A 72089-nucleotide genomic window follows, 5' to 3' on the forward strand; every position below is an offset into this window, starting at 1 on the left:
TACTGAAGACTTCAGCATCCACAGTCCAGGGTACAGATCACAGGGCAGGCAGAGTCCGGCCAGTCCGAAGGCAAATCCAGAGTTCTCTTATCCAGGTGGAAATCAGTAGCCTTCCTACTAGCACCCGTGTGTTGTAGTACTTCCCTGCTGAGCACCACGGGATAGTCCTCACAACCTTTGTAGATTTTCTAGATGTTACTTCTTCCTCTCTGTCCCCCAGATGGTATGGATAGGACAAACCCGGTTGACTGATGGCCTGAGGCTTGTTTATAGGGACCCTAGAGACGCCCCGACTCCCACAATTTGCCACTGTATCTTCATAGGTATTAAGGTCGGGCAGCCAACTTGGAATTGACTGTCCTGCCGGTCTCTGAAGTAAAGCGTAGAGTCAATTACTCCCTCGGTGTTCCGGCCACCGGCTACGCGCCTCGGAAGGAGGCAGCCTTTACAGGGCAGAACTCTTCCTGGTGTTTTCTCCTTGTGCTGTGACTTCGTTTCTCACTCTCCACAATACAATTCCTTTCTTGTCCTTTCTTAGGATGCTGCCGCACGTGGGGCAGGCGCAGCTCCGTATCTTTCTGTCTCGTGCTAGGCCTCTGTCAGGATCCAACCCGTGACAAGGGCCCTCTGTCTGCAGCTCATATGTACCTCCTTTCCCCCTGTCTGCCTGACAGGTGTTGCCTGGGCAGAGCCCAGCCAGCTTCTCCCTAACTTCCTATCCAACCCACCAGTTTTACCCTACTGTGAGGAGTGCCCTAATAGATAAGAGCAAGGCTCCCCTGGTGGACTGGAGTGTGAAGTGTAGTGTGTGTTTTGTGTTACCTGGAAAGATGGACTCCTTTAGTGCCATCAGACGTAATATCACTCCCCCTGGTGGAAGAATAATATTACTGCAGCAACCAGGACTCTGGGGCGCTGCACATGTAGATTATTCTTTGAGCAGTTCATTCATTAAAGCTGAGAGTCTGACTTCCATTTTTCCTCTTATGGTGATATACACTGTTTTTTTTATTACTGTGTGTTTTTTCAGTGTATATCCTTTTAAAGAAGTATAGGGGTCGATCTGGGCTATTGATATGGAGCAGGTGCGCCATTTTGCTAACATTTCGGTGTCAACCTCCGCTGTCAGGTAGGGTGATTACTAGAACTTCCTAGCCCCTGTAACTAATGATAATTTTCTACATGGACCTTGGTTTAATTGTGACCATATACTGATTTGCCCTGATTGGTTACACCCTCTGGAATACTATTTTTAAAAGATTACTTTGAGAAGTATACCTTTAATTGTACAGGGTGGAGCACGGTAATTTGCTGATTTGGGAATGAAATAAAAAAATTATGATCATTAGAAAAATTTATTTTATATTTTAATTATACTGAACAGTAATGGAATTTTTAAATTACATGGTTTTAAATAGTGTATCTGGCAAATGTCGACCTTCGCTATCCACACACTGCTGCATACGTTTTCTGAAGTTTTCATGAGCTCTAACAAGCATGTCCACTGGTATTCTGCCAATTTCAGCTTCAATATTGTTCCTTAGGTCTTCCAAGGTGTTGGGACGGTTGATATACACCTTAGACTTCAGGTAACCCCAAAGGAAAAAATCGCATGGGGCTAAATCTGGTGAGCGTGCTGGCCAGTTCACATCTCCCCTCAAAGAGATAAGCCGTCCAGGAAACATTTGCCTCAAACAATTCATGGTAACCCTCGCTGTGTGTGCAGTGGCACCATCCTGTTGGAACCATGTATCCTCTAGTTCCATTGCCTCAAGAGCCGGCTGAAAATAATCCTGTATCACAGACAAGTACCGTTCGGAGTTCACAGTTATGGCACGACCGTTATCCTGAAAAAAGTAAAGACCAATGATGCCTACTCGTGATATGGCGCACCACACAGTGACGCGGTCCGAATGCAGAGGTCTCTCGTGAACTTCTCTGGGGTTTGTTTCACTCCAGTAACGCATATTTTGTTTGTTTACACACCCACTGAGGTGAAAATGTGCCTCATCAGAAAAAAACACAATTGCGTCACGGGGTATCGTTGCTAACATGTCTTCACAAGAGGTCCGCCGTGTCAAATAGTCCCGTGCTGACAATTGTTGGACCACGCACATTTTATACGGGTGAAAATTCAGTTCATCATGAAGAATCCGGTGGAGAGAACGTCTTGAAATGCCAAGAGCAAATGATTGCTTCCGAGCAGAGTGTTTCGGAGATTGCAGTACTGCTGCTCTAACTCTCTCGATGTTTTGTGGTGTTGTAATCCTTCTCTCAGGTCCCCTTCGTACACATGACACATTCCCTGCTGTTCTGAATGCATTCACCCAATTTACAATTGATTGCCGTCCAGGAACACGTCCGCGTGGAGGAACAGCGAATTGTAAACGAAAAGCACGCTGCACTGCAATGATCGAGTGGGCATTTGAAAAATACGCTTCAACACAAAATGACCTCTCCTCACGTGTCCACTGCATGATGGCAACTGAAAGGCGGAGGAATACAAATCTCCCATCAGCCACTGTAAGCCACACCCACTCTCCCCTCTCTTCGACCGACAGTGCCGCCACAGCATGCAGTGCAAAAAAGCAAATTACCGCGCTCCACCCTGTAGAATAAAAGTTAATTTTTAGGGGTCTAATATTTATTGTGGTTCTAAATCTATTGAGCCCCTATGGGTCTATCTGTTCTTGGGTTTTCTACATTATGTCTTATATAACGCCTGCTCTAAGCTATAGTGGGGGCATGTTATTTTTCCCCTTATATGCAGATGACTGCTTATGATTGGCAGCACTATGAGAGGAGAGCTACTAGAAGTGTTTGTCACAGATGAGAGCGGAGAGCTATCAGATAACCACACTCGGGTCTGCTGTACTCCAGCACCTCTTCACACTGCAGTGTGGAGAGCAGACGGTTTGTCAATGCTAATGTATGGGCCCAGTGTGCTGCTATCTGCATATGATTGGTCAGCATCAGAAACAGGAAAAAGTACACGCCCCAAGTGAAATCTCTCTAGTAATGCCTACTTGGCCTTAAAATAAATTAACTGTTCAGGTGCCAAATAATTTGATAGCTAATATCTCTGCAACTAAGGCAAAACTAGAAGAAAAAAGTTTTATTCTGCTCTGCAGCACCGACTACATCATGTATCCATTTCAACATTAAAAATTTGACAAATTAGCAAAAAAAAAAAAAGGGGAAGAAATCTGTGAAATGCAAAGACTATTTCAGAGCACAATACATTTTTACATTCTTAACCAACATTTATTGTTCTAGATTGCTTTTCTTTCAATTATGGGTGACTTTTATATTTGTTTTTGTTTAAATAAGATCTTTTTTATTAACCATTTGCAACATTTTCCAAATTTTCATACACATACAGAAAGAAAAACTCTCAAAAACAAGAAAAAAAAACACAAGTCCATTAAAACTCCTTGTTTTATATACATATCACAGATTCACCGATTATCATCAATCACAGGTCATATTTTTTACACTTTCAGACCTATCCCTTGATAATATACAGAATAGGAGGAATATAATACAGCAGTCAAATTTTGAAACATTTCTTGACAATTTTTTTTTCTGACTTAGTTACATGTATTTCAGGCTAAAAATAATTTTTGCAATTGAGTTTCATTACAAATGTAGCAAAATTTTGCTTTTACAGACTTTTGCTTCTCTGCACATTTAATTTAAATGTAATCTGTGGCCACAAATCAGCTGATAAAAGCTCAGAAAAAGGCAGATTAAAGTTTACAAACTTTTGTGTTCGATTGTCAGAACGATCTCCCGACAGATTCTCAGTTAGTGGTTGGCCACTTTCTCTTGTTAATGCAGCTTTCCCACACATTGTAAAGGTATCCAGTCCATACAATGGCTGCTGGTGGTAGGTCATGTGACCAGATCAGTCAATCAAATTCCTCCAATTGTAAATAACTTCACATATGAAAGCTGTTTCTCCATTGGAAGAGACTGATGGGCTGATCTGGTACACACGACCCTCCATCAGTGGCCATTGTATGGACAGACGTGCTAGTCAGGTCAATGGATGAGGAAAGCTGCATTATAAAAAAAAAAGTGACCAAACTTTAACTGAGAACCCTTCAGTGAACTTGTTCTTAAGGTTTAACAGGAAAGTCAGTAACTCTTTTAAACTGTCTTTTTCTAAGCTTTTCAGTCATTAATTCTGAGCTTGGACTCCATCGTTCATCTGTAATACGGCCTACAATGTCCTCCAATTTGTAGATTTTATTGGAAATTGAATTAGATATGGGTGAAAGAGCTTTATATGGAGGTATGATGTATAAAATGATACGATTTGTGCATAAAACATTATGAACATGAAAAGGTTTTTCCTTTGTGACATTTTTGATGGCCATTTAGAGCTGCCCTTTGGGAAAACCATTTTCCACATATATTACATGACAGTGGCTTCTGTTCTGTGTGAGTTTTTAGATGGTTCTTAAGGTTTGATTTCCTGGTAAAATATTTTTTACATTCTGGGCATGAGAATGGCTTCTCCCCTGTGTGAGTCCTTTGATGTCTAAAAAGAGCTGAATTTTGGCTAAAACATTTCCCACATTCTGAACATGAAAATGGCTTTGCTCCTATGTGAATTCTCTGATGTCTAAAAAGAACCGATTTCTGGTTAAAACATTTTCCACAATCAGAACATGAAAATGGCTTCTGCCCGGTGTGAATATTTTGATGTGTAGCAAGAGATGTTTTATCTGTAAAAAGTTTTCCACATTCTAAACATGAAAATGGCTTCACGCCTGTATGAACCCACTGATGTTTAACCAGATTTGACTTAGAAGTATAACATTTCCCACATTCTGAACATGAGTATGGCTTTTCTCCTGTGTGAATTCCCTGATGTGAAACAAGACAAGATTTCTGGGTAAAACTTTTTCCACATTCGGAACATGAAAACGGCTTTGCACCTGTGTGAATTCTCTGATGTCTAAAAAGATCTGATTTCTCTCTAAAACATTTCCCACATTCTTCACAAGAAAATGGCTTTGCCTCTGTGTGATTTTTCTTATGTTTCATAAGGTATGATTTCCAGGTAAAACACTTTCCACATTCTGAACATGAAAATGGTTTTGCTCCGGTGTGAGTATTTTGATGTTTAGCAAGAGATGACTTATCGGTGAAAAGTGCACCACATTCTGAACATGAAAATGGTTTCACCCCTGTGTGAACCCACTGATGTCTAGCAAGACTTGCTTTATTATTATAATGTTTTCCACATTCTGAACATGAATATGGCTTTGTACCTGTGTGAATTCTTTGATGTAGAACAAGACCCCATTTCTGCTTAAAACATTTTCCACAGTCTGAACATGAATATGGCCTTTCCCCTGTGTGAATTCTCTGATGTCTAAAAAGATCCGATTTATCTCTAAAACATTTCTCGCATTCTTCACAAGAATATGGCTTCTCCCCTGTGTGACTTTTCTTATGTTTAAGAAGTTTTGATTTCCAGTCAAAACATTTTCCACATTCTGAACATGAAAATGGCTTCTTCATTGTGTGACGTCTTTGATTTATGACTCTTCTGCTACATTTTTTCTGCGGTGAATCAAATGATAGGACCCATTTAAAAGGATCATATGATAGATCTTTGCTGTGAACGGCTATATTTGGAATTAGGACATGCTCTTCATATGCAACTGGTGTGATACCACGATCATCTGCTTTACGATCTAAAGATATCCAATATCCCTCTGAGCTCCTGGGACAGTTATCTGCCAAGAATAAAAAGAAATATTATTCCCTAAAATTGATACTGATGTTTATGACATTTAGATCTTAAAATGTCTGTATAAATTACAAAAATATTTACAATTGAGAGTCCTCAGTGGTTGATACCTTTTAATGGCTAACTGAAAAGATGGTAACAAATTGCAAGCTTTCAAGACTACTCCGGTCCCTTCATCAGGCATAGTAGTCTCGAAAGCTTACAATTTGTTACCATCTTTTCAGTTAGCTATTAAAAGGTATCAACTGCAAGACAGCTCTTTCCTATACTACAAAGAAACATGTAATGTGCGGTATGTATTTTTCTTAACAGTGACTCCCGATCATGCACTAATGCCTCGGCATCCATCATGACTGTGCACACTGTCAGACAAATTCATAGTGAGTAATACGAAGTGTAAATTGAACCCATGTGTATCATGTGACAGAAATCTAGTGGGAAGATTTGGATGGGCCTGCGTATAGCTTCCAACACAAAAGAAGACTGATCCTGATTGGTGTTCGATGTCGTTCTTAGTTATTGTACTCTTCAAATAAAAAAGCTAAAAAGCCATCACGCCTAAGTAGAAGCAAAGAGTTTTGGAAATATGGGCAAGAATTATAGATTGAATGGTTCTCTTTTTTTCTCTCTACACAGAATGGGGGGGGTGATGAGGATGTGTTTAAATAGAAAAAGAATAGAGGAAAAAAAATACGTAACTAAATGATAACTGTATTTCTTGTATTCATGTGCCCTCTGTTTATATTTGAACATATAAAAAAAGGACATGGACTAGTGTCTTGTCATAAAAAAAAAAGCCCACCATACTGATTACTGTATATCTTTCCTCACATGATTTTCTAAGTTGTCAGCACATTCTATATACATTGTCATTTGGTTTTGCAGTTTAGAGATCTGGGCAGGTAAAGGTCAACATCTTCTAATTCCAGGTAATAGGGTGCATTCTCCAGGATGTAAGCTCTGGCCAGAACAGGTCTCACTCCAACAGAAGGAATTCCAATGTCCAAAGTAATTGGGACAGTTTTGGTTTAGCAGGAGAATGGTGACCACTTGTTTGTGATATAGCCAGACTACACCCCTGGTAAAGCAGCCACAGTCGTTTATTGAGAAGAATCCGTGACTTCTCAACATTTAGTGGTTTCTACTCACCTGGGTAGTCATATGTAGTTATCTCCTCTCTACACTGCTCATCTCCTCTCACATATGTCCCTGTAGAACTAATATGGGTCAGATCTTCATCCTGAAACAAATTTTGTAAAAGTCACAGTCTACACATCGTAGAGGAAATCTCATGACACCTTCTCTGCATCTACCTCATGAATGTGAAGAACATTGGGATTTTCTTGTTTACAGTCCTGTGAAATTAAAGGACTGTGACATCTCGCCGGTGTTGTCCTCTTCCTGGATAAAACTGGAGGAAACACATACAGGGACTGAATTAATTCTTTACATACAAATTGTAGGCTGTGTGTATTTAGTCCTGTATATTACCTGATTTGAGGGGCTGGGGAACCTCCATCGTCACATCCTTGTACAGATATTTGTGTCCTTCTAAATACTCCCACTCCTCCATGGAGAAATAGATGGAGACATCCTGACACCTTATAGGAACCTGACACATACAATGATACCGTCATCCCCATCCCTTCATAGCATTACTGTACAATGTCCCAGCATTCCCAGCAGTGTCACCTCTCCAGTCAGCAGCTCAATCATCTTGTAGGTTATTTCTAGGATCTTCTGGTCATTCATGCCCTCATGTATCAGGCGGTGAGGTGGAGGCCACGTGATTGGGCTTAGGGGTCTTCTCCATCCCTCAGACACAGGATCCTCAGAGTTCTCACTAGAGGTCTTCTTCACTACTGTGTAATCCTGGTTATGGAGAGACACATTAATAAACCTCACTAAAGACATTTACAGAGTACTCAGTCTCTCCAGTTTTGTCCATCTGTTATTCCCATAGATAAGAATGATGTAATGTGACGTCATCAGAATCTCTCACCTCTCCAGTAAGCCGGAAGAGGATTTCTAGGGTGAGGTGTAATATCCTCTCCATGATCTTGTCCCTGTCCCTATCCATCTTCGATGAGTCAGTAAGGTTATATAAATGAATTATTAGTATTCTTTATAGTAAGAACCTAAATGGAAAAAACATGAACCAATGTTAAAAAAAATACTTATGTGTGATCAGTTGAGGTCAATGTTTTTAAAAATAATGCTTTTCATCTCGGTTTCTTTAAGCTTTAGCTGAACTGAGCTGAACAAACAAAGCCAGAGAGTAAAACCAATTGGCCATTAACCAGATGATTTTCTCTTAGGTGATTCTGATATTCTATAAAGTAAGTTATAACTGTCACGCTCACGCCCTGACTGGTGGGCATGAGCTCGCGGGGGTATGTGGCCCCACTGTGCCACAAACCAGACTACCCTGGAAGGGGCGTGACTATGACAGCTGCCTGGGTTTTCACTGGAGCCTCTGATGGTGAGGTCAGGCTTGTGCAGCAGGCAGCTGCCAGGTGCTACTCCAGGGTGGTGTCTGGCTGTGGCTGCTGATCCCACTTGGGAGACAGGAATACCAGGATTGGTGCGGGCATCAGGCAGGACTGGCAGAAGAGCACGGCTGAAACTCAGACGAGTAGGCTGGCACGGCTGAGACAGGGCTGGCAGAGACACAGCAGAGATCACAGGGCTGGCAGAGACACGGCAGAGAACACAGGGCTGGCAGAGACACGGCAGAGAACACAGGGCTGGCAGAGACACGGCAGAGAACATAGGGCTGGCAGGAACACAGGACTGGCAGGGACGGCAGGAAACACAGGACTGGCTAGGACGGCAGGAAACACAGGACTGGAAGGCATGGCAGGAATGGTAGGACTGACAGGAACACGGGATTGGCAGGAACACTGGATTGGCAGGCACGGCAGAGAACACAGGACTGGTTGATGTGGTGTAAGAAGGAACAGGTAGGGACCTGTTCACACAGGTGCTGGTATGGATATGTAGTATGGAGGAACAGGTTGGGACCTGTTCACATAGGAGGTGTAGGTACATAAACAAGCCAGAAGGAAAGGAGAAAGAAGAAACAGGTTGGGACCTGTTCACACTGGAAGAGAACCGCAAGGCTGCGGATAGGAGCGGTAGAGCAGCAAGAGATAGCGCATCAGTAAAAGCAAAGCAGAGCAGAACCATAAGGAATGCGGAGAGGAGCTGCAGAAAGAGTTTCTTACAGCAACGGGAGCGGAGCAGAGAAGAACGGAGCAGAACCGCAGGAGTGCGGATCAGAGGTAAAAGCCACAAAGGTACAGAGCAGGCAGAGCTGCAAGAGTGCAGAGTGTAAGCAGACTGAGAACACAAGGAAAGACACAGCAGGGAAGGAAGCCACAGACAAGGAGACAGAGATAAGACTAAGTACAGACAAGGCAATGGAACAAGACACAAAGACAGACACAGGGACCAGGATATTCTGCCTCCTGGAGGGCGAACAACAAGACCAAGGCAAAAATACAGAGAAAAGCCTCCAGAGAGGGAGTAACATAGAGCAAGGCCTGGCAAACTCAGCAGCTAGACACTAACTGAGCAAACACATTGCACAGGCCCAGAACACTGGGTGGAGCTGCACTATACACTGGAGGCCTCTTGGTAATTGGTCAGGAACAGATTAGACAGATGCACCTGATTGCTATAAGAACCAGAGAGTTCAGGCGCCGCCCCCCTATACACAAAGCCATGAAGTATGCAGAGAGCAGAGACACAGAACATGGAGCTGGCATAAAACAGAAACCACATCATGGCCTGGAGCAGTGGGTAAGATAGTGAGAGATGTGAGGCCATGCCGTGATGCCAGCAGAGTTGTTACAATAACCCTTGAATTATGTCAATACATGTGTTTCGAGGGCTACTAATGAGGTTTGTTCTGCAGTCTACTTTCTTATGGTTCTGCAGAAAAACTTTGACAAGTTTGTATCATGTAGGGTGAAGTGCATGGTCAAGTGTCTAGTGAAACAAATATAATATATGGTGTATTTCTCCAGCACTGTGAAGACTATTGGAATAAAATGCTCAACAAATCTTCATTTTTTTCAAAAAACAATCTTTATTGAACATGCCGACACGTGGAGCAGCAGCTGAAGTTACAAGAACTTGGTCTTTCTCAGAACTATTGTGCAGTGGTGAGATGAATGCAGATTGATCCCTTTTGATGACTAAATACTTCATGCTTGCACTTTCGGTTCTCTATATTTTCTATAGCTTAAATCAATTTATAACTGGAACAATATGGCTCTAGTTTTTTTTTAGGGGGTTTAGCAGTTAATAAAAACTCAAATCTTTTGTAAAAAAACAAAAACAAAAAAAAACTTATGAGTCGCAATATTCTGAGACCAATATCTTTTCTATTTTATCATTGATGGACCTGTGTTAGAGCTTGATTTTAAAAATGTTGAGCTGTCATTTTTAGTGATATTTTATTGGAGTGTAAATATTGTTTTCATCAAGTTTTATTGCATTTTATTGACTAAAAGATGCCAATTTTGGAATTTTGTTTATTTTTTCGTTACGTCATTTAGGGAATAAGTTAATTAATTTTTATAAATCTGAAATTTGCAAACTTAGCTAATAGCAAATAAGTTTTTTCTTTTATTTTGTACAATCCTATTTTTAACTTTATGTGGCTGGGCTTTATGGCATTATAAGCATGATTGCAAAAAGGATTTTTAATTTACCTTTGTCCCTATGTCAACCAATGGGAGCAGGCAATCACATCATAGGGGGGTGATGGACAGTGGGATGTTCAGGCCCATTTTCTGTTCCGATTGCGGATCTTAGAGACTAGTGCTGGCTGTATCATACCACCAGCACCTGCCCTTTATGGAGCAGGCTCGGCTTTTGTGCTTACGTCAAACACATGCACACGATGTGTGAGGTTTATGTATGTCACTCTAAGAAGGGGTTAATTCATATTTCATTTTCTAGTGATACATTCCCATTACTGATAAATCTGCCTCAGTAAGGCCGCGTATACATGGCAGTGTTTTACAACTATGTGATGTCTGTGCTTCCCAAGTGTTTATTAGGCAACTGTATGACTTATTTTAACATGTGTTATCATAAATTGAAATCATATACAGTACGTTTGGGTCATGATTTTTTTTTCAAGGGGGACATACACTCACCGGCCACTTTATTAGGTACACCTGTCCAACTTCTTGTTAACACTTAATTTCTAATCAGCCAATCACATGGCGGCAACTCAGTGCATTTAGGCATGTAGACATGGTCAAGACAATCTCCTGCAGTTCAAACCGAGCATCAGTATGGGGAAGAAAGGTGATTTGAGTGCCTTTGAACGTGGCATGGTTGTTGGTGCCAGAAGGGCTGGTCTGAGTATTTCAGAAACTGCTGATCTACTGGGATTTTCACGCACAACCATCTCTAGGGTTTACAGAGAATGGTCCGAAAAAGAAAAAAAATCCAGTGAGCGGCAGTTCTGTGGGCGGAAATGCCTTGTTGATGCCAGAGGTCAGAGGAGAATGGGCAGACTGGTTCGAGCTGATAGAAAGGCAACAGTGACTCAAATCGCCACCCGTTACAACCAAGGTAGGCCTAAGAGCATCTCTGAATGCACAGTGCGTCGAACTTTGAGGCAGATGGGCTACAGCAGCAGAAGACCACACCGGGTACCACTCCTTTCAGCTAAGAACAGGAAACTGAGGCTACAATTTGTACAAGCTCATCGAAATTGGACAGTAGAAGATTGGAAAAACGTTGCTTGGTCTGATGAGTCTCGATTTCTGCTGCGACATTCGGATGGTAGGGTCAGAATTTGGCGTAAACAACATGAAAGCATGGATCCATCCTGCCTTGTATGGAGCATCTTTGGGATGTGCAGCCGACAAATCTGCGGCAACTGTGTGATGCCATCATGTCAATATGGACCAAAATCTCTGAGGAATGCTTCCAGCACCTTGTTGAATCTATGCCACGAAGAATTGAGGCAGTTCTGAAGGCAAAAGGGGGTCCAACCCGTTACTAGCATGGTGTACCTAATAAAGTGGCCGGTGAGTGTATATCTGTATAGACCCTATCAGCTCCTCTTGGATCCATAAATCTAAGCAACAAGCTGATGCAGGGGGGATCCAAGTCAAAAAGTTTCCCTTGTGACACCGAGTCACTACTAATGGAAAAGCCGTGAAATGGGGTAGTCAAGAAGTTCAAGGTCAGATACTAGAAGGGGTCATAGTACAGAGGGGCAAGACAAAGACGACGTCAAGTAACACTGATCAAATGCCAGGAGGGTATGTCAAGATAAGGGGATAAGACAAAGGGATTGTCGGAGGCCAAATCCACACATGAATAGTAACGACAAATCCTATGTTCTGCAACAAGATCAGGGAATCAGACACAGAGCAAAGCGCATATCAAACAAAGCAAAGCTACAGCTGATGATGGTCTGCTCAAAGCTAGCCAGCTAAATAGCTAGCAAATAATTAAAGACAGAAGGCACCTGGAGGAATGCCCCGTAGGCTAGGCCAGATTAGATTAAGCAACAGGGTTGTCAATCAAAATGCTGACAACCCAGCATGCCCCAGAGTCAGAGTGGAAGACTGGGCTGTCACTCATAATACTGACAGTTCAGCACCCTCCAGATTTTATTGGGTGGATGAGTTGGCACTCAGTGTCCCAAGGCCAGAGTAAATGATGAGGCCCATAGCAATTTAGTAAAGCCCCTGTCCATATTAAAAACAAAAGACCAAGAAATGCTCGACTCTGGGCCAAAGTGCGGACCAAACTCACCCATCCACCCTTTCTTGACCGGAGGTATTTTCGTTTTTGCATTTTTTGCTCCCCTTCTTCCTAGAGCCATAACTTTTTTAATTTTTGGTAAATATTGCCATGTAAGGGCTTATTTTTTGCAGGACAAGTTGTACTTTTGATCGACATCATTGGTTTTAGCATGTCATGTACTTCATGTTCACCGGTGCGGTGAAATTGCAAAAATTGCAATTGTTTATTTTGTTTTTTACTATGTTCACTAAATGCCAAAAATGATGATGATTTTCCAGGTCATTATGAGTTCATAGACACCAAACATGTCTAGGTTCTTTTTTATCTAAGCGGTGAAAAGCCGTTTGTTAACCCCTTCATGACCCAGGGCATTTTCGTTTTTCGCTCCCCTCCTTCCCAGAGCCATAACTTTTTTATTTTTCTGTCAATATGGCCATGTGAGGGCTTATTTTTTGAGGGATAAGTTGTACTTTTGAACAACATCATTGGTTTTAGCATTTCATGTACTAGAAAATGGGAAAAAAATTCCAAGTGCGATGAAATTGCAAAAAAAGTGCAATCCCACAATGGTTTTTTGTTTGGCTTTTTTGCTAGGTTCACTAAATGCTAAAATTGACCTGCCATTTTGATTCTACAAGTCATTATGAGTTCATAGATATTAAACATATCAAGGTTCTTTTTTATCTAAGTGGCAAAAAATAATTCAAAAAAAAAATAAATTGGGCAATATTCCAATACCTGTAGTGTCTCCATTTTTCGTGATCTGGGGTTGGGTGAGGGCTTATTTTTTGCATGCTGAGCTGGTGTTTTTAATGATACCATTTTGGTGCAGATACGCTCTTTTGATCACCCATTATTGCATTTTAATGCAATGTTGCAGCGACCAAAAAACGTTAGCAATCAGGTTAATCCCTTTTTTTATTGACAGATCAGGCGATTCTGAATGCGGCGATACCAAATATGTGTATGTTTGATTTTTTTTTATTGTTTTGTTTTGAATGGGATGAAAGGGGGGGTGATTTAAACTTTTATTTTTTTTGTATTTTTTAAAACATTTATTTTACTTTTGACATGCTTCAATAGCCTCCATAGGAGACTAGAAGCTGGCACAACTCGATCGGCTCTGCTACATAGGAGCGAGTCTCAAATCGCTCCTATGTAGTACAATTTCTGCATTGTTATGAGCGCCGACCACAGGGTGGCTCACAGCAATCCAGCATCAACAACCATATAGGTCTTCAATAGACCTTTAGTTGTCATGCCGATGCATCGCTGACCCCCGATCACGTGACGGGGTCAGCGATGCACGCATTTCCAGCCCGATGGCCGGAAGGGCTAGTTAAATGCCGCTGTCAGCGTTTGACAGAGGCTTTTAACTAGCTAATAGCGGCGGGTGAATCAAGATTCCACCCGCCGCTATTGACGGCACATGTCAGCGGTTCAAAACTGCTGACATGTCCCAGCTTTGATGCGGGCTCACAAAAAAACATTTTTTTCTACTTTTGGCATGCTTTAATAGTCTCTATGGGAGACTAGAAGCTGCCATAACCCGATTGGCTCTGCTACATACAGGCAATAATCAGATTGCCTGTGTTAGGGCTGGCTGAACGCACCGAGTAAATATTGAGATAATATCGGTGCGTTCGCAGCCCGTGGTCCACTGTGCAGGAGTGGAACCTGCTACTAGTAAATGGCGGCACTATATGGCGGTACAACGCCTGAATAGACACGGGTTCAGTCACCCGGTCTGTATTGGAGCGAACTCTGTTGCTTCACAGAGTCGCCGGGATTAGGATAAAGCTGTGCCCTGTTAACCTCACAGAGGATCACAGCTAACTAACAGAGCAGGTAGCATACAGTGGTCATGCAGTCAGCATCAGCACACAAACAACTCCTCTCCGTAGGTGCCGGAATGCTAGTGGCTATACGCCAGCCCTAAATTCACACACAAACTCCTCTCCGGAGGTGCCGGAATTCTAGTGGCTATACAGCTGACCCTGAGCACATGCAGACAGACCACAAGGTAGCTAAGCTCATTAACATAAGTTGATACTAGCGCATGGCCGTGCGGCCATGTGAACCTTGTATAGAGAAAGCTCTCCAGGACCTTCCTAGTGGTCCAATAGGAACTGCTTCAGGACCTGAGCATGTGACCCCCGACCTCCAAAGAGAAGTTGTCCCTTGGGCATGCTCAGTAGCAGAAAAGCAGGACTTAGTCCCAGGAACATCTGCTCGCCGCAGAACAGTGCTGGTTACAATGGCTGAGCCTGGAACATAAGCAATAACCAAGGGCACAGTAACTGCCCGAGCCAGACTCCGCTGATCCGGCTCCACTGCGGCTGAAGAAGAATGGGAGACCCCCATTGAGACCCCAGGTGGTTTGAGATTCCCCCTGTGCAGCGGCGGGAACTCGACACCTAACATTACCCCCCTCCTAGGGCCCCCCTCCTTGGGCCTCGCTACGCTCAAAGGCAGCAATGAGTTGAGGAGCCCGAATGTGCTCAGCAGGCTCCCAGGACCTGTCCACTGGGCCATAGTCATTCCAATCCACCAAATAAAATTTTTTGCCACGTACCACCTTACACCCCAAGATAGCGTTCACTTCATAATCATCCGTAGATGAACCCGATGTCCCTGCAGATGACTCAGAAAACCGGGACATGTGAACGGGCTTTAGAAGAGACACATGAAAGGTGTCGGTGATACCTAGGCGTGGAGGAAGGGCCAGACGGTAGACCACAGGGTTAACCTGTTCCAGGACCTTGAAGGGACCCAAGTAGCGAGGTGCAAACTTAGTGGACTCAACTCGCAGCCTGACGTTACGGGAGGAGAGCCACTCTAAGTCACCAGGAGCAAAGGTCAGAGCGGGGCACTGATGTGCATCGGTGGAGGACCTCATTCTCTCTTTCGAAGCCCGGATGGCATCCTGAGTGCGGTCCCAAATGTAACGTGCCTCCACAGCCCAGTCTGCCACCCTGGAATCGGCGGAAGACACAGGCAAAAGCACAGGAACCCGCAGATGCTGGCCGTAATTAAGGAGGAATGGGGTCTGCCCAGTGGAGTTGGCTATGGCGTTGTTTAGCGTGAACTCCGCCCACGGTAGCAAGGATGCCCAGTCATCCTACCTAGCAGAAACAAAATGTTGCAGATACGTGACCAAGGTCTGGTTGGCCCTCTCTACTAACCCATTCGTCTCGGGGTGGTATGCTGAAGAGAGATTCTGCTCGATGCTGAGTAGACCACAAAGCTCTCTCCAGATCCGAGATGCAAACTGGGGACCCCGGTCACTGACAATTTTGTCCGGCATACCGTGTAGGCGGAAAATGTGTTTTATAAACAACGCTGCCAAGGCCCGTGCAGAAGGTAGCCGTGGAAAAGGCATCAAGTGCACCATTTTAGAAAAATGGTCAGCGATTACCCAAATTATGGTGCAGCAATGGGACTTGGGTAAGCCCACCACAAAGTCCATCCCGACCATCTCCCAGGGCCTGTCTGCCACCGGCAGGGGGTAAAGTAACCCAGCTGGCCATTGTCGAGGAGACTTATTCTTGGCGCAGGAGACACATGCCCGAATATAGTTTCCAACATCACGGGATATATGCGGCCACCAGTACGTCCTCGCTAGAAGCTCAGATGTCCTTTAGGTCCCAAAGTATCCACCCACCCTGGTCGAGTGAGCCCAAGAGAGAACCTCTGGTCGCAAATTTGATGGCACAAAAGTCTTGCCTGGGGGAACAGACTCTAGCGAAACCGGAGCCACAGTCCTCAGGCTCTCAGAAGGGACAATAAGCCGAGGTTCTTCCTCCTCTGCTGATGACACTATGGAGTGGGAGAGAGAGTCGGCACAAATGTTCTTCTCCCCAGAGAGAAAATGGAGGGTGAAATGGAACCGGGAGAAGAACAGGGACCATCTGGCCTGGCAAGAATTTAGCCGCTGGGCAGTCTGTATATAGACCAAATTCTTGTGGTTGGTGTAAACGTGGAAGGGAAAGCGAGCCCGCTCCAGGAGGTGTCTCCACTCCGAGAAAGCCAACTTCATGGCTAGCAACTCCCTGTCCCCGATGGAATAATTCCTCTCCGCTGGTGTGAAGGTCTTGGAGAAGAAGAAACAAGGATGCTTCCGACCTTGAGCATCCTTTTGGAAGAAGACTGCTCCAGCAATGACAGAAGAGGCATCCACCTTCATAATAAAAGGTTTATCAACATCGGCGCGATGTAAAATGGGAGCGCTAGCGAAGTGTGAGGGTATGTGTCCACGTTCAGGATTGCATCAGGATTTGGTCAGGATTTTTCATCAGTATTTGTAAGCCAAAACCAGGAGTGGAACAATTAGAGGAAAAGTATAATAGAAACATATGCTCCACTTTTGCATTTATCACCCACTCCTGGTTTTGGCTTACAAATACTGATGAAAAATCCTGAGCAAATCCTGATGCAATCCTGAACGTGGACACATACCCTGACTTAATTGAGAGAAAGGCTCTGGAAACCTCCTCCGACCACAATTTGGGATTTGCTCCCTTTATAGTAATAGTAATTAATGAACCCCATAAAGCGCTGCACCGCTTTGAGAGAATGCGGTTCCTGCCAGTCCATCACAGCCTGTAGCTTGGCAGGATCCATAGCCAATCCCTGGGCGGAGATGATATAGCCAAGGAAAGGCAAGGACTCCTGCTCAAACACACACTTCTCCAACTTGGCGCAGAGGGAGTTTGCCCGCAGGAGGTCGAAGACTTTGCAAACGTCTCTCTGGTGGGAGTCTATATCTGGAGAGTAGATGAGAATATCATCCAGATAGACTACGACCGAGGTGAAGAGCATATCCCAGAAGATATCATTCACAAAGTCTTGGAAAACGGCAGTGGCATTACAGAGCCCGAAGGGCATCACCAGGTATTCATAGTGCCTGTCCCTAGTGTTAAATGCCGTCTTCCATTCGTCCCCCTCACGGATGCGAATCAGGTTGTAAGCACCCCGCAGATCTAGTTTAGTAAATACCCTCGCTCCCCGCAACCTGTCGAATAGCTCTGATATCAGAGGCAGAAGGTATTTATTCCTAACGGTGATTACGTTAAGACCCCTGTAATCAATGAATGGACGTAGTTCTCCGTTTTTCTTCTGCACGAAGAAGAACCCTGCCCATGCAGGTGACACTGACTTCCTAATGAAATCCTCTTGCCAGATTCTCCTGGATGTATTGGGACATCGCCTCCGTCTCTGGGAGAGACAGGGGATAGACTCGACCCTGGGGAGGCTATGCACCAGGCAAGAGGTCAATAGGACAGTCATTGGGGCAGTGGAGCGGAAGGCTCTCAGCCCTCTTGGAGAATACGTCCGCATAAGGCCAGTAGTGCTTGGGGAGAGAGGAAAGATCTGCGGGTACTTCAGTAGTAGCAACCTGAACGCACTCCCTCAGACATCTGCCCTCACAAGATTCACTCCATCCAAAAATTCTCCCTGAGGACCACTCTATATGAGGGGAGTGATAACGTAACCAGAGTATCCCTAGCAGGATCTCGTCTATTCCCTCGGGGATGACAAGGAGGGAAATTATCTCCTGATGAGATTGAGACATAGACAATGTAAATGGGATGGTCTTGTGTGTTATTTGTCAGGGCAGTGTCGACTCATTCACTACTCGTACAGTCACCGGCTTGGCAAGCATCACCAGGGGTATTGCATGGCGTTGGGCGAAGGCTGAGGACATAAAATTCCCCTCCACCCCAGAATCCACACAAAGTTCGACTGTAAGAGTGGTTGGGCCTAAAGTGATTGTCCCTTTGAATGACAGTTTGGAGGAAAACGTCACCGTGTCTAGTGTATCCCCTCTTACATCCACTAGATGCTGACGTTCTCCCAACCGCTGGGAACATCTGGAGGCAAGATGTCCTGACCGCCGGCAAACATGACAGACCTTGAGTGCACAAGCGGTCCGGGACTTAGATCCCGCTCGTAACACCTCCTTGACCTCATGTGGCTCGGACGCCTGAACCACAGATTCCAGTGGTATGGCGAAGGTGGAAGCCAGCTGAAGCCTCTGCCTACACTGGGCTTGCTCCAACCTTCGCTCGATAAAACGAAGGTCGATGCAAGTTGAAACAGCTATTAGCTCCTCCAGTGTGGCGGGAATCTCCCTAGTGGCCAAAGCATCCTTTACATGGTCAGCGGGCCCCCTCCAAAATTCAGGGATGAGGGCTTTATCCGGCCTTTCCAGCTCTGATGCTAAAGTCCGGAAGTGGACGGAGAAATGGCTGGCCAATGATGAGCCCTGTGTCAGTGCCAGCAGTTGGAGCGCTGTATCATGAGTGACTTGAGGTCCCAAAAAGATCTGTTTCAGGGAGCTCAGGAACCAGAGAGCACTCTGCACCACATGATCATCGCGCTCCCACAGCGGCGTAGCCCACTCCAACGCCCTGTCTGACAAGAGGGATATAATGAATCCCACTTTAGCCCGCTTTGAGGGGAAACGTGCAGCCAGGAGCTCAAGGTGTATCGCACACTGGTTCTCGAATCCCCTGCATGACTTGCTATCGCCAGAGTACTTATCTGGCAATGGGAGGTGGGATAAGGTCGGAACAGAGGTGGCAGTGGACAAACTAGCTGCAGCCATGCTAACAGCCTGAACAGCTACTGCGGTAACATCCACAACTGAGGTTGTGTGCTCGAGAGCCGCCAACCTGCCCTCCCGCTGCTGGATGTACTGCTGCAGTCGCTGTTCGTCCACAATTACTAGCCAGACCCAGGCAATAGTATACTGTTAGGGCTGGCGGAATGCACCGAGTAAATATTGAGATAATATAGGTGCGTTCGAAGCCCAGGGTCCACAGTGCAGGAGTGGAACCTGCTGCTAGTAAATGGTAGCACTATATGGCAGTACAACGCCTGAATAGACACGGGTTCCGTCACCCAGTATGTATGGGAGCGAACTCTGTTGCTTCACAGAGTCGTCTGGATTAGGATAACGCTGTGCCCTCTTAACCTCACAGAGGATCACAGCTAACTAACAGAGCAGATAGCATACAGTGGTCATGCAGTCAGCATCAGCACACAAACAACTCTTCTCCAGAGGTGCCGGAATTCTAGTGGCTGTACGCCAGCCCCAAATTCACACACACAAACTCCTCTCCGGAGGTGCCGGAATTCTAGTAGCTATACAGCCGACCCTGAGCACATGCAGACAGACCACAAGGTAGCTAAGCTCATTAACATAAGTTGATACTAGCGCATGGCTGTGCGGCCATGCAAATCTTTTATAGAGAAAGCTCTCTAGGACCTTCCTAGTGGTCCAATAGGAACTGCTTCAGGACCTGAGCATGTGACCCCCGACCTCCAATGAGAGGTTGTCCCTTGGGCATGCCCAGTAGCGGAAAAGCAGGACTTAGTCCCAGGAGCATCTGCTCGCCACAGAACAGTGCTGGTTACAATGGCTGAGCCTGGAAGATCAGCAGTAACCAAGCGCACAGTATCTGCCCGAGCCAGACGCTGGGACCGACGGGGGTGGGACTGACACCTAAAAGCCTGTATGTAGCAGAATTGCTGACTTGCTATTAGGGTTGTGGAGTCCGTTAGCCAAACCTCCGACTCAGACTCCTCAGTTTCCATGACACCAACTCCACGACTCCCTCATAGAGGGCTCATGTTTAAGTTAAAGTGATACATTTACTGTAGTAAAATGGTAACATCAGACTTTTAATCATTATTATGATACAATAATCAAGCCATTTAGATAGAACATAAAATATGTTTATTGGAATACAATTTTAGAACAAAAAAACAATTTTTACAATTTATTATACACTATGCAGTAAGTGGAAAAAAACAGTCTTCAACAAAAACGTAATGAATAACATTTGTGCAGTCTATGAATTTGTTCTGAGAAATAGTATCGCCTCCCTCAGATCCTCCTTCATAGATGACCTAAAATCTGACCTAATTATTTTAAGACTGGAAAACAACTTCTGTACACTAACTTGGGTTGGTGGCAAAGCAGTAACCACATGGGCAACTTCTCTAACAATTTCAGGGTATTAAGGAATTGCCTTGTGCATAGTCAGTTTTGATGAACGATTGAACTCTTCTACTTCTTTCAGAGCAAATGAAAAATTTTGCTGAAATATGGTCAATCTGTTTTCTCTGAGAGTGGAATCTTTTTCCCTGCGGCAACGCTTGGCCTGCTCCATTTTGTCCAAATACTTTTCTAAATCAAACTCCTCATCTGATGAGGATTAATGATGAGCGAGTGTGTTCCTTACTCAAGTTTTCCGAGCATGCTCGGGTGTTCTCCGAGTATTTTGAGAGTGACCATAAATTATGTTTGAGTCCCCACAGCTGCATGATTTGCGGCTGTTAGACAACCTGAACACCTGCAAGGATTGCCTGTTTGTCAAGTATTCAGGCTGTCTAGTAGCCGCAAATCAAGCAGCTGCGGGGACCCAAACATAATATACGAGCACACCCAAAATACTCAGAGAACACCCGAGCATGCTCGGAAAACCCGAGTAACGAGCACACACACTCATCACTAATGAGGATGACGAAACAGCAGCAGCAATGGCAGGCCCTGAGTCCTCTTGCTCTTTGCCATCCTGTAGTCATCCTAACTTCTACCTCAATCAGAGCTTCTTTTCCTTTAGTAGCTGTTGATCACCCAGCAATATACGATGACTCGGGTCCACATAAACAGCTGCCAGAAGAATTTTATTTTCTAATAGCAGTGTCTCCGTTTCATTGAAGCAGCAATGCCATTAAACCTCCTCTTTGGGACAGGCAAAACAACAAGTTCTTCCACTCCTTTATAAAAATGCCAGGAGTTAAATCCTCAGCTTGTATCTTTTTAGTCACTGTAAATGGGTGATGAAGCAATTCCTTCAATTCAGCCACCTGTGTCCATTGACCTTCATGTAGTGTTACCTGAGAGCCTTTATCAGTGGGGGCCTGCTGTATCCCGCTTGTGCATTTGTCATTTGACAAGGTTTTGGTGAGGCTATTTTTATGATGTGTGTTTTTTTAGTTTCTCAATACTTCATTTAATGCATTTATTATATGCATTAATTTTTTCATCTTTTTATTGCACTTTTTTATCATTTGTTGCAGGATGCAGCTAGGCCCCTTTATGTTGGTTCGGTGTTTTTGTGTGGTGCATATATATAGTGCAGGACAGCCCGCCTGCTAATACTAATACTATGGGCATGATCAATAGGCTGTTATTCATACACTTTGCATCATACTTACCTGTGTGAATAGCGTCCTATGCAAGCCCTATCTGTGTGTATTTTTGCTACTAGCAGCCAACTGTTATGATCCCAATGGCAGAGGATCTCAGAGATTACAGCAAAGTCTGCAAACATAAATACCAGCTCATAGGGAAGTGGTAACTAGGCTGACCATATACCTGATCCTAGCACAAACAACTAACAGTAGCCGGGGAACGTGCCTACGTTGATTCTAGACGTCTCGCGCCAGCCGGAGAACTAACTAACCCTGTCAGGGAAAATAAGACCTCTCTTGCCTCCAGAGAAAAGACCCCAAAGTTATAATACAAGCCCCCAACAAATAATAATGGTGAGGTAAGAAGAAAAGACAAACGTAAGAATGAACTAGATTTTAGCAAAGAGAGGCCCACTGACTAATAGCAGAAGATAGTAAGATGACTTATATGGTCAGCAAAAAACCCTGCAAAATATCCACGCTGAATATCCAAGAACCCCTGAACCGACTAACGGTGAGGGGGGAGAATATCAGCCCCCTAGAGCTTCCAGCGATATCAGGAATCACATTTTGTACAAGCTGGACAAAAATATGAACAATGCAAATAAACAAAAATAAGAAAGCAGGACTTAGCTTATCTTGCAAAGAACCAGGACCTGAAGACAGGAGCAAACAGAAATGAACTGATTACAACGATGCCAGGCACTGGACTGAGAATCCAGGAAGTTTAAATAGCAACACCCCAGGCCTAACGAACCAGGTGAGTACCAACCTGGGAAAAGACAATCCAAGTGCCAAACCACTAGTGACCACAAGAGGGAGCCAAGAAGTATAGTTCACAACAGTACCCCCCCTTTAAGGAGGGGTCACCGAACCCTCACCAAGACCACTAGGGCGATCAGGATGAGCAGCGTGGAAGGCACGAACCAAATCGGCCGCATGAACATCAGAGGCGACCACCCAGGAATTATCCTCCTGACCATAGCCCTTCCATTTGACCAAATACTGAAGCCTCCGTCTAGAGAGACGAGAATCCAAGATCTTCTCCACCACGTACTCCAACTCGCCCTCAACCAACACCGGAGCAGGAGGCTCAACAGCAGGAACCACAGGCACAACGTACCGCCGCAACAAAGACCTATGGAACACGTTGTGAATGGCAAACGACACGGGAAGATCCAAACTAAAAGAAACCGGGTTAAGAACTTCCAAAATTTTATAAGGACCAATAAAGCGAGGCTTAAACTTAGGAGAGGAAACCTTCAGAGGGACATACCGAGAAGACAACCAAACCAATTCCCCAACACGAAGTCGGGGACCCACACCGCGGCGGCGGTTGGCAAAACGCTGAGCCTTCTCCTGTGACAACTTCAAGTTGTCCACCACATGATTCCAAATCCGCTGCAACCTATCCACCACGGAATCCACCCCAGGACAGTCAGAAGACTCAACATGACCCGAGGAGAAACGAGGATGAAAACCAGAGTTGCAGAAGAATGGCGAAACCAAAGTAGCGGAACTAGCCCGATTATTAAGGGCAAACTCAGCCAATGGCAAGAAGGTCACCCAATCATCCTGGTCCGCAGAAACAAAACATCTCAAATAAGCCTCCAGTGTCTGATTAGTTCGCTCCGTTTGGCCATTAGTCTGAGGATGAAAGGCAGATGAAAACGACAAATCAATGCCCATTTTAGCACAAAAAGATCGCCAGAATCTGGACACAAACTGGGATCCTCTGTCGGACACGATATTCTCAGGAATGCCATGTAAACGAACCACATTCTGAAAAAACAAAGGAACCAGATCGGAAGAGGAAGGCAACTTAGGCATGGGCACCAAATGGACCATCTTGGAAAAACGATCACACACCACCCAGATGACAGACATTCCTTGAGACACCGGAAGATCAGAAATGAAATCCATGGAAATGTGTGTCCAAGGCCTCTTCGGGACGGGCAAGGGCAAAAGCAACCCGCTAGCACGAGAACAACAAGGCTTAGCCCGAGCACAAGTCCCACAGGACTGCACAAATGACCGCACATCCCGTGACAAGGAAGGCCACCAAAAGGACCTAGCCACCAAATCTCGGGTACCAAAAATTCCCGGATGCCCTGCTAACACCGAGGAATGAACCTCGGAAATAACTCTGCTGGTCCACTTATCAGGAACAAACAGTCTGTCGGGTGGACAAGAGTCAGGTCTACCAGCCTGAAATCTCTGCAACACACGTCGCAAATCAGGAGATATGGCCGACACGATTACTCCCTCTTTAAGAATACCAGCTGGCTCCGAGACTCCAGGAGAGTCAGGCACAAAGCTCCTAGAAAGAGCATCAGCCTTAACATTCTTCGAACCAGGCAGGTACGAGACCACAAAGTCAAAACGAGAGAAAAACAATGACCAACGAGCCTGTCTAGGATTCAGGCGCTTAGCAGACTCAAGATACATCAGATTTTTGTGATCAGTCAAGACCACCACACGATGCTTAGCACCCTCGAGCCAATGACGCCACTCCTCAAATGCCCACTTCATGGCCAACAACTCCCGATTACCAACATCATAGTTCCGCTCTGCAGGCGAAAACTTCCTAGAGAAAAAAGCACATGGTCTCATCACAGAGCAACCAGAGCCTCTCTGCGACAAAACAGCCCCAGCACCGATCTCAGAAGCATCCACTTCAACCTGAAAGGGAAGTGCGACATCAGGCTGGCACAAAACAGGCGCCGAAGTAAACTGGCGCTTCAGCTCCTGGAAGGCCTCCACGGCTGCAGGAGCCCAATTAGCCACATCAGAACCTTTCTTGGTCATATCCGTCAAAGGTTTAACAACGCTAGAAAAGTTAGCGATAAAACGACGGTAGAAATTAGCAAACCCCAAGAACTTCTGAAGACTCTTAACAGACGTGGGTTGAGTCCAATCATGAATAGCTCGGACCTTGACTGGGTCCATCTCCACAGCAGAAGGGGAGAAAATAAAACCCAAAAAGGAAACCTTCTGCACTCCAAAGAGACACTTTGAGCCCTTCACAAACAAAGCATTATCACGCAAAACCGGAAACACCATCCTGACCTGCTTTACATGAGAATCCCAATCATTAGAAAAAACCAGAATATCATCCAGATAAACAATCATAAATTTATCTAGATACTTCCGGAAGATATCATGCATAAAGGACTGAAACACTGAAGGAGCATTAGAGAGCCCAAAGGGCATCACCAAGTACTCAAAATGACCTTCGGGCGTATTAAATGCAGTTTTCCATTCATCTCCCTGCCTAATGCGCACAAGGTTGTACGCACCACGAAGATCTATCTTGGTGAACCACTTGGCACCCTTAATCCGAGCAAACAAGTCTGACAATAGTGGCAAAGGATACTGAAACTTAACAGTCATTTTATTCAGAAGCCGATAGTCTATACAAGGTCTCAAAGACCCGTCTTTCTTGGCCACAAAAAAGAATCCCGCACCAAGAGGGGAAGAGGATGGACGAATATGCCCCTTCTCCAAAGACTCCTTGACATAAGAACGCATCGCGGCATGCTCGGGTACAGACAAATTAAATAATTGTCCCTTACGAAATTTACTGCCAGGAATCAAATCTATAGCGCAGTCACAGTCCCTATGAGGAGGAAGAGCACTGGACCTGGACTCACTGAATACATCCTGATAGTCACACAAATACTCAGGAACTTCTGAAGGAGTAGAAGAAGCAATAGACACCGGCGGAGAATCGCAATGAATTCCCTGACAACCCCAACTCGACACAGACATAGCCTTCCAATCCAAAACTGGATTATGGGTCTGTAACCATGGCAGACCTAAAACGACCAAATCATTCATTTTATGCAGAACAAGAAAACGAATCACCTCCCGATGTTCAGGAGTCATGCACATGGTCACTTGTGTCCAATACTGTGGTTTATTTTCCGCCAGTGGCGTAGCATCAATTCCTCTGAGAGGAATAGGAACTTTTAAAGGCTCCAGGACAAAACCACAGCGCTTGGCAAACGACAAGTCCATAAGACTCAGGGCAGCACCTGAATCCACAAACGCCATAACAGGGTAGGAAGACAATGAGCAAATTAAAGTCACAGACAAAATAAATTTAGGCTGCAAATTACCAATGGTGACAGGACTGACAACCTTGGTTAGGCGTTTAGAGCATGCTGATATAACATGTGTAGAATCACCACAGTAAAAACACAGCCCATTCTGACGTCTATGATTTTGTCGTTCGGTTCTAGTCAGGATTCTATCACATTGCATTGAGACAGGTGTCCGTTCAGACAACACCGCCAGAGGATTAGCGGATTTGCGCTCCCGCAAACGCCGATCAATCTGAATAGCCAGCGCCATAGAATCATTCAGACTTGTAGGAATTGTGAAACCCACCATCACATTCTTAATGGCTTCAGAAAGGCCATTTCTGAAATTTGCGGCCAGAGCACATTCATTCCATTGAGTAAGCACGGACCATTTCCGAAATTTTTGGCAATACACTTCAGCTTCATCCTGGCCCTGAGAGATAGCCAGTAGGGCTTTTTCTGCCTGAATTTCAAGATTAGGCTCCTCATAAAGCAATCCGAGCGCCAGAAAAAACGCATCAACATCCGCCAATGCCGGATCTCCTGGCGCCAACGAGAAAGCCCAATCCTGAGGGTCGCCATGCAAGAAGGAGATAACAATTTTAACTTGCTGAGCTGAATCTCCAGACGAACGAGGTTTCAAAGATAGAAACAATTTACAATTATTCCTAAAATTCCTAAATTTAAATCGATCTCCAGAGAACAGCTCAGGAATAGGTATCTTAGGCTCTGACATAGGACTGCTAACAACAAAATCCTGAATGCCCTGCACCCGTGCAGCAAGCTGATCCACACTAGTAATCAAGGTCTGAACATTCATGTCTGCAGCAAAGCCACTCAGAGAAAAAGGGGAAGGAAGAAAGAGAAGAAAAAAACAAAAAAAAACAAAAACTCAGAACTTCTTTTCTTTTAATCCCGCTTCTGCAATGCATTAACTATTCACTTGGCCTGGCTGGCATACTGTTATGATCCCAATGGCAGAGGATCTCAGAGATTACAGCAAAGTCTGCAAACATAAATACCAGCTCATAGGGAAGTGGTAACTAGGCTGACCATATACCTGATCCTAGCACAAACAACTAACAGTAGCCAATCTTGCCTTGCGCAGACGTGTACTACGGAGGACACAGCATGAACTTCAATCCAATATTGCGGCCAGCATGCAGTCAGCGAGTAAGGAAAGGGTGAATCAGACACCCTAAAACCCCGCCCATATGACCGCAAACCTGTCCCTCCAAATTCAGGTGACAGGTTCCCTTTAAGACACTCTTTCCTAGTCCGTTGCCTGGCGGGAAGTGCTGGTCTCTCTATTCTTGGCACTGCTGTAATCTTTTTTTCAATCACAGCTTTTTAAACTTCTGGGTGGTAGCGTTGTGTAAATATCTTTTTAGATTGGAAGCTCTTGAAGGATAATTTTTATCACTGCCTGAGTATGCATTAATTTTGGCATCACAGGATTGGTTTTCATCTGGGTCACTCACTGTGAAATTCTCAAATACAGCTGACAATAAGATTTTTCGTAGACATTTTTTAATTATGTAAATTAACTCAAAATAATTTTGTCCTGTAAAAAAATAAGGTATATTGTAATTCTTGCAAGAATAGAGAATAATGCACTGTTTAATTTAGGATATAAATAAAGCAATCTTTGCATAAATTAATAGGGCCAATGATAAGTATAAATTTTGTAAAATATGTTAGATAGCTTAGTCTGAACTTTCAATGTCAGGCTTGTCTCAGGGTACAGCTCACTAAATGCTCCACATCACGTTTCTTCACAGTCTATGAAGAGGGGAGGGGAGGAGGGAGGGAGCATGTTTGTGCTGAAACATATTCCAGAACACACACACACAAAAATATATGTCCTCATCGATCCTGTTACTGTATTTCCGAATTCTAGATGTTAGAAAACAGTTTTTCCCCTTATATTCAATGTATATTGTATATAAGTCATCAGAGCAGCTAATTTCTCCAAACATGAGCTAAGAGGAACAACAAACTAAAACATCAAGCATACAGAGACAACATATACTGGACTATTGATTTATGCAGTTTATTGAAAGTTTAGATATGCTTTAAGAAGTACTTACCTTAATCCTGCTTTCCTGTTCACTCCAGAAGTTCTGACATGAATGCAGGCATTCCTTCCCTGTGTGTTATTTTTTCCCCTTATCTGTAGAGGAGGAGCTTCACTACTTATCATGAACATAAACTGCAGCACAGATTCATCTCAGCTAAAAGTCTAGACCTTAGATCAGGAATAGGACAGACATTTATAGGACATTTCATAACTTTCCCAAAACTCTTAAGAAAAAAATATTCCCCACAAACTGCATTGAACTACTGTACCCAATTTATTTTATATTTTAGGATTCAGAGTCGGTCCATTTTATACCGACTCCACCAAAATGGGGTCCGACTCCACAGCCCTGTCTGCAGCTATTTGCTGAGCTTTATAGAGATGGTCAATTTTACTGCAATACCAAATTATCAGAGTGTACCAAACAGGGAATGCAATGATCGCAGTCAAGTGCACTAAACGGCTAATTAAAAATATGAAAAACATTAAAAACAAGTTAAATCACCCCTTTTTTCCCCAAATAAAGATCAAATTGTAATAAATAGAAAAAGTCACATATTTGGTAATTGCAAAAACTAATAAAACATGGTGAATGTCAATATGGGAAAGACAAAAATCAAACCACCAGGGTTAGTGTTTATTGGTCGCTACAGTTATTCCCAAAATTGCAATAATTAAAACATTATACACACCCAAAAATGGGATCAACAATCACTACAGCTCGACGCACAAGAAATGAGCCCTGAGACAGTGCCATCCACAGAGGAAGTTACAGGTCTCAGAAAATGGCGACAAAACAAATTGTTTCACAAAGTTCTACATCTGAATAATCAATAAAATGTAAAAAAAAAGCGTATGAAATTTATCAGAGTAAGGCTGCCGTCACACTAGCAGTATTTGGTCAGTATTTTACATCAGTATTTGTAAGCCAAAACCAGGAGTGGGTGATAAATAGAGAAGTGGTGCTTATGTTTCTATTATACTTTTCCTCTATTTGTTCCACTTCTGGTTTTGGCTTACAGATACTGATGTAAATACTGACCAAATACTGCTAGAGTGACGGCAGCCTGATAGTGCGACCAGGAGGATCCACAGCCTCATAGATAATGAACGGAGCGGAGGCCGAGCACATAACACTATAATGGGGAACACATACAGCTCTGGCAAAAATTAAGAGATCACTGCAAAATTTTCAGTTTGTCTGATTTTTCCCTTTATAGGTATATTTTTTAGAAAATGTAAATTTCTCTTTTATTCTATAAAATACTGACAACATGTCTCTGAATTTCCAAGCCCTAAATTTGGTATTTATTTTCAAATAATGCTAAGAATAATACTAAGAAAACAAGTCCATAATAATTTATAAACAACAAAACTAATGTTTTAACTCAGGTAGAGTTCAGAAATCAATATTTTGTGGAATAACCATTATTTTTAATCACAGCTTTCATGCATCTTGGCATGCTTTCCACCAGTCTTTCACACTGCTTTTGGGTGACCTTATGCCACTCCTGCTACAAAAATGTAAGCAGTTCTTCTTTGTTTGATGACTTGTGACTATACATCTTCCTCTTGATTACATTCCAGAGGTTTTCAATGGGGTTCAGGTTTGGAGATGGAGCTGGCCATGACAGGGATTTGATGTGGTGCTCCTTCATCCACACCTTGATTGACCTAGCTGTGTGGCATGGCGCATTGTCCTGCTGGAAAAACAGTTCTCAGAGTTGGGGAACATTGCCTGAGCAGAAGGAATCAACTGTTTTTCCAGGACAACCTTGTTTGCGGCTTGATTCTTATGTACTTCGCAAAGAACAACCTGCCCAATTCCAGCCTTGCTGAAACATCCCCAGATCATCACTGATCCTCCACCAAATTCCACAGTGGGTTCAAGACACTCCAGGTCTCCGTCTAACCATTAGATGACCAGGTGTTGGGCAAAGCTGAAAATTAGACTCATCAGAGAAGATTACCTTACTCCAGTCCTCTATGGTCCAATCCTTATGGTCTTTGGCAAACTTCAGCCTGGCTCTCCTTTGCTTCTCATTGATGAACGGCTATTTTCTAGCTTTACATTACTTGAGTTCTGCCTTTAGGAGCCTGTTATGAACGGTTCTTGCAGAGCCCTTCACCCCAGCTGCCATTTTCCATTCCTTTTGTAGGTCACTTGATGTCATCCTGCGGTTGCTGAGTGACATGCAAATAAGATGACGGTCATCCCGGTCAGTGGAGAGTCGTTTTAGCCCTCTGCCGGTCTATAGCTTTGTTGTCCCCAATGTCTGCTGTTTGACCTTGTTGTAATGGACTGCCATCTTAGAAATTTTAAGGATGGAGGCAACATGACGCTCACTGTGTCCCTCTGCTAGTAAAGCCAGAATTGAGCCCTTCTTTTTCTCACTCAAGACTTTTCTTTTTAATTCCTTTGGCATGGTTAAAAGTTATATTTTCATTCCTATTACTTTTGGGCTATTCCTAGCACTTGTTTTGCCATCCAGCTTGTGCTATTGCAAGAGGATTGTGAACACCACAGCATTGTTTTTTTATACTTTCCTTCATTAACCCCTTCCCGACATGTGACGGTATAGTACGTCACATGTCGGGACCCCCGCTTTGATGTGCGCTCCGGCGGTGAGCGCACATCAAAGTCGCGACATGTCAGCTGTTTTTTACAGCTGACATGTGCGCGCAATAGCGGCGGGTGAAATCGCGATCACCCGCCGCTATTAACTAGTTAAATGCCGCTGTCAAACTCAGACAGCGGCATTTAACTACCGCATCCGGCCGTGCGGCCGGATATGAGCGCATCGCCGACCCCCGTCACATGATCGGGGGTCGGCGATGTGTCAGGAAGGTAACCATAGAGGTCCTTGAGACCTCTATGGTTACTGATTGCCGGTGGCTGTGAGCGCCCCCCTGTGGTCGGCGCTCACAGCACACCTGCAAATCTGCTGTGTAGCAGCGATCTTATGATCACTGCTGCATAGCAGAGCCGATCGGGTTGTGCCTGCTTCTAGCCTCCCATGGAGGCTATAGAAGCATGGCAAAAGTAAAAAAAAAAAAGTTTTTAAAAATGTGAAAAAAATAAAAAAAATATAAAAGTTTAAATCACCCCCCTTTCGCCCCAATCAAAATAAATCAATAAAAAAAAAAACCCAACCTACACATATTTGGTATCGCCGCGTTCAGAATCGCCCGATCTATCAATAAAAAAAAAGCATTAACCTGATCGCTAAATGGCGTAATGAGAAAAAAATTCGAAACGCCAGATTTACGTTTTTTTGGTCGCCACGACATTGCATTAAAATGCAATAACGGGCGATCAAAAGAACGTATCTACACCAAAATGCTATCATTAAAAACGCCAGCTCGGCACGCAAAAAATAAGCCCTCCCCTGACCCCAGATCACGAAAAATGGAGACGCTACGAGTATCGGAAAATGGCGCAATTTTGTTTTGTTTTGTTTTTTGCAAAGTTTGGAATTTTTTTTCACCACTTAGGTGAAAAATAACCTAGTCATGTTAGGTGTCTATGAACTCGTAGTGACCTGGAGAATCATAATGGCAGGTCAGTTTTAGCATTTAGTGAACCTAGCAAAATAGGCAAGCAAAAAACAAGTGTGGGATTGCACTTTTTTTGCAATTTCACTGCACTTGGAATTTTTTTCCCGTTTTCTAGTACACGACATGCTAAAACCAATGATGTCGTTCAAAAGTACAACTCGTCCCGCAAAAAATAAGCCCTCACATGGCCAAATTGACGGAAAAATAAAAAAGTTATGGCTCTGGGAAGGAGGGTAGCGAAAAACGAAAATGGAAAAACGGAAAAAGCTCCGGGGGTGAAGGGGTTAAATAAGATTTGGTTCAGGTGATCACCTAATCAGAAGCACATTAAGTAGAATGAGGTGTACTCTGGATGGAATTCAACTGACACTGGAATGGACTGGCTGTCAGACATGTAGAGAAGCTGATTTTTCGAAAACTGTGCAGTGGTCTGTTAATTTTTGCCAGAGCTGTATAATCAATGGAGGCAAAAGCAACAGAGAATAAGGGGAATCTCCAGCACCTACCTCCACCTGCAGAGCCGCACACCACACATATATGGCTGCTCTGTGCACACAGGACCTGTGATGAGGTCACAGGAGGGGAGGAGTCAGGGGTCACATGATCAGGGGCCTCAGTGTATGCAGGACTCTGCTGTGCTGGTTGTCATGGTGCTGGATGAGGGGAAGTTTATGTGTGGGGTCAGGAGGGGTTTACAGTGTGGATGTAGCAGAGCCGTGTGTGTACGAGGTGTACGGAGCGGATCAGTGTGTGTACGAGGTGTACGGAGCGGAGCAGAGTGTGTACAAGGTGTACGGTGCGAAACCGCATGTGTATGAGGAGTACGGAGCAGAGCCGCATGTGTACAAGGTGTATGGAGCGGAACCGCGTGTGTATGAGGCGTACGGAGCAGCTGCATGTGTAAGAGGTGTGCACGTGTGTATGAGGAGTACGGAGCAGAGCCGTGTGTAATACATGTATGGAGCGGAGACGTGTGTGTGTGACATGTACGTAGCGGAGCCACGCGTGTATGGAGCAGAACGGTGTGTGTCAGGCTGCCGTCACACTAGCAGTATTTGGTCAGTATTTTACATCAGTATTTGTAAGCCAAAACCAGGAGGGGAACAATCAGAGGAAAAGTATAATAGAAACATATGCACCACTTCTGTATTTATCACCCACTCCTGGCTTTGGCTTACAAATACTGATGTAAAATACTGACCAAATACTGCTAGTGTGATGGCAGCCTAAGACGTGTATGGAGGGAGCTGTGTGTGTACGGAGAGGAGCCGCACGTGTATGAGGTGTATGGAGTGGAGCAGGGCATGTACGAGGTGTATGGAGCGGAGTAGCACGTGTACGGGGTGTATAGAGCCGAGCAGCACGTGTACGGGGTGTACGTAGAGTGGCCATGTGTGTACGGAGCGGAGCCTCTACGTTGCGTATGGAGGAGAGTTGTGTAACATGTACAGTGTTGAGCCATGCGTGTGCGGGGCTTAGTTGTGTGTGTGCGGAGCCGTACATACATGATGTTTACAAAGTAAACCTGTATAAACATTTTAAGTGGTTGGTGATCTCAACTTCCTGTTTGTGTCACATTAGTTTATGGGAGGGGGGAAAGTTTTCTAGATGGGTGGTGACTATCTGAAGTCAGACATTTTGGAGCCAACTTTATTTTTTTCAATGGGAAGAGTGTCATGAGAGGGTTGCATTGACAATCCAACACAATGGGCAGCACTTTGTACACATTTTATAAGTGATCATAAACTTGTAAATAACTCATGAAAGAATAAAGTTACTTAAAACCAAGCACACCATTGTTTGTCTTGTGAAATTCTCAATAAGTTTAATGTGTCCGGGGTGAGTCAGGAAGTGAGAGAACCAGGGAAGTGAGGAAGTGGAGGAAGCAGAATAAATGTCAGGCCTGTCAAGAAGATGATGGGAGAAAAGGAAACATAAAGTATTCACCGTAGTATTTTTACCGATAGTCCTCTTTTTTTTATCCTGTAGACAGAGCACAAACTAAATTTATCGGAGGCAGAGATAGAGTCCTGCACTCATGTGAAGAAGACAGAGATCTTCCTCCATTTACCTGAGGAAAAAATAGAATGCGCAGCCTCCATTTTTGGGAGGAAAACTTTCAATCAAAGCTGTTATTCCATCAGGCAAAAATTTAAGAGTTAACAATTGTTTTAGATGATTGATGACAGATCAAAATTGTTTGAAATCAAGTCATCCATGTTTGAGTTTTTCAGCAGGAAATTGGATAAAATCTCTTTAGTTGAATATGTTGGTTGCTCAGAGTCACGGAAGGATTATGACCAGGCAAAAGACTATATCGGTAATAAAAACTATGACTGTGTCAGCATTATGATTGTTCCTTAACCCCTTAGTGACTGAGCCACTTTTGACCTTAATGACCTGGCCAGTTTTTACAATTCTGACCACTTTATGAGGTTATAGCTCTGAAATGCTTCAACGTAGCCCACTGATTTTAAGATTTTTTTTTTCGTGACATATTGTACTTCATGTTAGTGGTAAAACTTCTTCGATATGGCTTGTGTTTATGAAATAAATGGAAATTTGGCAAAAATTTGGAAATTTGGCAAAAATTTGGAAATTTGGCAAATTTCAATTTTTTTTATTTTTGTGCCCTTAATCCCAACCCTAAACACAACCATAACCCCAACACCACAACCGTAACCCCAACACAACCCTAACCCTAGCCTCAACCATAACCCTAACCCTAGCACAACCTTAACCGTAGCTCTAATCCTAGCCCCAACCCTAACCGTAAAGAATGGAAAAAAAAATAATTTTTTTATATTATTATTTTTACCTAAGGGGGTGACAAAGGGGGATTTACTATTTTTTTATTTTGATCACTGTGATAGGGTCTATCACAGTGTTTAAAATGAACCAATAGGGAAAATCTCATAATGTTGCCAGGTGATGACCAGCAGATCTCGGCAGGCGCACTGCACTTGCGCCTCCATTTTCTTCCGGGAAGATGACGCAGAGAGCTGGGGGACAGAGTCCGAAGGTCAGGGAATGGCAGAGGTACCGTGGGGGTTTGGGGACCTCATATCTCTCTCCTCTGGTATAAAGGATAAGAAACATAGGCAGCACACCAGTTGAAAGTGAAAAAACTTGATTATTTCATTTCCTAAAGCAGCGACCTTTTGGCTCAGGGTTGTGAGCTAGATCATTTCAGAGGAAAGAGAAATGAATGGAAAATACGACTTGTTTTGTGATCGCCGTTATAATGGCGATCACAAGACTGGGGCTGGTAAAAACTGACCCAAATCATGTTATCCGGGGTCTCAGCTACCCTCGGTAGCCGAGACTCTGGAGGGGGTAGCCGATACCCTGGAGATTTTCCAACGCTGGGGGGCGCTATACACTTATTTCTCAGTGCTGTTAAAAAGTGGCGCTGAGGAATAAGTACCCTTAAAGAGAACCTGTCACCCCCAAAATGGCTGGTGAGGTAAGCTCACCGGCATCAGGGGCTTATCTACAGCATTCTGTGATGCTGTAGATAAGCCCCCGATGTTACCTGAAAGAGGAGAAAAAGACGTTAGATTATACTCACCCAGGGGCGGTACCGGTGCGGTCTGGTCAAATGGGTGTCTCCGGTCCGCTCCGGCGCCTCCCATCTTCATTCCATGATGTCCTCTTCGGGTCTTTACACCGCAGCTCCGGCGCAGGCGTACTTTGTCTGCCCTGTTGAGGGCAGAGCAAAGTACTGCAGTGCGCAGGCGCCGGGCCTCTCTGACCTTTCCGGCGCCTGCGCACTGCAGTACTTTGCTCTGCCCTCAACAGGGCAGACAAAGTACGCCTGCGCCGGAGCCGCGGCGTAAAGACCCGAAGAGGACGTCATGGAATGAAGATGGGAGGCGCCGGAGCGGACCGGAGACACCCATCCGACCTGACCGCAGCGGGACCGCCCCTGGGTGAGTATAATCTAACGTCTTTTTCTCCTCTTTCAGGTAACATAGGGGGCTTATCTACAGCATTACAGAATGCTGTAGATAAGCCCCTGATGCCGGTGAGCTTACCTCACCAGCCATTTTGGGGGTGACAGGTTCCCTTTATCTGCCACTGTTAAAAGGTGTATCGGCAGTCGTTAATGGGTTAAATGATCATTTGGGGGCCTTAAGAGCATGCCTCCTTATTTTCATCTTTGGTAGACTGAGAAACATTCGCTTCCACATTGTTATGGAGAAAAATGACTAAAAGAGATTTGCCTTTTAGGCAAGCGAAAAATTCAGAAAATTTAACATTCCTTCTGTGACAGTTTTCTGGCATGAAGAAAGCAAGAGGTATATTCATGAAAAAGTTTTGTGACTTTTTTGTGTTGGCTTCATCAAAAAAATACATAATTTCTTACCTGTAATGGGATTCTTCATAACCCATGACAGCACCACAGAGAGAGGGGATCCACCGGGGATAAAAAGAGCGGAACCTGTCCCATGCAGCAGTTGGGTTACAAAGGACCTCCATAATGGTTATAAACAAAAAGTAAACACCAACCACAATGCTTCCCTGAGCACAATGTAACCTCCATGCCAGGAAACTAACCAGTGCTTACCCATTAAAAGTGACGGGAGGGAATATAAGGATGCTGTCATGAGTTCTGAATAATCCCATTACTGGAAAGTAATTACGTCTTTTTTTATTACCCATGACAGCACCACGGAGAGATTTACAGAGAAAATTAACTTTTAGGGAGGTGTCATGGCATGTAGAAGACTTCTCAAAGGATAGATCAGAAGAAGCAAAATCCAGTCTGTAGTGTTTATAAAAGGTAGAAAGAGAGGACCACATTGCTGACTTACACATTCGCTTTAGGAATAAGCTAATCTGATGACATCTTTAGTCCATCTTGTATAGTAATTTTATATGCTTTATAAAGCCTGGAATGAAATAAACAGCTACTGACATGTTCTCCAAGATTCTGTAGCCGATATATACTTTATTAAGCATCTACTGACATCTAGTGTATGAAATTTCTCTTCTTTATGATCTTTGGGGTAAACGCAGAGTGAAGGAAGAATAACTTCTTGACTCCTACGAAACCTGGAGGCCACTTTTAGGAGGTATGCCAGATCCAGTTTTATTGACCCCAGAAGGACAGTCTTTAATGTGAGGATTTAGGCTAGGTTCACACTGCTTTAGCAGCAGCCCGTTCAGCACATACGCTAACGGGCTGCTGTTAACGCAAGTGCCGACGTTTACATCACGCTAGCGCAGATAGAGCATTTGCTAGCTCTATCTGCGCTAGCAGTGACGAACCCGGAAACGCTGCAGCCCACGTCTCAGGGTCCGTCACTCAATGACGGCACATCCCGTCCAATGCGTCCGACACTGCAGTCAATGGCGGCCGTAACGGACTACGTTACACCGCGTTTATGTCGCGGTGTAACGTAGTCCGTCTAACGGACACCATTAGCGCAATGTGAACCCAGCCTTAGACTAATGTTGAGTCCATGGGTTCAAAGGTAGAGACTGTTAGTCCTGTCAGAACCAGATTCACTTTTAGACTGGAAATCAGCTTTAATAAAATGAGAAATCCACAGATTACCAGGTAAGTCATAATAATATAAGACACCAAGACCAGACACATTAACTTTAAGGGTATGTGCACACGTTCAGGATTTCTTGCAGAAATTTCCTGAAGAAAACCGGAAATTTTCTGCAAGAAATCCGCATTTTTTTTTTTGCGTTTTTTTTCCGGTTTTTTCGCGTTTTTTTAGCATTCTGCAAGCGTAATTAGCTTGCAGAATGCTAAAGTTTTCCAAGCGATCTGTAGCATCGCTTGGAAAACTGACTGACAAGTTGGTCACACTTGTCAAACATACTGTTTGACAAGTGTGACCAACTTTTTACTATAGATGCAGCTTATGCAGCATCTATAGTAAAAGATAGAATGTTTAAAAATAATAAAAAAAATAAAAAAATGCTTATACTCACCCAGACATCTCATCAGCGGCGTCCGTTCGTCTTCCTATAGCTGGTGTGTGCGCACAGGGCCTTCCGTGACGTCACGGTCACGTGAGCGGTCACATGACCGCTCACGACCAATCACAGGACAGTGACGTCATCGGCTAGGTCCTTCGCCGCACATCAGCTACAGGAACCGAACGGCAGCGTGCAGCGGTGAGGCGGGAACACTGCGCGGGACATCGAGGGTGAGTATAGGACTATTTTTTATTTTATTTCTTATTTTTTGACCACTTATATGGTGCCCAGTGCGTGGAGGAGAGTCTCCTCTCCTCCACCCTGGGTACCAACCGCACATAATCTGCTTACTTCCCGCATGGTGTGCACAGCCCCGTGCGGGAAGTAAGCAGATCAATGGACTCCTAGGTGTGCGGAATCCCCGCAATTCCGCATTTTTAATGAACATGTTGCTTTTTTTTCCGCTATGCGATTTTTTCGCGGAAAAAATCGCAACATTTGCACAAAAAATGCGGAATACCTTGTAAATAATAGGAGGCATATGTTAGCGTTTTTTTCGCGTTTTTATCACGTTTTTATAGCGAAAAAACGCGAAAAAAACGCTAAAAATCCTGAACGTGTGCACATGGCCTTAGAGTGCTAGTAGAAGGCCCCCGTTTCAGACCTTTTTGAGGAAACTCTAGAATGGCATTGACTAGCACACGATCTTCCATTCTCGCTTCCTGAGCTGGATAGAAATTTTTTCCCAGGTTCTAACATAAATTCTCATAGTTACTGTCTTTCTACTCTGGAGCAAGTTGGAGACCAGGTTTAAAGAGAAGCCTCTGTTTCTTAACCCCTTCATGACCCAGCCTATTTTGACCTTAAAGGGAACCTGTCACCACGTTTTTGGAAGATGGGATAAAAATAGCGTTAAATAGGGGCAGAGGTGGGCATTACATTAGTGTGTTTGTTATGCGTTTATTACCCACCTAACTTGCCGAAATACCTTTGCAAAGTCTCCGTTTTCGCCTGTCAATCAGGCTGGTCTGGTCAAAAGGGCGTCTTGTCTTCCCCCAGATTTTGCGTAGTTTTCCGTTGGTGGCGTAGTGGTGTACGCATGCCCAAAGTCCTGAATCCTCTGCCAGGGGATTTAAAAGAGCGCGCTGTTCGTTTTCATTGGTGATCGGTGGGCGCGGCCATCTTCCTTTGGCCGCGCGTGCGCAGAAGCGGCGCTCTGCTGGCCGCGGCTTCAGGAAAATGGCCGCGGGATGCCGCGCGTGCGCAGATGGATATCGCGGCGGCCATTTTCCTGAAGCCGCGGCCAGCAGAGCGCCGCTTCTGCGCACGCGCGGCCAAAGGAAGATGGCCGCGCCCACCGATCACCAATGAAAACGAACAGCGCGCTCTTTTAAATCCCCTGGCAGAGGATTCGGGACCTTGGGCATGCGCACACCACTACGCCACCAACGGAAAACTACGCAAAATCTGGGGGAAGACAACGCCCTTTTGACCAGACCAGCCTGATTGACAGGCGAAAACGGAGACTTTGCAAAGGTATTTCGGCAACTTAGGTGGGTAATAAACGCATAACAAACACACTAATGTAATGCCCACCTCTGCCCCTATTTAACGCTATTTTTATCCCATCTTCCAAAAACGTGGTGACAGGTTCCCTTTAATGACCTGGCCATTATTTGCAATTCTGACCAGTATCCCTTTATGAGGTAATAACTCAGGAACACTTCAACGGATCCTAGCGATTCTGAGATTGTTTTTTTGTGACATATTGGGCTTCATGTTAGTAGTAAATTTAGGTCGATAATTTTTGCGTTTATTTGTGAAAAAAATTGAAATTTAGTGAAAATTTTGAAAATTTCGCAATTTTCAAATTTTGAAATTTTATTGTTAAACCAGAGAGTTATGTGACACAATATAGTTAATAAATTACATTTCCCACATGTCTACTTTACATCAGCACAATTTTGGAAACAAATATTTTTTTTGCTAGGAAGTTATAGGGGTTAAAATTTGACCAGCGATTTCTCATTTTTACAACAAAATTTAGAAAACCATTTTTTTTAGGGACCACATCACATTTGAAGTCAGTTTGTGGGGTCTGTACGGCTGAAAATACCCAAAAGTGACACCATTCTAAAAACTGCACCACTCAAGGTGCTCAAAACTGCACTCAAGAAGTTTATTAACCCTTCATGTGTTTCACAGCAGTGGAAGCAACATGGAAGGAAAAAATGAACATTTAACTTTTCAGTCACAAAAATTATCGTTTAGCAACAATTTTTTTTATTTTTCCAAGGGTAAAAGGAGAAAGTGGACCCCGAAAGTTGTTGTCCAATTTGTCCTGAGTACGTCGATACCCCATATGTGGGGGGGGGGGGACTACTGTTTGGACGCACGGCAGGGCTCAGGAGGGAAGGAGCGCCATTTGATTTTTTGAATGAAAAATTGGCTCCAATCTTTAGCGGACACCATGTCGCGTTTGGAGAGCCCCTGTGTGCCTAAACATTGGAGCTTCCCCACAAGTGACCCCATTTTGGAAACTGGACCCCCCAAGGAACTTATCTAGATGCATAGTGAGCACTTTAAACCCCCAGGTGCTTAACAAATTGATCCGCAAAAATGAAAAAGTACTTTAAAAAAAAAAAAAAAAAAGTTCTTTTAGCCTCAATTTTTTCATTTTCACATGGGCAACAGGATAAAATGGATCCTAGAATTTGCTGGGCAATTTCTTCTGGGTACACCGATACATCATATGTGGGGGTAAACCACTGTTTGGGCGCACGGCAGGGCTCGGAAGGGAAGGAGCGCCATTTGACTTTTTGAATGGAAAATTAGCTCCAATCATTAGCGGACACCATATCGTGTTTGGAGAGCCCCTGATGTGCCTAAACATTGGAGCTCTCCCACAAGTGACCCCATTTTGGAAACTAGACCTCCCAAGGAACTAATCTAGATGCGTGGTGATCACTTTGAACCCCCAAGTGCTCCACAAAAGTTTATAACGCTGAGCCGTGAAAATAAAAAATAATTTTTCCTTACTCAAAAATGATTATTAAGCCAGCAATTTTTTATTTTCACAAGGGTAACAAGAGAAATTGGACCCCAAAAGTTGTTGTCCAGTTTGTCCTGAGTACTCTGATACCCAATATGTGGGGGTAAACCACTGTTTGGGCACACGTCAGGGCTCGGAAGGGAGAGAGCACCATTTGACTTTTTCAACGCAAGATTGGCTGGAATCAATGGTGGCGCCATGTTGCATTTGGAGACCCCCTGATGTGCCTAAACAGTGGAAACCCCTCAATTCTAACTCCAACACTAATCCCAACACACCCCTAACCCTAATCCCAACTCTAACCATGACCCTAATCACAACACATCCCTAACCCTAATCCCAACCCTAACCACAAGCCTAACCCTAACCCCAACACACCCCTAACCCTAATCTTAACCCCAATTCCAACCCTAACCCTAATTCCAACCCTAACCCTAATGCTATGTGCCCACGTTGCGAATTTGTGTGCGGATTTTTCCCCACCGGTTTTGAAAAATCCGCAGGTAAAACGCACTGCGTTTTATCTGTGGATTTATCGCAGATTAACAGTGTTTTTTGTGTGGATTTCACCTGTGAATTCCTATACAGGAACAGGTGTAAAACGCTGTGGAATTCGCACAAAGAATTGACATGCTGCGGAAAATTAGGAGTGGTATTTTCCACACCATGGGCACAGATTTGGTTTTCCATAGGTTTACATGGTACTGTAAATGTGATCGAAAACTGCTATGAATCCACAGCGGCCAATCCGCTGCGGATCCACAGCCAAATCCACACCGTGTGCACATAGCCTAATTCTAACCCTAATTCCAACCCTAACCCTATTTCTTACCCTAATTGCAACCCTAATACTAACCCTAACCCTAGTGGAATAATAAAAATAAATATATTTTCTTTATTTTATTATGTTCCCTACCTATGAGGGTGATAAAGGGGGGTAATTTACTATTTTTTTTATTTTGATCACTGTGACAGGATCTATCACAGTGATCAAAATGAATGAATCTGCTGGCCGGCAGATTCGGCGGGCGCACTGCGCATGCGCCTGCCATTTTAGAAGATGGCGGCACCCATCATAGAAGCCGGAGTGACACCAGGAGGGACCCCGGGACTCCGGAGGTACGGGGTGGTGGGATCGGACATAGGGGGCACCGGACAGGACAGAGGGGAGATGATTATGGTGGGGAACATAATGGGGGGAGGAAAGACTGACGGCGGTGGCAGATCGCCGCTGTCAGTCGGTGGGGGGGTCAGATCGGGGTCTCCAGCTGTGGCCGATGATATTGCAGCATCGGCCATGGCTGAATTGCTATATTCACCAAGTTTCATTGGTGAAATATTACAAATTGCTCTGATTGGCTGTTGAAAGTGAAAAAGCCAATCAGAGCGATAGTAGCCACGGGGGGGTAAAGCTACCCCCCCCTGGGCTGAAGTACTACTGCTCCAGTTCCTGTAGGTCAGTTGAAATTTGAGTTAACCCTTTCACCCGACCTGCAGGAACGCGATCCCTCCTTGGCACCACATAGGCGTCACAGGTCGGATTGGCACCGACTTTCATGACGCCTATGTGGCGTCACAGGTCGGGAAGGGGTTAAAAGTGACCTCTCAAGTTCCACACTATCAAAGGCAGACTGGCTGCTTGAGGATGTCAAACCGGACTCTGCTTCTTCTAGGCTTCTCTCATGAGTTTGTTGTTTTAAGCAGTGACTGGGTTAGTCAAATCAGCTCCCAGTGGTTAAGTGGTGGAGGAAGCTAGCTCAACCTTTGGATGTAAGTATACTGGCTATAAGGGACAGTGACACAAGGTTTTGGTGTGCTTTCTGTGGGAAGTTTTGTCTGTCATTATACCGATAATGGGTGACTCTGGGTGTCACTAATGTGGAGTGGAGGGATGCTGAAGGTGGCTCATTGTTGTGCTCTGCAATTGCATGACCAAAACAGAAAAAAGGTGGGACCCTTACCAGAGGGTAAGGTCATTGAGCACAATTTTAAGCCTTCTCAGAAAAGCTATGCCACTGTTAAGAAAATAGTTATCTGTTCATATGTAACTTGACCGTGATAAGTAACTTGATTATAACTGTCATTTGAAGGAGATCATCTCATGGATTTGATATTTTAGGCTGCTACAGAAGCGAAAATTTGACTGGATTAGTCAAATCTGCTCCCAGTGGTTAAAGGTAACCTGTCAAGTGAAAAAAAAGCTGTTAATCTGCAGACATGAGGTTAATCTGCAGTTTAATAGCATTCTGAACCTGCCTCGTGCCGGCACTGAGAGCTCCGCTGCGGAGAGGAAATTAACTTTATTCCACCCCCGTAATCATTTGCCGTTCAGTCATGGGGGTGGTGCCAGGCAGGTTCAGTCACCACTGTGTGTATTGAGAGCAATGACTGACAGCCGACCCTAACGATGAGCGAGCTGTCAGTCAATGCCAGGTGACATTGACATTTGAGAGTAGTCCTTCATAGAAGATAAAAATGTGAAGAGATAAATATGGTAAGCTAGAGATGAGATGAAGCTTCCATTTAGTGGGATGCTTGAAGCCAGATGTAATAGTGTGGTGGGAGTATGTTTGATGTTAGAATCCCAAATCGGGGTAGAGTAGGAACTTTATGTAAATATAATGCCTATATGGGACAGGGACACAAGGTTTTGGTTTGCATTCTGTGGAGAAGCTCTTTCAGTCATTATACCGATAATGGGGGCACGGAGTGTGACTAATGTGGGGCAGAAAAGTGCTGGATTTGGCTCAAGACCATCTGTTAGAGATGAGTATGCCTTTCAAGGCAAGAAAGGTTGAGGACCAATGCTTTAAGGAGTTGTGCTCTGCAACCACACAACTGAAATAGATGAGAGGTTATTATACTATTTTCAAATGGATGAGTTTCTACCATAATCACTATGCTTCGTGCCATCCTTTTGTTCCCACTTCCCCCTTTTTTGAAGGATATTTTTCCAATTCTATCACACGAAACACAAGAATGCAAGTTTTCAAATCAAATATTTATTAATAAAATAAGAAGCCCCTCATCTAGTTTCTTCCACTTTTACATATTCTCACTTGAATATTTCAGATCATCAAACTACTTTTAACATTAGACAAAGATGTTGACACCTGTTGAATCTAAACAACACTTAAATAGAAGCTGTCTGGAAATGGGAAGCAGATTGGAAGGTCTCAGGACATGATGCCACTTCTAAAGAGATTCAAATACAGGACTCTAACAAATCACAGGCTGAGCAGTTATCCACAAATGAAAAACACTTCGAACAGTAATTTCCGTGAGTGACCAGCCTACCAAAATTTTGCCAAGAGCACACCAGTGACTTATTCAAAAGTTCACAAGAAACAACAGATGACCATCCAAAGACGTCAAGAACTCATTTATCTCAGTTGAGGTCAGTGAACACGATTTTACAATTTAATAGATTATGGGCAAAAAACTGCATTTATTGAAGGTCCAAACCACTGCTGACCAAAAAACCAAGGCTTTTCTCATCTGTCAAATCTGATGCAAACGAAATCTGATGTCTTTCACAAAATGGCACAAGCAAGTCGACTTCAAGAGAAGCATTAAGGTGTTGGAGTGGTTGAATCAAAGTCTTCACTTGAATCTCATTGAGAGGCTGCTACAATAATTTCAATGGGTAGTTCATACTTAAACCCTTCAATAAAAGAGTTATGCAATTAGGAATAGTTGAAATGTGAAAAACTCATTGCATGTTAACAAAATTTCATTGGTTTAGGGGGCAATTACTTTTATCTTACGTAAAAGGAATGATCAATAAAAAGCTCCATTTTGTTTTTACCCATATCATCTTCATCCTATAATAGAACAAAAGCTCTCATTATCAAATCAATATTTATTTATTGCTTCAATTATGAAGACAATACAAAATTCTTTGTAATTAAAAAATGGATTAAAAATTACATGCTGCAAAGTACAGATCCAGTGACATAATGTCCTAAAGCACTCAATATAGTAGAAAATAGTAGTTTAAGTGAGCATAAACCAGAACAAGCTTCCTAAATAACGACTTGTAAATGATAGTGAAAAACTGTGACCGATAAAAAAAGACACACAAAAAGTGTCCACAAAGAAAGAACACACGTGCCTAAGAAATAAGGTGTATCTAGTGAACATAGTCAGAGAAAATAATGATTACACCAAGAAATGATTATCATCAATGATCAACTTCAATCCCCCCAGAAGCCCCAAAAAGATGAGTTTACCTATTCAAATTAGGTACAGACCCAAGGTGTCTAGGTCTTAGCTTGCCTAGCCCATTAAGTATTAGGAACAGTGGGATCTATACATTTGCATAGGAATGCTGACTCTCTATTACTGTCCTAACAATGTGGTTCCATATAAACCTCTGTACTTTGTGATCCCTATTTATGTTTCCTTGTATAGATAACCAATGTGATCTATGGGATTCAAGCAGTTATCATAACTACTGTGTTTCCCTGAAAATAAGACAGGGTCTTATATTATTTTTTGCTACAAAATATGGGTTAGGGTTTATTTTCAGGGGATGTCTTAATTTTTTTCCCATGAACAGAAATCCATATTTATTTAAATACTAGCTGTACTACCCGGCTTCGCCCGGGGTAATAACTGCTGTTAGCAAAATAGAATGTGTTAACAAAAATTTATTCTGCACAAAAAAACCACAAAACAAATAGATAGAAATGTAATTATTAAAAGGCAAAAACTAAGCTAATAGAAGCATTTTACAACATATATTTCAACACCAGAGATATTCCACACAGATTTAACTAAATTGGCCAAGTAATGTGAAGTAATCTTCTACTACTTATTCGCGAGCCTTTTGATAAACGACATTCTTAGTTTTTCCTTCAGGTGCAAAGACAAACAGATTTTTGGCTGTTCCAACTCTTGAACAGGCCACAAAGTTGACCATGAGAAAAGCATGGAGATTGTAAATCTAAGCTAGCTGAAGAGCCTGGCGTTGCCTGGGCATAGTAAATATCTGTGGTTAGTTATAGCACCTCACTTCTCTTATTTTCCCATCACGCCTCTCATTTTCCCCATCACATCTTTCATTTTCCCCCTCACATCTCTCATTTTCTCCCTCACACCTCTCATTTTCCCCCACTCCTATTTTCCCCCTCACTCCTCTCATTCCCCCCTAACACTTGTCATTTCGACCTCACATCTGTCATTTTCCGATCACTCCACTATTTTCCCTCACTCCTCTCATTTTGCACTCACACCTTTTCATTTTCACCTCACACCTCTCATTTTCACCTCAGTATATACATGTTTGTCATCTCCCTTATATATAGTATACACCTGTATGTCATCTCCCGTATATAGTATATACCTGTATGTCATCTCCCCTGTATATAGTATATACCTGTATGTCATCTCCTATATATAGTATATACCTGTATGTAATCTCCTCCTGTATATAGTATATACGTGTGTCTTCTCACCTATATATAGTATATATCTGTGCGTCATTTCCTCCTGTATATAGTATATACCTGTATGTCATCTCCTCCTATACATAGCATATACCTGTATGTCATCTCCTCCTGTATATACTATATACCTGTAGGTAATCTGCTCCTGTATATAGTATATACCTGTGTGTCATCTCCTTCTGTATATAGTATATACCTGTATGTCATCTCCTGCTGTATGTAGTATGTACCTGTATGTCATCTCCTCCTCTATATAGTATATACCTGTGTGCCATCTCTCTTGTATATAGTATATATCTGTGTGTCATCTCCTCCTGCATATAGTATATACCTGTGTGTCATCTCCCCTGTAAATAGTATATACCTGTGTGTCATCTCCTCCTGTATATAGTATATATCTGTATGTCATCTCCTCCTGTATTAGACCTCGTTCATACGTTATTTGGTCAGTATTTTTACCTCAGTATTTGTAAGATAAATTGGCAGCCTGATAAATCTCCAGCCAACAGTAAGCCCACCCCCTGGCAGTATATATTAGCTCACACATACACATAATAGACTGGTCATGTGACTGACAGCTGCCGGATTCCTATATGGTACATTTGTTGCTCTTGTAGTTTTTCAGCTTATTAATCAGATTTTTATTTTTGAAGGATAATACCAGACTTGTGTGTGTTTTAGGGCGAGTTTCGTGTGTCAAGTTGTGTGTGTTGAGTTGCGTGTGGCGTACATGCATGTAGCGACTTTTGTGAGATGAGTTTTGTGTGGCAACTTGCGTGTAGCAACTTTTTGTGTCGAGTTGCATGTGACAGATTAGTGTAGCAAGTTGTATGCAGCAAGTTTTGCGCATGGCGAGTTTTACGCGTGGCAAGTTTTGTGTGGTGCCTTTTGAGTATGTGCAAGTTTTGTGTGAGGCAACTTTTGCATGTGTTGCAACTTTTGTGCATGTGGCAATTTTTCCGCGTGTGCAAGTTTTGCGTGTGGCGAGTTTTCCATGAGGTGAGTTTTGCACGCGTGGCGAGTTTTGCATGTGGAGAGTTTTGCGTGTGGCGAGTTTTGAGCTGCGACTTTTGTGTTTCAACTTTTATGTGGCGAGGTTGGTGTATGTGTGGTGAAATGTGCGCTGAGGGTGGTATATGTGTTTGAGCACGTGGTAGTGTGTGGCGTATTTTGTGTGTGTGTTCATATCCCCGTGGTGGTGTGGTGATTATCCCATGTCGGGGCCCCACCTTAGCAACTGTACAGTATATACTCTTTGGCGCCATCGTTCTCATTCTTTAAGTCCCCCTTGTTCACATCTGGCAGCTGTTAATTTGCCTCCAACACTTTTCCTTTCATTTTTTCCCCATTATGTAGACAGGGGCAAAATTGTTTGGTGAATTGGAAAGTGCGGGGTTAAAATTTCACCTCACAACATAGCTTTGACGCTCTCAGGGTCCAGACGTGTGACTGTGCAAAATTTTGTGCCTGTAGCTGCGACGCCTCCAACACTTTTCCTTTCACTTTTTCCCCATTATGTAGATAGGGGCAAAATTGTTTGGTGAATTGGAAAGTGCGGGGTTAAAATTTCACCTCACAACATAGCCTATGACGCTCTCGGGGTCCAGACGTGTGACTGTGCAAAATTTTGTGGCTGTAGCTGCGACGGTTCAGATGCCAATCCCGGACATACATACACACATACATACACACATTCAGCTTTATATATTAGATAATCATGTCATAACACACACAGTGCACATACACATGTATACACACACACATACATACCAGCCTATCTCCTCTTCAGTTCCTCTGGACTTCCATAGTTAATGGACCTTTGATGTCACATGAACGTGATGTCACCAAAAGGTCCTTAAGCAGTCTTAACATCGGAACAGAAAAGCTGGTGACCCTGGGCAATTGCCCAGTGACTCCTCTAACTCTGGCCCAGATTGTAACTGGGGCTTATTTTTGGAGTAGGGCTTATATTACAAACATACTCCAAAAATCCTGTAAATTCATGCTAGGTCTTATTTTCGTGGGAACACGGTATATGTTTTTTTGTCTCCGATAGTTTTTATCATACATGAGTACTATAGTACATTGTCACTAGGTCACTCATTGTCACTCCAAAGCATATGATTTCCCATACGTTTTCCATTACAAAGAATTTTTGTACTGTGTAGTCTTCGTAATTGTTACAATAAATAAATATTGCTTTGATAATATATTGTAGAATAAGTTAAAGTAGAAGAAATTGGTTAAGAGCAAATACTTTTTCACAGAACTGTACATTTTTAAGTTCTTAACCAACATTTAATGTTCTAAATTTTTTCCATATTTCTTCAATGACGTGACGTTACATTGACTGACAGCTGTATCTTTTATTAACACAAGATTTTTTTTTTAAAGAAAAAGGCTGTGACCTTTGATGTTTAAGAAGATGTGATTTATGGGTAAAACATTTCAAACATTCAGGACATAAAATAGCTTTTCATGTGTGAGATTTCTGATGTACACTAGTGGCCAAAATTGTGGATACACTTCAAATTTTTAATAATTTTTGAGGCTTCTGAAGGAAGAGGCATGGCAGTGGGCGGGGCTTCGTGGAAGAAGCAGGCTGCCGTCCGCAGCCTTGCCGAACGCTAGTGTGAAACTAGCCTAAAACGTTTACACATTCTAAACATCAAAATTGTTTCTCCCTTGTGTAAGTTCTTTGATATTTAATTAAATTTGATTCCGGCTAAAAAAAACCCTCCACATTCTGAACAGTAAAATGTCTTCACCTCTGTATGAATATTTTGATGTGCAAGGAGAGATGACTTAGGTGTAAAACATGGCCCATATTCTGAACATGAAAATGGCATCATGCTATGTGAACCTGATGAGGTTTTGAAGATTTAATTAATCTTTATATTCCATATTATGAACATGAATAGGGGTTTGCGCCTGTGTGAATTCTCTGATGTGCAACAAGACACGATTTCTGGCTAAAACATTTCCCACATTCTGAACATGAAAACGGCTTCTCTCCAGTGTGAATTCTCTGATGTCTATAAAGATCTGATTTTGCTCTAAAACATTTCCCACATTCTGAGCAAGAAAATGGCTTCTCCCCTGTGTGACTTTTCTTATGTTTAGTAAGATTTGATTTCCGGCTAAAACATTTTCCACATTCTAAACAAGAAAATGGCTTCTCTCCGGTGTGAATATCTTGATGTTGAAGAAGAGATGATTTATCAGTAAAAAATGTCCCACATTCTGAACATGAAAATGGCTTCACACCAGTGTGAACCCATTGATGTCTAGCAAGATTTGATTTATTATTGTAATGTTTACCACATTCTGAACATGAATACGGCTTTGTTCCTGTGTGGATATTTTGATGATTAACAAGAGATGATTTATCGGTAAAAAGATTCCCACACTCTGAACAAGAGAATGGTTTCACCCCTGTGTGAACCCACTGATGTCTAACAAGACTTGTTTTATTATTATAATGTTTGCCACATTCTGAACATGAATATGGCTTTGCTCCTGTATGAATATTTTGATGATTAACAAGAGATGATTTAGCGGTAAAAAGTGCTCCACATTCTGAACATTTAAATGGCTTTACTCCTGTGTGACTTTTCCTATGTTTAACAAGACTTGATCTCTGGCTAAAATATTTTCCACACTCTGAACACGAAAATGGCTTTGCACCTGTGTGAATTCTCTTATGTCTAAACAGATCTGATTTCTCTTTAAAACATTTGCCACATTCTTCACAAGAAAATGGCTTCTCCCCTGTGTGTCTTCTCTTATGTATAGTAAGTTTTGAGTTCCAGTTAAAACATTTTCCACATTCTGCGCATGAAAATGGCTTCACTACTATTAGACCGCTTTGATTTATGACATCTTTTCTGTGACGTTTAGTTTTCTTGACACTTTGTGATGAATCAGAAGATAGGACCTGTTGAAAAGCATCAAATGATATATCTTTTCTGTCGAGGGCTAGATTTGAAATTATGACATGCTCTTCAGTAGCATCTTTTACGATATCACGATAATCTGCTTTATGATTTAAATATATCCCATGTCCCTCTGAGCTCTTGCTACAGTCATCTGCCAAGAATAAAAAACAATTTTATTAGTTTTTACTAATATCACTAAAAATTTATACTGATTATTTATTTACAGTATTTCACAAAAGTTAATGCCTCACATTTTTGTAAATATTTTATTATATCTTTTCATGGGACTACACTGAGGTTATGACACTTTTATAGAACGCAAAAGTAGTAAGGTCGGTGTACAGCTTGTACAATAGCATAAATTTGGTGTGCCCTCTAAATAACTCAACACACAGTCATTAAAGGGCCACTGTCACCCCCCCCCCCAGCCGTTATAAACTAAAATAGCCACCTTGTGCAGCAGTAATGCTGCAGTCTAACAAGGTGGCTCTTTTAGTTTTCGATTCATTTATTACCTCAAAAAAGCGTTTTAAAAATTGGCCACACATACCAGATATTATACCGGGAGGCGGTCCGAAGCGTCCTGTATGAATCCCCCAACTGCCGTCACTCATCTCTTCAGGGCCGATGGTCCCCGCCCCCTAAGCGCTGTTATCGTCTGAAATCCGGCGCCTGCGCTGTGCGTGCCTGCCTGGGGCCTGCGCAGTGTTCATTGTCAGTGCGGCCACCTGAATCCCCCGCCCCGCACTGTTATTCATTATGCACAGTGCGGGGCTGGGGTTCCTGGGCATGCGCACTGCGCTGTTTAGACGCTCCCCAGCTCCGACGCTCCCCAGCTCCCCCGCCTTCCCAGGAACCCCAGCCCCGCACTGTGCATAATGAATAACAGTGCGGGGCGGGGGATTCAGGTGGCCGCACTGACAATGAACACTGCGCAGGCCCCAGGCAGGCACGCACAGCGCAGGCGCCGGATTTCAGACGATAACAGCGCTCAGGGGGCGGGGACCATCGGCCCTGAAGAGATGAGTGACGGCAGTTGGGGGATTCATACAGGACGCTTCGGACCGCCTCCAGATACAATATCTGGTATGTGTGGCCAATTTTTAAAACGCTTTTTTGAGGTAATAAATGAATCAAAAACTAAAAGAGCCACCTTGTTAGACTGCAGCATTACTGCTGCACAAGGTGGCTCTTTTAGTTTATAACGGCTGGGGGGGGTGACAGTGGCCCTTTAATGTCTAAACCGCTGGCAACAAAAGTGAGTAGACTCCTAAGTGAACATGGCCAAATTGTGCTCAAAGTGTCAATATTTTGTGTGGCCACCATTATTTTAAAAAACTGCCTTAACTCTCTTGGGCATGGTGTTCACAACAGTTTCACAGGTCAATAATTTTCCACTCCTTTCAAAGGGAGGGTGTCACGATTCACACCGTGACTGTCAAGATCCCTTAGCCGCGGCCAGCAGTTTGTCACGAAATCCACAGGGATTCCTGACCACTGCCACCATTAGGTCACGGATTGGGGTAACTATAGACCAACAGACGGCTATCACATGTGCAGAGGAGCTTATCTTGGTTATCCCTCCACTGCCACAATGTGATGAAAAAAATGCACACAAGGCTATTGACCTCTTAGTTTACAGCAGGGGCTTATTTTAGGTATCCCACTGCTCTTCAATATACCATGAACTGCAGGGATTTGTGTATATCCCGCTTACAGTTCCACTTAACACTTGCAGCTCTCTGGCGCCCCCCTTACCGTCAGGTCACATTAGGTACTGCACCTAGGGTAATTAGTCGCCAGAAAGGCTGCCTGCTAAGTACTGGCTATTGGGCACGCTGCAGCGACGCGATAAACTACTCCTGCTCAGGCAGGAACAATAATTATCAAGCCGCAGTCGCTACAGTGACACCCAAAGGCCTGCACAGTACACGGTATTACTGCCACCAGCTCCGATTAAACGGGTCCGAAGCTAACCCAAAACAGTAGCGTAAATCCCCTTCAAGAAGACTTAGGGTACGTTTTTAGAGCATGGAGAAAGAACTGGCATGAAATAATATACCCCGCAAAATGTAGGCAGTGCTTTATCAAAATATTTTATAAAGATGTTACAAATGAGACAATTGCAAATATGTACAAGGTAATTCTGAAAATAAAAGGATTAAATGAAGAAAAGATAACACTCACATATTCTCAGATCATTGCATTGCAGGCAACCATACGTCCCAGCTCATTGGACGTGCTCAGGGCTCTCAAGAAGACTGAGCTGGGGATCCTGCCACAAACTTAAAACCTGCAGCTAGTGACATCACAGAAAGGCTGGCTTATCCAGACCCTCCTCTCTCTACATTCTGACTAAGTATAAGCTAAATCTTTCTAAGACTTGTAATTCCGCTACTGCACATATCATAGTTGTAACAAACCCAGCATTCATCTCGGATTACCGTGGGCTTTCTAATGAGATCAAATATGTCCTATTATTTACAGAGCAATCCCTACTTCTTCACCCGATGGAGTTAGACGCCCGTGTTTAGAGTGATGCGTACATCCACCGAGGGAGAATAAGAAGATATATCTACCATTTTCCTATCTTACATCGTCTGCCTAATATCTTACAAAAATGGAACAAAGGATACCAGGATTCCGGAATCTTCTCTAACAGTTCCAGCTAGAGCAGTTGGGAGGGGGCGAGTAACTTTCTTCACGGCCATAAAACCCCCTTCTGCCTTAGATTCAGAAACTCACAGGGAAGCAAAGAGAACCAGAGAGAGGGGGGGTTTAGCCCCTGCAGGCTAGCAAGAAAACTAACTTATGATATTTCATACCATATCGTGACAGAGGGGATCACGCTTTGCGTCAGTATGTCACAGTACATGCTGGCATTCATGCTTCACTCAATGAACTGTATCTCCCCACAGCCGGCAGCACTCATGAGGCCCCAAACTATGACACTCCCACCACCATGCTTGTCTGTAGACAAGACTCACTTGTCTTTGTACTCCTCACCTGGTGGCCACAACAAACTTTTGACACCATCTGAACCAAATAAGTTTACCATGCTCATCAGACCACAGCACATGGTTCCAGTAAGCCATGTTCTTAGTCTGCTTGAATTCCGCAAACTGTTTGCAGGCTTTCTGGTCTATCATCTTTAGAAGATGCTTCCTTCTGTAACGACAGCTATGTAGATCAATTTGATGCAGTCTGTGGCATATCGTCTGAGCAGGTTGACCCCACATCTCTTTAATCTCTGCAGTAATGCTTGCAGCACTCATAGAGGTTGAACCTCTGCATATGTCGTTGAGCACTCAACTTCTTTGGTCAACCATGGCGAGGCCAGTTCAGTGGAACCTGTATGGTTTGGCCACTGTGCTCAGATCAGTTTCAGGGTGTTGGCAATCTTCTTATAGCCTGGGCCATTTTCATGTACAGCACTAATTCTTGTTTTCAGATCCTCGGAGAGTTACTTTCCATGAGGCGCCATGTTGAACTTCCAGTGACCGGTATAAGAGAGTGTGAGAGCGATAACATAAAATTTAATACACCCATTCCCCAGTCAAACCTGAGACCTTGTAACACTAATAAGTCACATGACACCAGAGAGGAAAAACGGCTGCTTGGGCACAATTTGGCCATTTTCATTTATGGGTGTATTCACATTTGTTGCCTGTGGTTTAAACATTAATGGCTGTGTTTTGAGTTGTTTAGAGGGCACACCAAATTTATACTATTATGCAAACTGTACACGGACTACTTTACATTGAATCAAATGGTCAGATCTTTAGCTTTGTCCCATGAAAATATTTAATAAAATATTTACAAAATGTGAAGGGTGTACTCACTTTTGTGAGATACTGTATATATAAAAATATCCATATGAATTTCAAGATATGCAGCAATATTTGATTGCAAACCAAGACAGTGATGCAAAACAGATCACAACCTAATAGTAGACATAAAAAAAGAATTAGAATATGCTATTTTTCCATTGACAGATGATTTTCCATTGAGATGAGATTCTATTGAGGTAATTTTTCCTTTGACAGAGTGGAGGCTTATATTTCACAGAATGATAAAAAAAAATTTATTGATACGAATTTAGGGCAGATCACATTTTTGGTCTCTTTATTAGCATGTGCAATGTATGCTGACAAAAAGGTCACTTTTCAAATTACAGCATGATTTTTCTTAGTTATAATCAAGGATTAAGCATGTCATGTGAAAAAATTAATCGGGAAACTTTGGATGGCCTTGATGACACCTTTCTGCTCAAATGAAGATGGATCATGATAGATGTGTGAGAATGGAGAAGCAGGGAAATTGGATATAAAAATATCTGTAGTCCAGCAGTATTGCCCTCTTCAAGGAAAAGAGCCGAAAAACCTCCACTCTCCCAAACAATCTTGTCTTATCCTTTTGTCATCATCTTTTTTTAAAAAGCTGTCACCCTGCTTTAGGGCTGATGGATATGATTGGTGTAATATTTTAATTATTTACTAGCTATTGGCTAGAACCAATAAGGGCTGAGCCATTGAGTTTGTTCTTATTATAATAACCCTTATTAAAACACTACAGCCAATTTATTTACATCAATTGTCTTGTGGTCATCTATTTATTGGATAAGAATTGGTTATAACAGCACACATATATATATATATATATATATATATATATATATATATATATATATATATATATATATATACTGTATATTTCCATAAGAAATATATGTGACTTCTCTGAATTTAGTGGTTACTACTCACCTGGGGGGTTATCTGTAGGAATCTCCTCTTTACACCGCTCATCACCACTCACATATGTCTCTGTAGTATTAATAGGACTCAGATCTTCACCCTGAAACAACATTGTAAAAATCACAGACAGATGGAGAAGTTCCATCTATGATCAGCTCTAATCCTGCCATCTCCACCGTTCTCATTACACAAGAATAAAACATATAATACTGGAGGATAAAACAAGACTGAGCACAAGACCTTTACAGCCGTCTACACATCATAGGGGAGATCTCATGACACCTTCTCTCCATCTACCTGATGATCCTGAGGAACATTGGGATCTTCTTGTTTACAGTCCTGTGGAAGAAGAGGACGGGGACATCTCTCTGGTGTTGTCCTCTTACTGGATAGATCTGGAGGAAACACATACAGGGACTAAATTCATTCTTTACATACAGATAATTATAGGCCGTGTGTATTTAGTCCTGTCTATTACCTGGTGATGTGAGGGGCTGGGGAACCTCTATCATGACGTCCTTGTACAGATCTTTGTGTCCTTCTAAATACTTCCACTCCTCCATGGAGAAATAGACAGCGACATCCTGACACTTTATAGGAACCTGACACAGACAATGACACTGTCATCCCCCCCGATCCCTTCATAGCCTTACTGTATAATGTCCCAGCTTTCCCAGCAGTGTCACCTCTCCAGTCAGCAGCTCAATCATCTTGTAGGTGAGTTCTAGAATCTTCTGGTCATCATGTATTAGTGGGTGAGGTGGAGACCCCGTGATTGAGCTCAGGAATGTTCCCCATCCCTCAGACACAGGGGCCTGACAGCGCTCACTAGAGGTCTTCTTCACTACTGTGTAATCCTGGTTATGGAGAGACACATTAATAAATCTCACTACAGACATTTCCAGAGTCCTCACCTCTCCAGTTCTGTCCCTCTGTTATTCCCATAGATAAGAATAATGTAATGTGACGTCATCAGAATCTCTCACCTCTCCAGTAAGCCGGAAGAGGATCTCAAGGGTGAGGTGTAATATCATCTCCTCCATCTTGTCCCTGTCCTTATCCATCTTTGATCAGTCAGGAAAATTATACAGATCAGTTATTGGTATTTTTTCCTATATTGAAGTGACCTAAACAGGAAAAAGATTAAACGATGTGAATGAAAACATACAAAATACCATGTAAAAATACAATTCCTAGAGTTGTGATCCAGTATAAAGCAATAATGTGGTAGAGCTCTTCATAAATCTAGAGGTCAGGCAGAGATTACCTATGTGCTGTCAGTTGGGATCTAGGCAATTATAAATTAAGTCAAATAATTTTGGAGATGTTTCACTAATTGTCTTTATACAGCCAATAAAATATGGTAACGGTTCATTGTTCAACATTTCATCAATCCATGATGATTTCTGGAAAGACGAGGTCTTATAATTCCAGCTTGTACTCTACATTTCAACGTGTCCAAGAAAAACACTATCTTTTCAATTGCTGTAAACTATGTGTCCACTGTTCAGGCCAAACTTGACTCAGTCCTTAAAATTTGGATTCCACATCAGACCCCTGATGAAGCCAGAAAGAGAAACCAATTGGGCATTAACCTGAAGTTTGTCTCCTCTATGTCTATGATATGCTATCAAGCAAGTTATAACCCCTGAATTTTATCAACATGTGTATTTTGGGCGCCACTAATGAGCTTTGCTTTGTCACCTCTATGGTGCTGCAAAAAAACTCTGTAAGTAGGGGTAGTAGCTGGTGTAAGTAGGTGTAATAATAATAATATTAGCAAATACCTCCAATTAGATATGAAGTATAGTTTTTTTTTATTCATTATGTCTCTTTCCTCATGTGCAGGAATTGCAGGACCTTAGATATCCATGGTTACGTCCACTGATAAAATGCCAGTTAGCTAGTTGCTAGTGGCCGTAACCATGGATACATAAGGTCCTGCAATTCCTGCACATGAGGAAAGAGACATAATGAATGAAAAACTATACTTCATATCTAACTGGAGATATTTGCTAATATTATTATTACACCTACTACATACTGGGATAGGATCTTGGAGATGGGAATACCCCTTTAAGCTGGGCAAGATATTAAAAGTCGGATAGTACTGGTTGGTGCAGCAGTTTAGGTGATGAGCCATTTTATTTATGATAGTTCCGGGCCGGTTTTATTGGAATGATGAGGATGATTTAGTGGTGGGAGTCTTAGTCGGACTGGAGCACCTTGGGCCCACCAGAGAAAATCATTCTTGGGGTCCACTATGTAGCTACATAGAAATAGATACAAGACCACCAATTGTGTAGTAAAACACACTAATATCAGGGTATAATATGTAGTACACATCTTAATTATGTAGCAAGGGTTGGGGTAGCCCCCTCATAGAATATAATGTCGAACCCTCAGAGAATATAATGTAGCCCCCTCATAAAATATAATGCAGTCCCCTCTCATAGAATATAATGCAGCACCCCCCAAAATATAATGCAACCCCCTCAGGTATAACGCAAATCCCCACCATAGAATATAATGTAGCACCCTCATATAGTATAATGCAGCCCACCACAGAATATAATGCAGCCCCTTATAGAGTATACTGTAGCCCCCTCATAGGGCATAATGCTGCCCCCCTCATATACTGTAGTTTGATGTAGCCCCCCCAGAATATAATGTAGTCCCCTGAGAGAATAATGCAGCCCCGCCACAGACTATAATGGAGCCCCCCCCATAGAGTATACTGTAGCCCCCTCATAGGGCATAATGCTGCCCCCTAATATGGTATGATGTAGCCCCCCAGAATATAATGTTGTCCCCTGAGAGAATAATGCAGCCCCACCACAGAATATAATGGAGCCTTCCCATAGAGTATACTGTAGCCCCCTCATAGGGCATAATGCTGCCCCCTCATATGGTATGATGTAGCCCCCCCAGAATATAATGTAGTCCCCTGAGAGAATTCAGCCCCACTACAGAATATAATGGAGCCTCCCCATAGAGTATACTGTAGCCCCCTAATATAGTAATATGTAGTCTCCCCAGAATATAATGTAGTCCCCTGAGAGAATAATGCAGCCCCCCATAGAGTATAGTGTAGCCCCTCATAATATAATGTAGTCCCGAGAATAATGCAGTTTCCCCACAGAATGTAATGTAGCCCCCTCATAAAATATAATGCAGCCCCTCTCCACCCCCATCATTGTCCTCATCACCACCTCCATCATTGCCTTCTCCCCCAACACCCCTATCAGTCTCCCCCACCACTGCCCATTCCACCACCTCCATCATTGCCTCCTCCCTCACCATCATTGTCCATTTCATCACCTCCAACATTGCCTCCCTACCATCATTGCCGATTTCATCACCTCCATCATTGCCTCCTCCCACCACCATCATTGCCCATCACCATCATTGCCCATTTCATCACCATCATTGCCCATCATCTCCATCATTGCCACCCCATCATCATTGCCCATCACTTCCATGGTTTCGTCCCCCACCATCATTGCCCATCATTTCCATCATTACCTCCCCTCACCCTCATTGCCCATTTCCTCCATCATTGCCTCCCTCACCTTCATTGCCCATCACCTCCATCATTGTCTTCCCCACCATCATTGCCCATCACTTCCATCATTGCCTCCCACCACCATCATTGCCCATCACCTCCATCATTGTCTCCCCCCACCATCATTGCCCATCACCTCCATCATTGTCTCCCCCACCACCATCATTGCCCATCACCTCCATCATTGTCTCCCCACCACCATCACTGACCATCACCTCCATCATTGTCTCCCCACCAACATCATCGTCTCCCCCCACCAATATCATTGTCCTTCACCGCACACACACACAACACAGCACAGCTCACCTCCCTGCAGCAGCAGCACATCCTGTTTGCCCATTTTGATGCCAGTTCTGATGCCCAGAACCCATTAGGGCCAGGCAGGGAGGACCTGGGTTTGATACGGGCCATCACTATCTGTGTATTCAGTGTGAGATCAGTGGCCCAAAGTCATTTAACCCCTTAAAAACATCAGTTATTCAAATCTGATTGCCCAATTTGATGCCAATTCTGGTGCCCAGAACCCATTTGGGCCAGGCTGGAAGGACCTGGGTTTGATGCATGGCATCACAATCTATGAATTCTTAGTGTGAGATCAGTGGCCCAAAGTCATTTAAAGGGAATCTGTCACCCCATTTTTGGCCTATAAGCCAAGGCCACCACCATCAGGGGCTTATCTACAGCATTCTGTAATGCTGTAGATAAGCCCCTGATGTCACTTGAAAGATAAGAAAAACAAGTTAGATTATATTCACCCAGGGGCGGTCCGTTACGGTCTAGGTCCGATGGGCATTGCGGTTCGAGTCCAGCGCCTCCCATCTTCATGCGACGACGTCATCTTCTTTGTTTCCGGTCGCTGCTCCTGCGCAGGCGTACTTTGTCTGCACTGTTGAGGGCAGAGGGAAGTACTGCAGTGCCAGGCGGTGGGCCTCTCTGACCTTTCCTGGCGCCTTGTGCACTGCAGTACTTTGCTCTGCCCTCAACAGTGCAAATAAAGTACGCCTGCGCCGGAGCCACGACCGAAAGCAAAGAGGACGTCATCCTATGAAGATGGGAGGCGCTGGACTCGGTCTGCGACGCCCATTGGGCCAGACCACACTGGCACCGCCCCTGGGTGAGTATAATATAACTTTTTTTTCTTCTCTTTCAGGATACATCGGGGGCTTATCTACAGCATTACAGAATGCTGTAGATAAGCCCCTGATGGCGGTGGGCTTAGCTTATAGGCCGAAAATGAGGTGACAGATTCCCTTTAACCCCCTAAAAAATCATCACTTACTCAAATCTGTGAAAATTGACTGTCTGCCCACTTTGATGCCAGTTCTGATGCCCAGAACCCATTTGGGCCGGGCTGGAGATACCTGGGTTTGATGTGGGGCGCCCTGTTCTATATGTCTGCACTGTGAGATCAGTGGCCCAAAGTCATTTAACCCTTTCTTCAACGCTCTTTGATGCCCATTTTTGTGCCAGTTTTATTATTTTTGTAGCTGTTTTTAAGTGTATTCACATCAGGGCTCCTCACTGCATTGTATGTTATGATTGTGATGACTATTTTTTGTTGTTAAACCTATAAAAAACAGAAAAGAAAAAATTGCCGAATAAGAAACTGAAAGAATAAGAAACCAATTTCTACCTTGTAATCATCAACAAATAATCACCACTATACATGCAGCATGTCGCCAAACTGGGGGGCACATGCGTCTAAGCAGCAATCTGAAAGCCAAGGTCCATACGTTAATCTGGGGATTATAGCATTCTAACACGGGAGCCGTCCCAACAATGGAAGAATAACAAGAAACGGAGCAAAAGCCGAGCACCAACATCTCCGATACAGGAAGGGGCTGCACATCTCCTCTTTACTGGGGCTCAGAGGTCAGACCCACCGATCAGCACATGGATGGAGGGGGTAACTTGTTTATTGTCCTAAAAAACAATGAGAATAAATATATCTAAGATAATAACGGGGCCCCAGCACCTACCTCCACCTGCAGAGCCGCACACCACATATATGGCTGCTCTGTGCGCACAGGACCTGTGATGAGGTCACAGGAGGGGAGGAGTCAGGGGTCACATGATCAGGGGCCTCAGTGTATGCAGGACTCTGCTGTGCTGGTTGTCATGGTGCTGGATGAGGGGAAGTTTATGTGTGAGGTCAGGAGGGGGTTACAGGGTGGATGTAGCAGAGCCGTGTGTGTACGAGGTGTACGGAGCGGAGCCGTGTGTGTATACGAGGTGTACGGAGCGGAGCCGTGTGTGTACGAGGTGTACGGAGCGGAGCCGCGTGTGTACGGGGTGTATGGAGCAGAGCCGCGTGTGTATGGGGTGTATGGAGCAGAGCCGTGTGTGTATGGGGTGTACGGAGCGGAGCCGCGGGTGTACAAAGTATATGGAGCAGAGCCGCGGGTGTACGAGGTGTACGGAGCAGAGCCGTGTGTACGAGGTGTACAGAGCAGAGCCGTGTGTGCATGAGGTGTACAGAGCGGAACCGCGTGTGTACGAGGTGTATGGAGCGGAGCCACATGTGTACGAGGTGTATGGAGCGGAGCCGCATGTGTACGAGGTGTACGGAGCTGAGCCACATGTGTACGAGGTGTACGGAGCAGAGCCACATGTGTACAAGGTGTACGGAGCAGATATTTTATTCTGTATGGAGCACTATGTAGACTATACTGTCCAATTTCTGAGCTATACACTGTGTTCCAAATTATTATGCACAAAGAGTTTAGGAGTGAAAAAGGTTAGAATTTTTTTGTTTTGTTATTTAAACTCATTGATGGTGATGTGTGTCAGGGCTCTTTATATCACTGAAAGCAATTGCAGATACCTGTGCAAATTAGTTTGGCAGGTGTGTCCAAATAAAGGCAAGACTACTGTTCCACATTATTAAGCAGCCAACATTTTTGGCCAAAATGGGAAAGAAAAAGGATGTGTCGGCTGCTGAGAAGCAACAAATTGTGGAGTATTTAGGTCAACGCATGACTATAATTAACATTGCCAAGACACTTCATCGTGATCATCGCACAATCAAGAAGTATGTAGCTGATTCCCAGCACACACGTGTGCGTGCTGATAAGGAACAATTGAGGACTCTTTCCAACAGGCAATTGCGTAAGGTTAAAAGAGCAGCTGCAAAAATGCCTTGTCATAGCAGCAGACAAGTTTTTGAAGCTGCTGGTGTCTCCAACGTCCCCAGAACAACAAGATGCAGGGTCCTTCAGAGGTGCGTAAGCCATCCTGTCGACCACCTCTATCCACTGCACACAAGCAGAAACGGCTCCAGTGGGCCAAACGATACATGAAGACTGACTTCCAAACTGTTTTGTTCACCGATGAGTGCCGTGCAATGCTCGATGGTCCAGATGGATGGAGTGGAGGATGGCTGGTTGATGGACACCCCATGAAAACACGGCTAAGGCGCCAACAAGGAGGAGGTGGAGTAATGTTTTGGGCTAGAATCATGGGGAGAGAGATTGTCGGCCCCTTTATGATCCCTGAAGGGGTATAGATGAACTCCATAATCTATGTGGAGTTTCTAAAACAACACTTCCTACCATGGTTCAAGAGGAAGAACCGTGCTTTCCGCAGCAAGATCATTTTCATGCATGATAATGCACCGTCTCATGCTGCAAAAAACACATCTGCATCTCTGGCTGCTATGGGCATAAAAGAGGACAAACTTATGGTGTGGCCACTATCTTCCCCTGACCTCAACCCCATTGAGAACCTGTGGAGCATCATCAAAAGGAGTGTCTATGATGGCGGGAGGCAGTTCACATCTAAGCAACAGCTCTGGGAGGGTATTCTGTCCACATGCAAAACAACTGAAGCAGAAACCATCCAAAAACTGACAAATTCAATGGACGAGAGAGTTCAGAAGCTTCTTTCGAACAAGGGGTCCTATGTGCAAATGTAACATCACCTAGAATAAAGTTTTCACTTGAAAACTGTTTGATTTAATTTTGTAATAAGCTGATAATGCTTATAACTTCACAATTGACCATTTTTTTTGTTCAAAATAAAAAAAAAAGGTTAAACTCTGCTGTGCATAATAATTTGGAACATGCATTTTGAGTGTTTAATTTTTTTTTTAAAATATACTGTTTTCATAGGCGGTTTGTTCCAAAACATTGCAATTATAATAGAATAGTAGATGACTGGAAAATAACAATGACTGCAATTCAGATAGGTAATTTAGAGAAAATATGAGGAAATATTATTTGCATAATAATTTGGAACACAGTGTACAGTGGGTACGGAAAGTATTCAGACCCCTTTAAATTTTTCACTCTGTTTCATTGCAGCAATTTGGTGAATTCAAAAAAGTTATTTTTTTCCACATTAATGTACAGTTTGCACCCCATCTTGACTGAAAAAAAAACCCTGAAATATCACATGGTCATAAGTATTCAGACCCTTTGCTCAGACACTCATATTTAAGTCGCATGCTGTCCATGTCCTTGTGATCCTCCTTGAGATGGTCCTAGTCCTTTATTGGAGTCCAGCTGTGTTTAAAGGGAACCTGTCACCGCCAAAATGGAAGATGAGCTGCGGCCACCGGCATCAGGGGCTTATCTACAGCATTCTGTAATGCTGTAGATAAGCCCCCCGATGTATCCTGAAAGATGAGAAAAAGAGGTTAGATTACACTGGTCAATGCAATTTTTCTGGCAAAAGGTTTTAAAACATATTTTAAGTCAATTTTGGCTGCTGATTACGAATATCATCTCCGTTTTTGGCTATCACATCAGGATTTCGAGATATTTTCGATTTTTGATACAAATTACTCCTAATGTTTTATGATAAAAACACATGATTTTCGGTACTACATTTTGTATATTTTTAATCAAGGAATAACAAAGATTACAAAGTCTATGTACAGCAAATCAAATATACTTACAGAATTAAACTACAAAATATATGATCGCTACTTCCAACAGGTGGCGCTATAGAGTTAAGTCCTCTTTTTCTCAGAAGAGGCAATTTGCATATTTAATTTCCCAGAGGAGCATTGTACGGCAAATAAGCCTCCTTACCTTGACAAGCCAGAGATGGTATGTCACTCTCCATAAGGAGAAACGTTATGCCTTAGACCCCAGTCCAGAGCCTCCCACCTAGCCAAATCGGTTCTCATGCTTTGCAATGACGAGGGCCAACAGCCCGAAACACCGTGTCTGCGAATTGAGATACTGATTTGGCTTTTATCCTAAGTCATATTGCACGACTCGTTAAAGGGTTGATTGTGACTTGTAGGATCGCTACTTCCAACAGGTGGCGCTATAGAGTTAAGTCCTCTTTTTCTCAGAAGAGGCAATTTGAATATTTAATTTCCCAGAGGAGCATTGTACGGCAAATAAGCCTCCTTACCTTGACAAGCCAGAGATGGTATGTCACTCTCCATAAGGAGAAACGTTATGCCTTAGACCCCAGACCAGAGCCTCCCACCTAGCCAAATCGGTTCTCATGCTTTGCACTGACGAGGGCCAACAGCCCGAAACACCGTGTCTGCGAATTGAGATACTGATTTGGCTTTTATCCTAAGTCATATTGCACGACTCGTTAAAGGGTTGATTGTGACTTGTAGGATCGCTACTTCCAACAGGTGGCGCTATAGAGTTAAGTCCTCTTTTTCTCAGAAGAGGCAATTTGAATATTTAATTTCCCAGAGGAGCATTGTACGGCAAATAAGCCTCCTTACCTTGACAAGCCAGAGATGGTATGTCACTCTCCATAAGGAGAAACGTTATGCCTTAGACCCCAGTCCAGGGCCTCCCACCTAGCCAAATCGGTTCTCATGCTTTGCACTGACGAGGGCCAACAGCCCGAAACACCGTGTCTGCGAATTGAGATACTGATTTGGCTTTTATCCTAAGTCATATTGCACGACTCGTTAAAGGGTTGATTGTGACTTGTAGGATCGCTACTTCCAACAGGTGGCGCTATAGAGTTAAGTCCTCTTTTTCTCAGAAGAGGCAATTTGAATATTTAATTTCCCAGAGGAGCATTGTACGGCAAATAAGCCTACTTACCTTGACAAGCCAGAGATGGTATGTCACTCTCCATAAGGAGAAACGTTACGCCTTAGACCCCAGTCCAGAGCCTCTCACCTAGCCAAATCGGTTCTCATGCTTTGCACTGACGAGGGCCAACTGTTATGATCCTAGTGGCAAGGATCGCAGGTCGGACTAGCTAAGTAACTGAACAGACTACTAGCTCTGGGGAAGTGGTAACTAGATTGACCGCAACCTGATCCTATCCGCAAACAACTATAGGCAGCCGTGGAACGTTACCTAAAAAATCCTAGACGTCTCGTCACGGCCTGAGAAACTGACTATTCCTGGAGGGAAAGTAAGTCCTCACTTGCCTCAGTGGAAGACCCCAAAGATATAGAATAGCCCCCCACAAATATTAACGGTGAGTTAAGGGGAAAGCACAAACGCAGAGATGAAATCAGATTTAGCAAATGAGGCCCGCTAATACTAGATAGCAGAAAATAGGAAGGAAACTGTGCGGTCAATAAAAAACCCTATTCAAAATATCCACGCAGAGATTGCTCGAGCCCCCGCACCAACTAACGGTGCGGAGGAAGCAACTCCGTACCCCAGAGCTTACCAGCAAAAAGAAATCACATGTTAGCAAGCTGGACTAGACTCATCATACACAGAAATCATATTGCAGGCAGATGAGCAAAAAAAATTCAAACAGAACTTAGCTTATCCTGAAGAGGCAGAAAACAAGATAATCAGGAGTAATCAGAATAGCACTGAATACATTGACAGCCGGCAACAAGTGGAAGTGAAGCAGAGCTAAATAGGAGCCTCCCTGGTGAATAACGAGGCAGCTGATCCAGCAGACCCGCAGGATAATAAACCAAACCACCAGGGGGAGCCAAAAAACCAAAGTCACACAATACCATCTGTGACCACAAGAGGGAGCCTGAAAGCGGAGTTCACAACAGCCAACAGCCCGAAACACCGTGTCTGCGAATTGAGATATTGATTTGGCTTTTATCCTAAGTCATATTGCACGACTCGTTAAAGGGTTGATTGTTACTTGTAGGATCGCTACTTCCAACAGGTGGCGCTATAGAGTTAAGTCCTCTTTTTCTCAGAAGAGGCAATTTGCATACAAAATATATAAACACATATATATGGCACACAGATGAATGACAAATGGCAGTTATGTGAACTTTCTTTTCTTGGCTGATCTGTGATGTACAGCTTCTGGGTTGTCTCTCATCAAGCTCCAGCAATAGTCAGCCATCATATGTGAGTCCCACAGTCCTTGATACTGTTCTTCCATTGTTTCAATGTCCTGATGAAAACGCTCCCCTTGTTCCTCGCTCACATCCCCAAGGTTCTCTGGAAAAAAGTCCAAATGGCTGTGTAAATAGTGAATCTTGATACTCATTCTACATCCAAGATTTCGCAGACTCATTAGTAGCTCTTCCGCAATCTCTTCATAGTTTACGGCTTTCTTATTCCCTAGAAAATTCTGCACCACATTACAAAATGTATTCCAAGCTCTTCTGTCTCATTCATTGATGTGATAAAATTTGGGTCTCTCATAAGTGTTCTTATTTGAGGTCCATCAAATATTCCAGCCTTTTTCTTCTCTTCACTAAGACCAGGAAAAGTTGAACATATATAGTTAAAGCATTCTCCACTGTGATTGAGAGCTTTGATGAACTGCTTCATCAATACAAGTTTTATGTGTAAGGGAGGAAAGACAATATTCTTCCTATCCACTAGAGGATCATGGATGACATTCTTATCGCCAGATGCCAAACGCTGTCACCCAATGCTCTGCTGTAGCTCTACTGTCCCAGTAGCACAGAAAACAAGGGTGTTTTGTGTACCCTCCTTGCAGACCCAAAAGAAAGTTAACCATTTTCATCGTAAAAAGATGGGAGGCTCCGGACCGCAATGCCCATCGGATCGGACCGCAGCGGGACCACCCCTGGGTGAGTATAATCTAACCTCTTTTTCTCATCTTTCAGGATACATCGGGGGCTTATCTACAGCATTCCAAAATGCTGTACATAAGGCCCTGATGCCGGTGGCCTTAGTTCATCTTCGATTTTGGGGGTAACAGGTTCCCTTTAACCCCTTTACCCCCAAGGGTGGATTGCACGTTAATGACCGGGACAATTTTTATAATTCTGACCACTGTCCCTTTATGAGGTTAGAACTCTGGAATGCTTCAATGGATCCTGATGATTCTGACATAGTTTTTTGTGACATATTGTACTTCATGATAGTGGTAAAATTTCTTTGATATTAACTGCGTTTACTTGTGAAAAAAACTGAAATTTGGCGAAAATTTAGAAAATTTCGCAATTTTCCAACTTTGAATTTTTATACCCTTAAATCACAGAGATATGTCACAAAAAATACTTAATAAGTAACATTTCCCACATGTCTACTTTACATCAGCACAATTTTGGAACCAATATTTTTTTTTGTTAGGGAGTTATAAGGGATAAAATTTGACCAACAATTTCTCATTTTTACAACACCTTTTTTTTTTAGGGACCACATCACATTTGAAGTCACTTTCAGGGGTCTATATGATACGAAATACCCAAGTGTGACACCATTCTAAAAACTGCATATCTCAAGGTACTCAAAACCACATTCAAGAAGTTTATTAACCCTTCAGGTGTTTCACAGGAATTTTTGGAATGTTTAAAAAAAAAATGAACATTTAACTTTTTGTCACAAAAAATGTATTCAGCTCCAATTTGTTTTTTTTTACCAAGGGTAACAGGAGAAATTGGACCCCAAAAGTTGTTCTCCAATTTGTCCTGAGTACGCTGATACCCCATATGTTGGGGTAAACCCCTATTTAGGCGCACGGGAGAGCACGGAAGGAAAGGAGCACTGTTTTACTTTTTCAACACAGAATTGGCTGGAATTGAGATCGGACGCCATGTCGCGTTTGGAGAGCCCCTGATGTGCCTAAACAGTGGAAACCCCCCAATTCTAACTGAAACCCTAACCCAAACACACCCCTAACCCTAATCCCAACCGTAAATGTAATCCAAACCCTAACTTTAGCCCCAACCCTAACCCTAACTTTAGCTCCATCCCTAACCCTAACTTTAGCCCCAACCCTAACCCTAACTTTAGCCCCAACCCTAACCCTAACTTTAGCCCCAACCCTAACCCTAACTTTAGCCCCAACCCTAACCCTAACTTTAGCCCCAACCCTAACCCTAATGGGAAAATGGAAATAAATACATTTTTTAAAATTTTATTATTTTTCTCTAACTAAGGGGGTGATGAAGGGGGGTTTGATTTACTTTTATAGCGTTTTTTTGGCGGATTTTTATTATTGGCAGCCGCCACACACTAAAAGACGCTTTTTTTTTGCAAAAAATAGTTTTTTGAATCTCCACATTTAGAGAGCTATAATTTATCCATATTTTGGTCCACAGAGTCATGTGAGGTCTTGTTTTTTGCGGGACGAGTTGATGTTTTTATTGGTACCATTTTCGGGCACGTGACTTTTTTGATCGCTTTTTATTCCGATTTTTGTGAGGTAGAATGAACAAAAACCAGCTATTCATGAAATTTTTTTTTTTTTTTTTTACACATGTAAATATTTTTTTTTTTACTTTGCCCCAGAAGGGGACATCACAGTAAAGTGCCAGATCAGCTATCACACAGGCACAGCAGGGAGGCTTCCCGGCGCCTGCTCTGAGCAGGCGCTTGGAAGCCACCTCCCTGCAGGACCCAGAAGGCCCCTCGTGGCCATTTTGGATCCGGGCCTGCAGGGAGGAGGTAGAGAGACCCTCGGAGCAACGCAATCACATCATGTTGCTCCGAGGGACTCAGGGAAGCACCCAGGGAACCCCCTCTCTGTGCGATGCTTCCCTATGCCACCAGAACACTGCGATCATCTTTGATCGCAGTGTGCCGGGGGTTAATGTGCCGGGAGCGGTCCGTGACTGCTCCTGGCACATAGTGCCGGATGTCAGCTGCGATAGTCAACTGACAGGTAGAAAAGAAGGAGTAGCAATGGAGCATGAAAGTATTGCAAAACTTAATATTTTATTAATTTAACAAGCTTAAAGTGCATAATAAATAGGTACATAGTACAAAAGGATGGTTAAACGGAAAGTGAGTATCCTCCGGTGCAAACTGCCATATATCAATATCTCATGCTTTATATAAGAACGGTAAAGCAGCCATAAGTACACAATAGAAAACAGTCCGTGGGTAAAGAGTAACCCACAACCTCAGATAATAATCAAAAGCAGCGCTTACCAATGGACTATCAGAGGACAATGTGCACCGGGTAGGATCCAGCCAGGAAATGTCCCCGACGCGCGTTTCGCCTACGCGAGTGTCAGCTTTTTCAAGGGGAGGTAACTCAGAGCGTAACAGGAACCTTCAAATAAGGCGGACAGATGTAACATGTGACGTATCACGTGGTGCGTCCTGACCAGTCACAACCATGTTGATGGCACATGCGCGCCTGGGGTGCCAAGCCCAACGTCGGAGATGGCGTCAGGCGTCGCCCAGCAGCTATGGGTAAGAAGACCCACAGCGCCTGCGTGAGACTCTAATGACAGGGAGCGATAGTCAACTGACACCCGGACCCGATCGGCCACGTTCCCCCCGTGAGCCCGGCTGATCGGTGATGACGTACTATCCCATCGGTGGTCATAAGGGCCCATACCACCTCGATGGGATAGTACGTCATATGTCAGAAAGGGGTTAATTAAACTGATAGGACTTGATTTGGAAAGGCACACACCTGTCTATATAAGACCTCACAGCTCACAGTACATGTCAGACCAAATGAGAATCATGAGGTCAAAGGAACTGGCCAAGGACCTCAGAGGCCGAATTGTGGCAAGGCACAGATCTGGCCAAAGTTACAACAGAATTTCCGCAATACTCAAGGTTCCTAAGAGCACAGTGGCCTCCATAATCCTTAACCCCTTCACAACATGCGCCGTACTAGTACAGCGCATGTTGTGTCTCCCGCTTTGATGTGGGCTCCGACGCTGAGCACATAAAAAAAACGAGATGCGAACTCTGCTTCAGGAAAATGGCCGCCGCGATCTCCATCTGCGCACGCGCGGCATCCCGCGGCCATTTTCCTGAAGCCCCGGGCAGCAGAGCGCTCCAACTGCGCACGCGCGGCCACAGGAAGATGGCCGCCCCCACCGATCACCAGGGATATAGCGCAGATCGCGCTGTTTTTCGTCACCTGCGCAGTCGCAAACCACTACGCCACCAACGGAAACCTAAGCAAGATCTGGGGGAAGACACCATGCCCATCTGACCAGACCAGCCTGATTCACAGATGAAAACGGCTACTTTGGTAACGTATTTCGGCAGCATAGGTGGGGAATCGGGGTCCACAAAATACACTGTTGTAGTGCTCAGCTCAGGCCCTATTTAACAGTATTTTTATCTCATACGGAAAAAACGGGGTGACAGGTTCCCTTTAATTATAAGGGACCCTACATCATTTTTTTAGGGGGGTCCCACATTTTAATAAAATAACCAGTAAAGGCTAACTATGCAGCTGTGAGCTGATATTTAATAGCCTGGGATGCTCCATGTTTATTATAGACTACCCATGCTATAACCATTAACAAATAAATGTGGGTAGTTCAGGTATATAAGTCACTGTTAATTGACATTAGTACACAAGCAATCAGTCATTGTTATCTACCACCCTTAGGAAATTATTATACATCCCCATAGCAGTAGGTACAAACAATTTCCTGAATTTCTCCTTCTTACACCCTAGTAGGATTAGGCTTAGGCAGCTGCTGTATGTGTTCTTCTGCTTCAAGAACAGCTCGTATAGTGGGTGTGTATTATTGATCATTATAGCCCTGCACTTCTTCTGAATTCTATCCTCCAATACCTCCTCAAAAGAGTGCAGATGGAGGCCAACAGCTGCGCTTGCCTTCTTAATAAGTGTGTTGAGCTTATTAGCGTCAGATACTCGCACACTACTGCCCCAGCATATGATAGCAAAAAAAACGGCGCTTGCCACAATGGACTGGTAGAACATTTCCAGCATTTCACTACACACATTGTACTTTCTTCAGAAGCTCAGGTCGTTCAGTCTGCTCATTCCCTTCTTGTAAACCTTTTCTGTATGACACCTCCAATCGAGTTTACCGTCAAGGTGAACCCCCAAATATTTGTAGCTCAACAATTTCAACCACCTGGCCAGCAATATTGATCGGTAAGTAATCCTCCTTTTTCTTTCTATAACTTACCACCAACTCCTTGGTTTTCTTTACAATTAGTTCTAGACAGTTAGTCTGGCACCAATCCACAAAGTCAGAAACCATCCTTCTATATTCCTCCTCCCCCCGGCCCCCCACAATGCCCCCTACAATCACTGAGTCATTTGAGAATTTTTGGAGGTGACAAAAATCTGATTTATACTGAAAGTCAGCTGTATACAATGTGAAGAGGAAGGGCGACAGCACTGTACCGAGGGGCTCCAACACTGCTCCGTACACTGCCAGATACCACCTTCCCCATCCTTACAAACTGCGGCCTGTCCGTCAGGCAGTAGCTTATCCAGTTCACCATCCCCTCATCTACCGCCATATCAGTCAACTTATTACATAGTAAGGGCGGCTGTACGGTATTGAAAGCACTTGAGACGTCAAACAACATGGCGCGAACTACAGATCCATCATTGTCCAAGAATGAATGTACTGTATGTAGCAGAGACACTACAGCATCATCCACCCCCAATCTCTGCTGGTACGCAAACCGTAGGGGTCAGTAAAAGCGCTCACCATCAGACACAAGTAGGCAAAGTATTATTCTCTCCAAGGACTTCACAGCATGTGATATTAAGGCCACTGGACGATAGTCTTGTAGGGAAGTTGGAAAAGTGGTCTTAGGAACCGGCACCAGGCAGGTGGTCTTCCACAGTTCTGGTACACCCTGTGATTGAAGGCTCCAGTTAAACAGGTCCTGGAAGACAGTACACAGTTGATTTGCACATGCTCTGAGGACACGTGGACTGAGGCCATCGGGGCCAGCTGCTTTGCCAATAAAAAGTCTACTAAACTGTTTTCTCACGTCGCTTTGGGAGACGGTGAAAGCAGGCAGTTTATCCCCCAATGTCAATGCTGCCGATCCTTTCCCAGCTCCATCCCCCATTCCTGATGATGCTGTGCTTATGTTGGTGAATCTGTTGAAAAACTCATTCATTTCATTAGCCAAAGGCAGATCCACTTCCCCATGCTGCGGCTTTGCCTTAAACCCAGTTAGCTGTTTCATGCCAGACCACACCTCCATGGAATTGTGTGACAGTTTATTTTATAATTTAATTCGGAACACCTCACGGGCATTCTTAATTTTCCCGTTTAAATCCCTTTGTATCAATTTCAGTTTTTTTGTATCCTTCATTTTAAATGCCATTTTTTTCTTGTTTAGTGTTTCAATTCTTTTGTAATCCAAGGCTCGTTATTTGCGCAGAATCGAATCTTTTTAGCTGGTACAACAGTGTCAGTACAAAAATTTATATAATCCGTTACTCGCCTGATATCATTTACATCATCATGCTCTCCCGTCGCATATCACCTCCCAGTCTCTAAAGTCAAAGCGGTCTTGTAAAGCTGCCTCTGCCGCTGGAGTCCACTTCCTGATTAGTTTTATTGTCGCTGGTTGTTTACTAACAGGTTGGTATGATGGAGACAATAGTATGAGGTTGTGGTCTGATTTCCCCGGGGGGGGGGGCAGTGCAGACGATGAATAGGCGTCTTTAACATTTGCATAGAGGAGATCCAATATACTGTTGTCCCTTGTGGCACATTTTACATATTGACAGAACTTTGCAAGAGCCTTTGAGATCATGGCTCTGTTTAAGTCCCCAGAGATTACAGTTAACAAGTTTGGGTGGTTTGTCTGAATGCG

General features: G+C 43.6%; 2 protein-coding genes across 2 annotated transcripts; both read right to left on the reverse strand.

The window, feature by feature from the left end:
- Window positions 1-3210: 3210 nt before the first annotated feature.
- LOC143766260 (uncharacterized) lies at window positions 3211-28017 on the reverse strand. Its single transcript, XM_077253788.1, has 7 exons — window positions 27933-28017; window positions 7770-7905; window positions 7460-7639; window positions 7259-7379; window positions 7081-7178; window positions 6917-7007; window positions 3211-5753 (listed from the first exon to the last, which is right to left on the reverse strand). Exons 2-7 carry the CDS (start codon window positions 7845-7847, stop codon window positions 4336-4338), a joined length of 1986 nt encoding a protein of 661 aa, XP_077109903.1. The 5' UTR covers window positions 7848-7905; window positions 27933-28017; the 3' UTR covers window positions 3211-4335.
- Window positions 28018-47284: 19267 nt separating this feature from the next.
- LOC143766261 (uncharacterized) lies at window positions 47285-60218 on the reverse strand. Its single transcript, XM_077253789.1, has 7 exons — window positions 60159-60218; window positions 55601-55741; window positions 55301-55471; window positions 55093-55216; window positions 54912-55009; window positions 54624-54714; window positions 47285-50011 (listed from the first exon to the last, which is right to left on the reverse strand). The coding sequence occupies exons 2-7, from the start codon at window positions 55676-55678 to the stop codon at window positions 48828-48830; spliced, it is 1746 nt and encodes a 581-aa protein (XP_077109904.1). The 5' UTR covers window positions 55679-55741; window positions 60159-60218; the 3' UTR covers window positions 47285-48827.
- Between the last annotated feature and the right edge of the window lie 11871 nt (window positions 60219-72089).

Source organism: Ranitomeya variabilis, chromosome 4 (genome assembly GCF_051348905.1).
Source record: "Ranitomeya variabilis isolate aRanVar5 chromosome 4, aRanVar5.hap1, whole genome shotgun sequence".
Classification (NCBI taxonomy): domain Eukaryota; kingdom Metazoa; phylum Chordata; class Amphibia; order Anura; family Dendrobatidae; genus Ranitomeya; species Ranitomeya variabilis.

What these genes read in the sequence shown, in the direction of transcription:
- LOC143766261 (XM_077253789.1), bottom strand. Translation starts at nt 55,678, where the DNA reads ATGGATAAGGACAGGGACAAGATGGAGGAGATGATATTACACCTCACC. An exon ending in TCTTCCGGCTTACTGGAGAG is followed by an intron (nt 55,472 to 55,600) that starts GTGAGAGATTCT and finishes CTCCATAACCAG; the next exon opens with GATTACACAGTAGTGAAGAA. An exon ending in TTGAGCTGCTGACTGGAGAG is followed by an intron (nt 55,217 to 55,300) that starts GTGACACTGCTG and finishes TGTCTGTGTCAG; the next exon opens with GTTCCTATAAAGTGTCAGGA.
- LOC143766260 (XM_077253788.1), bottom strand. Translation starts at nt 7,847, where the DNA reads ATGGATAGGGACAGGGACAAGATCATGGAGAGGATATTACACCTCACC. An exon ending in TCCCCAGCCCCTCAAATCAG is followed by an intron (nt 7,179 to 7,258) that starts GTAATATACAGG and finishes TGTTTCCTCCAG; the next exon opens with TTTTATCCAGGAAGAGGACA. An exon ending in ATGTTCTTCACATTCATGAG is followed by an intron (nt 7,008 to 7,080) that starts GTAGATGCAGAG and finishes AATTTGTTTCAG; the next exon opens with GATGAAGATCTGACCCATAT.